The sequence below is a fragment of the Taudactylus pleione genome, unplaced genomic scaffold (genome assembly GCF_031769625.1).
Source record: "Taudactylus pleione unplaced genomic scaffold, aTauple2 ptg000473l, whole genome shotgun sequence".
Lineage (NCBI taxonomy): Eukaryota > Metazoa > Chordata > Amphibia > Anura > Myobatrachidae > Taudactylus > Taudactylus pleione.
The window spans coordinates 4,606,815-4,678,903 of record NW_028284875.1 but is presented as its reverse complement, the minus strand read 5'-3'; the positions used below and the strand labels follow the sequence as shown (position 1 = coordinate 4,678,903).

The window sequence follows — 72,089 nt, the reverse complement described above, 5'->3', positions numbered from 1 at the left end:
TGGTTTATTAATTTTAAATTAGTTACTTTTTAAATCCACTAAACTACTGCACCCAATACTAAAGTACCTAATAAAAGTAATATTCTAATCATAAGGTAATCAATTATATTGTGCATTTGTGTTATTGCCCAGTTTTATGTATCCATAGGTGTATATTGCAATGAATTCATGCCATTGTTGTACAGTTCAATATTATCAAAATTGTAAAATAATTAGTGTTTATTTATCTTAAATAATATTTGGTATAGATATATGTAACTTTAATGTTGCATATGGAAAATATACACTATATTACCAAAAAGTGCAGTATCTTTAATTAAAAATAAGTTAAATCTCACTTGTGCTCTATATTTAAAGGTAAACATTGTTTTTTTGGTCTGTAGCACCTAAATTGTCAGTAAAGTCAGTGTCCAAAGAAATATAAAAAGCAGAAAATTACCCTTTTGATGACAAGGATGAAAGGACTTCAAGAAACCCATCAGCAATTGCAATAGACATTGTTATTTTGTAGCCACTCTGATATTAAATTGCAATTAAAACTTAATAGGTATGTTTTGGTATATATGGATTTTCTGCAATACCATTAAGACAGTCACCTGCATTGAAAAAAAGCATAACTTCTAGAATGAGAATGAGCAACAAAGGAACATGCATCCTAGATGGGACTTGAAGCCACTGTCCCAGGTGATAGTAAACTTATCCGGAAACTAATCCACAATGTCATTAGGATAAATGTCTGCTTTTAGATACTGGGCCATAATTTTGCAAGCTGAACAGTTCCAGATTGTTAAGCAGATTAAAGTTTCTGGTGGAGCCATTTGTGCAGTATGAAGCAAGAATGAAAGGAACATCTCCAATATTATTTTAATGAAATAAACCTATCTCCCCAGATGGGACTTGAACCCACAATCCCTGGTTTAGGAGGCCAGCGTCTTAGCCATTAGGCCACTGGGGCTTAGTAACATCTTTGAGTGAAACTGATTTTTTCATTAGTATAATCATTAATTGTTGCGATATAGGAAAGCCGTTTATTTGTGTTCTTTGCTTTTCAAATCCCAGCATGAAATGTGATTGTTCTATCCAGACCTAATAGTGTAGACCCTCATGTTACATTGCAGCAAAACAGATTGATGCAACTCTTTTACCAAGGTAGTCTTTTGCATTCCATTTTGTTGACTAACTAAAGTAATGTTTTACAGTGCATATGAACCACAGCAGCTGTGTGTACTGGTACTTAAAAACAGTCATGTTTGTGTTTTTTTTCTGCCTTCATATCAGGATGTTCAGGTAGTAGATGATAATCATTAACTGATGACATTAGAAAAAAAATTACATTTGCTCCAGGTGAGGCTTGAATTCACAACCTCAGGATTGCTCAACAGATACTGTCTTATAAGTACCGCGCACAGACCGATTGCGCCACAGGAGCACATGGACGAAGCGCTTTATTTTTAGTTGAGTGATTTTAGCATCGAGTTGACTAAGTAAATTAACTTGGTTTATTAATTTTAAATTAGTTACTTTTTAAATCCACTAAACTACTGCACCCAATACTAAAGTACCTAATAAAAGTAATATTCTAATCATAAGGTAATCAATTATATTGTGCATTTGTGTTATTGCCCAGTTTTATGTATCCATAGGTGTATATTGCAATGAATTCATGCCATTGTTGTACAGTACAATATTATCAAAATTGTAAAATAATTCCTGTTTATTTATCTTAAATAATATTTGGTATAGATATATGTAACTTTAATGTTGCATAGGGAAAATATACACTCTAATACCAAAAAATGCAGTATCTTTAAATAAAAATAAGTTAAATCTCACTTGTGCTCTATATTTAAAGGTAAACATTGTTTTTTTGGTCTGAAGCACCTAAATTGTCAGTAAAGTCAGTGTCCAAAGAAATATAAAAGCAGAAAATTACCCTTTTGATGACATGGATGAAAGGACTTCAAGAAACCCATCAGCAATTGCAATAGAAATTGTTATTTTGTAGCCACTCTGATATTAAATTGCAATTAAAACTTAATAGGTATGTTTTGGTATATATGGATTTTCTGCAATACCATTAAGACAGTCACCTGAATTGAAAAAAAGCATAACTTCTAGAATGAGAATGAGCAACAAAGGAACATGCATCCTAGATGGGACTTGAAGCCACTGTCCCAAGTGATAGTAAACTTTTCAGAAAACTAATCCACAATGTCATTAGGATAAATGTCTTCTTTTAGATACTGGGCCATAATTTTGCAAGCTGAACAGTTCCGGATTGATAAGCAGATAAAAGTTTCTGGTGGAGCCATTTGTGCAGTATGAAGCAAGAATAAAAGGAACATCTCCAAATTTATTTTAATGAAATAAAGCCTATCACCCCAGATGGTACTTGAACCCACAATCCCAGGCTTAGGAGGGCAGTGTCTTATCCATTAGGCCACTGGGGCTTAGTAACATCTTTGAGTGAAACTGATTTTTTCATTAGTATAATCATTAATTGTTGCGATATAGGAAAGCCGTTTATTTGTGTTCTTTGCTTTTCAAATCCCAGCATGAAATGTGATTGTACTATCCAGACCTAATAGTGTGGACCCTCATGTTACATTGTAGCAAAACAGATTGATGCAACTCTTTTACCAATAAAGAGGTAGTCTTTTGCATTCCATTTTGTTGACTAACTAAAGTAATGTTTACAGTGCATATGAACCAAAGCAGCTGTGTGTACTGGTACCTTAAAAACAGTCATGTTTGTGTTTTTTTTCTGCCTTCATATCAGGATGCTCAGGAAGCAGATGATAATCATTAACTGTTGACATTAGAAAAAAAATTACATTTGCTCCAGGTGAGGCTTGAATTCACAACCTCAGGATTGCTCAACAGATACTGTCTTATAAATACCGCGCACAGACCGATTGCGCCACAGGAGCACATGGACAAAGCGCTTTATTTTTAGTTGAGCGATTTTAGCATCGAGTTGACTAAGTAAATTAACTTGGTTTATTAATTTTAAATTAGTTACTTTTTAAATCCACTAAACTACTGCACCCAATACTAAAGTACCTAATAAAAGTAATATTCTAATCATAAGGTAATCAATTATATTGTGCATTTGTGTTATTGCCCAGTTTTATGTATGCCATAGATGTATATTGCAATGAATTCATGCCATTGTTGTACAGTACAATATTATCAAAATTGTAAAATAATTCCTGTTTATTTATCTTAAATAATATTTGGTATAGATATATGTAACTTTAATGTTGCATAGGGAAAATATACACTCTAATACCAAAAAATGCAGTATCTTTAAATAAAAATAAGTTAAATCTCACTTGTGCTCTATATTTAAAGGTAAACATTGTTTTTTTGGTCTGAAGCACCTAAATTGTCAGTAAAGTCAGTGTCCAAAGAAATATAAAAGGCAGAAAATTACCCTTTTGATGACATGGATGAAAGGACTTCAAGAAACCCATCAGCAATTGCAATAGAAATTGTTATTTTGTAGCCACTCTGATATTAAATTGCAATTAAAACTTAATAGGTATGTTTTGGTATATATGGATTTTCTGCAATACCATTAAGACAGTCACCTGAATTGAAAAAAAGCATAACTTCTAGAATGAGAATGAGCAACAAAGGAACATGCATCCTAGATGGGACATGAAGCCACTGTCCCAGGTGATAGTAAACTTTTCAGAAAACTAATCCACAATGTCATTAGGATAAATGTCTGCTTTTAGATACTGGGCCATAATTTTGCAAGCTGAACAGTTTCGGATTGATAAGCAGATAAAAGTTTCTGGTGGAGCCATTTGTGCAGTATGAAGCAAGAATAAAAGGAACATCTCCAAAATTATTTTAATGAAATAAAGCCTATCACCCCAGATGTGACTTGAACCCACAATCCCTGGTTTAGGAGGCCAGTGCCATATCCATTAGGCCACTGGGGCTTAGTAACATCTTTGAGTGAAACTGATTTTTTCATTAGTATAATCATTAATTGTTGTGATATAGGAAAGCCGTTTATGTGTTTTCTTTGCTTTACAAATCCCAGCATGAAATGTGATTGTACTATCCAGACCTAATAGTGTGGACCCTCATGTTACAGTGCAGCAAAACAGATTGATGCAACTCTTTTACCAATAAAGAGGTAGTCTTTTGCATTCCATTTTGTTGACTAACTAAAGTAATGTTTACAGTGCATATGAACCAAAGCAGCTGTGTGTACTGGTACTTAAAAACAGTCATGTTTGTGTTTTTTTTCTGCCTTCATGTCAGGATGTTCAGGAAGCAGATGATAATCATTAACTGATGACATAAGAAAAAAAATTACATTTGCTCCAGGTGAGGCTTGAACTCACAACCTCAGCATTGCTCAACCAATACTGTCTTATAAGTCCTGCGCACAGACCGATTGCGCCACAGGAGCAAATAGTCAAAGTGCATTATTTTTAGTTGAGTGATTTTAGCATCGAGTTGACTAAGTAAATTAACTTGGTTTATTAATTTTAAATTAGTTACTTTTTAAATCCACTAAACTACTGCACCCAATACTAAAGTACCTAATAAAAGTAATATTCTAATCATAAGGTAATCAATTATATTGTGCATTTGTGTTATTGCCCAGTTTTATGTATCCATAGGTGTATATTGCAATGAATTCATGCCATTGTTGTACAGTTCAATATTATCAAAATTGTAAAATAATTAGTGTTTATTTATCTTAAATAATATTTGTATAGATATATGTAACTTTAATGTTGCATATGGAAAATATACACTATATTACCAAAAAGTGCAGTATCTTTAATTAAAAATAAGTTAAATCTCACTTGTGCTCTATATTTAAAGGTAAACATTGTTTTTTTGGTCTGTAGCACCTAAATTGTCAGTAAAGTCAGTGTCCAAAGAAATATAAAAAGCAGAAAATTACCCTTTTGATGACAAGGATGAAAGGACTTCAAGAAACCCATCAGCAATTGCAATAGACATTGTTATTTTGTAGCCACTCTGATATTAAATTGCAATTAAAACTTAATAGGTATGTTTTGGTATATATGGATTTTCTGCAATACCATTAAGACAGTCACCTGCATTGAAAAAAAGCATAACTTCTAGAATGAGAATGAGCAACAAAGGAACATGCATCCTAGATGGGACTTGAAGCCACTGTCCCAGGTGATAGTAAACTTATCCGGAAACTAATCCACAATGTCATTAGGATAAATGTCTGCTTTTAGATACTGGGCCATAATTTTGCAAGCTGAACAGTTCCAGATTGTTAAGCAGATTAAAGTTTCTGGTGGAGCCATTTGTGCAGTATGAAGCAAGAATGAAAGGAACATCTCCAATATTATTTTAATGAAATAAAGCCTATCACCCCAGATGGGACTTGAACCCACAATCCATTAGGCCACTGGGGCTTAGTAACATCTTTGAGTGAAACTGATTTTTTCATTAGTATAATCATTAATTGTTGCGATATAGGAAAGCCGTTTATGTGTTTTCTTTGCTTTACAAATCCCAGCATGAAATGTGATTGTACTATCCAGACCTAATAGTGTGGACCCTCATGTTACATTGCAGCAAAACAGATTGATGCAACTCTTTTACCAATAAAGAGGTAGTCTTTTGCATTCCATTTTGTTGACTAACTAAAGTAATGTTTACAGTGCATATGAACCAAAGCAGCTGTGTGTACTGGTACCTTAAAAACAGTCATGTTTGTGTTTTTTTTCTGCCTTCATATCAGGATGTTCAGGAAGCAGATGATAATCATTAACTGATGACATTAGAAAAAAAATACATTTGCTCCAGGTGAGGCTTGAACTCACAACCTCAGCATTGCTCAACAGATACTGTCTTATAAGTCCAGCGCACAGACCGATTGCGCCACAGGAGGACATGGTCAAAGCGCATTATTTTTAGTTGAGTGATTTTAGCATCGAGTTGACTAAGTAAATTAACTTGGTTTATTAATTTTAAATTAGTTACTTTTTAAATCCACTAAACTACTGCACCCAATACTAAAGTACCTAATAAAAGTAATATTCTAATCATAAGGTAATCAATTATATTGTGCATTTGTGTTATTGCCCAGTTTTATGTATCCATAGGTGTATATTGCAATGAATTCATGCCATTGTTGTACAGTTCAATATTATCAAAATTGTAAAATGATTAGTGTTTATTTATCTTAAATAATATTTGGTATAGATATATGTAACTTTAATGTTGCATATGGAAAATATGCACTATATTACCAAAAAGTGCAGTATCTTTAATTAAAAATAAGTTAAATCTCACTTGTGCTCTATATTTAAAGGTAAACATTGTTTTTTTGGTCTGTAGCACCTAAATTGTCAGTAAAGTCAGTGTCCAAAGAAATATAAAAAGCAGAAAATTACCCTTTTGATGACAAGGATGAAAGGACTTCAAGAAACCCATCAGCAATTGCAATAGACATTGTTATTTTGTAGCCACTCTGATATTAAATTGCAATTAAAACTTAATAGGTATGTTTTGGTATATATGGATTTTCTGCAATACCATTAAGACAGTCACCTGCATTGAAAAAAAGCATAACTTCTAGAATGAGTATGAGCAACAAAGGGACATGCATCCTAGATGGGACTGGAAGCCACTGTCCCAGGTGATAGTAAACTTATCCGGAAACTAATCCACAATGTCATTAGGATAAATGTCTGCTTTTAGATACTGGGCCATAATTTTGCAAGCTGAACAGTTCCAGATTGTTAAGCAGATTAAAGTTTCTGGTGGAGCCATTTGTGCAGTATGAAGCAAGAATGAAAGGAACATCTCCAATATTATTTTAATGAAATAAAGCCTATCACCCCAGATGGGACTTGAACCCACAATCCATTAGGCCACTGGGGCTTAGTAACATCTTTGAGTGAAATTGATTTTTTCATTAGTATAATCATTAATTGTTGCGATATAGGAAAGCCATTTATTTGTGTTCTTTGCTTTACAAATCCCAGCATGAAATGTGATTGTACTATCCAGACCTAATAGTGTGGACCCTCATGTTACATTGCAGCAAAACAGATTGATGCAACTCTTTTACCAATAAAGAGGTAGTCTTTTGCATTCCATTTTGTTGACTAACTAAAGTAATGTTTACAGTGCATATGAACCAAAGCAGCTGTGTGTACTGGTACCTTAAAAACAGTCATGTTTGTGTTTTTTTTCTGCCTTCATATCAGGATGTTCAGGAAGCAGATGATAATCATTAACTGATGACATTAGAAAAAAAATTACATTTGCTCCAGGTGAGGCTTGAACTCACAACCTCAGCATTGCTCAACAGATACTGTCTTATAAGTCCTGCGCACAGACCGATTGCGCCACAGGAGGACATGGTCAAAGCGCATTATTTTTAGTTGAGTGATTTTAGCATCGAGTTGACTAAGTAAATTAACTTGGTTTATTGATTTTAAATTAGTTACTTTTTAAATCCACTAAACTACTGCACCCAATACTAAAGTACCTAATAAAAGTAATATTCTAATCATAAGGTAATCAATTATATTGTGCATTTGTGTTATTGCCCAGTTTTATGTATCCATAGGTGTATATTGCAATGAATTCATGCCATTGTTGTACAGTTCAATATTATCAAAATTGTAAAATAATTAGTGTTTATTTATCTTAAATAATATTTGGTATAGATATATGTAACTTTAATGTTGCATATGGAAAATATACACTATATTACCAAAAAGTGCAGTATCTTTAATTAAAAATAAGTTAAATCTCACTTGTGCTCTATATTTAAAGGTAAACATTGTTTTTTTGGTCTGTAGCACCTAAATTGTCAGTAAAGTCAGTGTCCAAAGAAATATAAAAAGCAGAAAATTACCCTTTTGATGACAAGGATGAAAGGACTTCAAGAAACCCATCAGCAATTGCAATAGACATTGTTATTTTGTAGCCACTCTGATATTAAATTGCAATTAAAACTTAATAGGTATGTTTTGGTATATATGGATTTTCTGTAATACCATTAAGACAGTCACCTGCATTGAAAAAAAGCCTAACTTCTAGAATGAGTATGAGCAACAAAGGAACATGCATCCTAGATGGGACTTGAAGCCACTGTCCCAGGTGATAGTAAACTTTTCAGAAAACTAATCCACAATGTCATTAGGATAAATGTCTGCTTTTAGATACTGGGCCATAATTTTGCAAGCTGAACAGTTCCAGATTGTTAAGCAGATTAAAGTTTCTGGTGGAGCCATTTGTGCAGTATGAAGCGAACATCTCCAATATTATTTTAATGAAATAAACCTATCTCCCCAGATGGGACTTGAACCCACAATCCCTGGCTTAGGAGGCCAGTGTCTTATCCTTTAGGCCACTGGGGCTTAGTAACATCTTTGAGTGAAACTGATTTTTTCATTAGTATAATCATTAATTGTTGCGATATAGGAAAGCCGTTTATTTGTGTTCTTTGCTTTTCAAATCCCAGCATGAAATGTGATTGTACTATCCAGACCTAATAGTGTAGACCCTCATGTTTCATTGCAGCAAAACAGATTGATGCAACTCTTTTACCAAGGTAGTCTTTTGCATTCCATTTTGTTGACTAACTAAAGTAATTTTTACAGTGCATATGAACCAAAGCAGCTGTGTGTACTGGTACTTAAAAACAGTCATGTTTGTGTTTTTTTTCTGCCCTCATATCAGGATGTTCAGGAAGCAGATGATAATCATTAACTGATGACATTAGAAAAAAAATTACATTTGCTCCAGGTGAGGCTTGAACTCACAACCTCAGCATTGCTCAACAGATACTGTCTTATAAGTCCTGCGCACAGACCGATTGCGCCACAGGAGCACATGGTCAAAGCGCATTATTTTTAGTTGAGTGATTTTAGCATCGAGTTGACTAAGTAAATTAACTTGGTTTATTAATTTTAAATTAGTTACTTTTTAAATCCACTAAACTACTGCACCCAATACTAAAGTACCTAATAAAAGTAATATTCTATTCATAAGGTAATCAATTATATTGTGCATTTGTGTTATTGCCCAGTTTTATGTATCCATAGGTGTATATTGCAATGAATTCATGCCATTGTTGTACAGTTCAATATTATCAAAATTGTAAAATAATTCCTGTTTATTTATCTTAAATAATATTTGGTATAGATATATGTAACTTTAATGTTGCATAGGGAAAATATACACTATACTACCAAAAATGCAGTATCTTTAAATAAAAATAAGTTAAATCTCACTTGTGCTCTATATTTAAAGGTAAACATTGTTTTTTTGGTCTGTAGCACCTAAATTGTCAGTAAAGTCAGTGTCCAAAGAAATATAAAAAGCAGAAAATTACCCTTTTGATGACAAGGATGAAAGGACTTCAAGAAACCCATCAGCAATTGCAATAGACATTGTTATTTTGTAGCCACTCTGATATTAAATTGCAATTAAAACTTAATAGGTATGTTTTGGTATATATGGATTTTCTGCAATACCATTAAGACAGTCACCTGCATTGAAAAAAAGCATAACTTCTAGAATGAGTATGAGCAACAAAGGGACATGCATCCTAGATGGGACTTGAAGCCACTGTCCCAGGTGATAGTAAACTTTTCAGGAAACTAATCCACAATGTCATTAGGATAAATGTCTGCTTTTAGATACTGGGCCATAATTTTGCAAGCTGAACAGTTCCGGATTGATAAGCAGATAAAAGTTTCTGGTGGAGCCATTTGTGCAGTATGAAGCAAGAATAAAAGGAACATCTCCAAATTTATTTTAATGAAATAAAGCCTATCACCCCAGATGGGACTTGAACCCACAATCCATTAGGCCACTGGGGCTTAGTAACATCTTTGAGTGAAATTGATTTTTTCATTAGTATAATCATTAATTGTTGCGATATAGGAAAGCCATTTATTTGTGTTCTTTGCTTTACAAATCCCAGCATGAAATGTGATTGTACTATCCAGACCTAATAGTGTGGACCCTCATGTTACATTGCAGCAAAACAGATTGATGCAACTCTTTTACCAATAAAGAGGTAGTCTTTTGCATTCCATTTTGTTGACTAACTAAAGTAATGTTTACAGTGCATATGAACCAAAGCAGCTGTGTGTACTGGTACTTAAAAACAGTCATGTTTGTGTTTTTTTTCTGCCTTCATATCAGGATGTTCAGGTAGTAGATGATAATCATTAACTGATGACATTAGAAAAAAAATTACATTTGCTCCAGGTGAGGCTTGAATTCACAACCTCAGGATTGCTCAACAGATACTGTCTTATAAGTACCGCGCACAGACTGATTGCGCCACAGGAGCACATGGACAAAGCACTTTATTTTTAGTTGAGTGATTTTAGCATCGAGTTGACTAAGTAAATTAACTTGGTTTATTAATTTTAAATTAGTTACTTTTTAAATCCACTAAACTACTGCACCCAATACTAAAGTACCTAATAAAAGTAATATTCTAATCATAAGGTAATCAATTATATTGTGCATTTTGTTATTGCCCAGTTTTATGTATCCATAGGTGTATATTGCAATGAATTCATGCCATTGTTGTACAGTACAATATTATCAAAATTGTAAAATAATTCCTGTTTATTTATCTTAAATAATATTTGGTATAGATATATGTAACTTTAATGTTGCATAGGGAAAATATACACTCTAATACCAAAAAATGCAGTATCTTTAAATAAAAATAAGTTAAATCTCACTTGTGCTCTATATTTAAAGGTAAACATTGTTTTTTTGGTCTGAAGCACCTAAATTGTCAGTAAAGTCAGTGTCCAAAGAAATATAAAAGGCAGAAAATTACCCTTTTGATGACATGGATGAAAGGACTTCAAGAAACCCATCAGCAATTGCAATAGAAATTGTTATTTTGTAGCCACTCTGATATTAAATTGCAATTAAAACTTAATAGGTATGTTTTGGTATATATGGATTTTCTGCAATACCATTAAGACAGTCACCTGAATTGAAAAAAAGCATAACTTCTAGAATGAGAATGAGCAACAAAGGAACATGCATCCTAGATGGGACTTGAAGCCACTGTCCCAGGTGATAGTAAACTTTTCAGAAAACTAATCCACAATGTCATTAGGATAAATGTCTGCTTTTAGATACTGGGCCATAATTTTGCAAGCTGAACAGTTCCGGATTGATAAGCAGATAAAAGTTTCTGGTGGAGCCATTTGTGCAGTATGAAGCAAGAATAAAAGGAACATCTCCAATATTATTTTAATGAAATAAAGCCTATCACCCCAAATGGGACTTGAACCCACAATCCCTGGCTTAGGAGGCCAGTGCCTTATCCATTAGGCCACTGGGGCTTAGTAACATCTTTGAGTGAAACTGATTTTTTCATTAGTATAATCATTAATTGTTGCGATATAGGAAAGCCGTTTATTTGTGTTCTTTGCTTTACAAATCCCAGCATGAAATGTGATTGTACTATCCAGACCTAATAGTGTGGACCCTCATGTTACATTGCAGCAAAATAGATTGATGCAACTCTTTTACCAATAAAGAGGTAGTCTTTTGCATTCCATTTTGTTGACTAACTAAAGTAATGTTTACAGTGCATATGAACCAAAGCAGCTGTGTGTACTGGTACTTAAAAACAGTCATGTTTGTGTTTTTTTTCTGCCTTCATATCAGGATGTTCAGGAAGCAGATGATAATCATTAACTGATGACATTAGAAAAAAAATTACATTTGCTCCAGGTGAGGCTTGAACTCACAACCTCAGGATTGTTCAACAGATACTGTCTTATAAGTACCGCGCACAGACCGATTGCGCCACAGGAGCACATGGACAAAGCGCTTTATTTTTAGTTGAGTGATTTTAGCATCGAGTTGACTAAGTAAATTAACTTGGTTTATTAATTTTAAATTAGTTACTTTTTAAATCCACTAATCTACTGCACCCAATACTAAAGTACCTAATAAAAGTAATATTCTAATCATAAGGTAATCAATTATATTGTGCATTTGTGTTATTGCCCAGTTTTATGTATCCATAGGTGTATATTGCAATGAATTCATGCCATTGTTGTACAGTACAATATTATCAAAATTGTAAAATAATTCCTGTTCATTTATCTTAAATAATATTTGGTATAGATATATGTAACTTTAATGTTGCATAGGGAAAATATACACTCCAATACCAAAAAATGTAGTATCTTTAAATTAAAATAAGTTAAATCTCACTTGTGCTCTATGTTTAAATGTAAACATTGTTTTTTTGGTCTGAAGCACCTAAATTGTCAGTAAAGTCAGTGTCCAAAGAAATATAAAAGGCAGAAATTTACCCTTTTGATGACATGGATGAAAGGACTTCAAGAAACCCATCAGCAATTGCAATAGAAATTGTTATTTTGTAGCCACTCTGATATTAAATTGCAATTAAAACTTAATAGGTATGTTTTGGTATATATGGATTTTCTGCAATACCATTAAGACAGTCACCTGAATTGAAAAAAAGCATAACTTCTAGAATGAGAATGAGCAACAAAGGAACATGCATCCTAGATGGGACTTGAAGCCACTGTCCCAGGTGATAGTAAACTTTTCAGAAAACTAATCCACAATGTCTTTAGGATAAATGTCTGCTTTTAGATACTGGGCCATAATTTTGCAAGCTGAACAGTTCCGGATTGATAAGCAGATAAAAGTTTCTGGTGGAGCCATTTGTGCAGTATGAAGCAAGAATAAAAGGAACATCTCCAAAATTATTTTAATGAAATAAAGCCTATCACCCCAGATGGGACTTGAACCCACAATCCCTGGCTTAGGAGGCCAGTGCCTTATCCATTAGGCCACTGGGGCTTAGTAACATCTTTGAGTGAAACTGATTTTTTCATTAGTATAATCATTAATTGTTGCGATATAGGAAAGCTGTTTTTTTGTGTTCTTTGCTTTACAAATCCCAGCATGAAATGTGATTGTACTATCCAGACCTAATAGTGTGGACCCTCATGTTACATTGCAGCAAAACAGATTGATGCAACTCTTTTACCAATAAAGAGGTAGTCTTTTGCATTCCATTTTGTTGACTAACTAAAGTAATGTTTACAGTGCATATGAACCAAAGCAGCTGTGTGTACTGGTACTTAAAAACAGTCATGTTTGTGTTTTTTTTCTGCCTTCATATCAGGATGTTCAGGAAGCAGATGATAATCATTAACTGATGACATTAGAAAAAAATTACATTTGCACCAGGTGAGGCTTGAACTCAAAACCTCAGCATCGCTCAACAGATTCTGTCTTATAAGTCCTGCGCACAGACCGACTGAGCCACAGGAGCACATGGTCAAAGTGGATTATTTTTAGTTGAGTGAATTTAGCATCGAGTTGACTAAGTAAATTAACTTGGTTTATTAATTTTAAATTAGTTACTTTTTAAATCCACTAAATTACTGCACCCAATACTAAAGTACCTAATAAAAGTAATATTCTAATCATAAGGTAATCAATTATATTGTGCATTCGTGTTATTGCCCAGTTTTATGTATCCATAGGTGTATATTGCAATGAATTCATGCCATTGTTGTACAGTTCAATATTATCAAAATTGTAAAATAATTAGTGTTTATTTATCTTAAATAATATTTGGTATAGATATATGTAACTTTAATGTTGCATAGGGAAAATATACACTCTAATACCAAAAAATGCAGTATCTTTAAATAAAAATAAGTTAAATCTCACTTGTGCTCTATATTTAAAGGTAAACATTGTTTTTTTGGTCTGTAGCACCTAAATTGTCAGTAAAGTCAGTGTCCAAAGAAATATAAAAAGCAGAAAATTACCCTTTTGATGACAAGGATGAAAGGACTTCAAGAAACCCATCAGCAATTGCAATAGACATTGTTATTTTGTAGCCACTCTGATATTAAATTGCAATTAAAACTTAATAGGTATGTTTTGGTATATATGGATTTTCTGCAATACCATTAAGACAGTCACCTGCATTGAAAAAAAGCATAACTTCTAGAATGAGTATGAGCAACAAAGGAAGATGCATCCTAGATGGGACTTGAAGCCACTGTCCCAGGTGATAGTAAACTTTTCAGAAAACTAATCCACAATGTCATTAGGATAAATGTCTGCTTTTAGATACTGGGCCATAATTTTGCAAGCTGAACAGTTCCGGATTGATAAGCAGATAAATGTTTCTGGTGGAGCCATTTGTGCAGTATGAAGCATCTCCAAAATTATTTTAATGAAATAAAGCCTATCACCCCAAATGGGACTTGAACCCACAATCCCCGGCTTAGGAGGCCAGTGCCTTATCCATTACACCACTGGGGCTTTGTAACATCTTTGAGTGAAACTGATTTTTTCATTAGTATAATCATTAATTGTTGTGATATAGGAAAGCCGTTTATTTGTGTTCTTTGCTTTACAAATCCCAGCATGAAATGTGATTGTACTATCCAGACCTAATAGTGTGGACCCTCATGTTACATTGCAGCAAAATAGATTGATGCAACTCTTTTACCAATAAAGAGGTAGTCTTTTGCATTCCATTTTGTTGACTAACTAAAGTAATGTTTACAGTGCATATGAACCAAAGCAGCTGTGTGTACTGGTACTTAAAAACAGTCATGTTTGTGTTTTTTTTCTGCCTTCATATCAGGATGTTCAGGAAGCAGATGATAATCATTAACTGATGACATTAGAAAAAAAATTACATTTGCTCCAGGTGAGGCTTGAACTCACAACCTCAGGATTGTTCAACAGATACTGTCTTATAAGTACCGCGCACAGACCGATTGCGCCACAGGAGCACATGGACAAAGCGCTTTATTTTTAGTTGAGTGATTTTAGCATCGAGTTGACTAAGTAAATTAACTTGGTTTATTAATTTTAAATTAGTTACTTTTTAAATCCACTAATCTACTGCACCCAATACTAAAGTACCTAATAAAAGTAATATTCTAATCATAAGGTAATCAATTATATTGTGCATTTGTGTTATTGCCCAGTTTTATGTATCCATAGGTGTATATTGCAATGAATTCATGCCATTGTTGTACAGTACAATATTATCAAAATTGTAAAATAATTCCTGTTCATTTATCTTAAATAATATTTGGTATAGATATATGTAACTTTAATGTTGCATAGGGAAAATATACACTCCAATACCAAAAAATGTAGTATCTTTAAATTAAAATAAGTTAAATCTCACTTGTGCTCTATGTTTAAATGTAAACATTGTTTTTTTGGTCTGAAGCACCTAAATTGTCAGTAAAGTCAGTGTCCAAAGAAATATAAAAGGCAGAAATTTACCCTTTTGATGACATGGATGAAAGGACTTCAAGAAACCCATCAGCAATTGCAATAGAAATTGTTATTTTGTAGCCACTCTGATATTAAATTGCAATTAAAACTTAATAGGTATGTTTTGGTATATATGGATTTTCTGCAATACCATTAAGACAGTCACCTGAATTGAAAAAAAGCATAACTTCTAGAATGAGAATGAGCAACAAAGGAACATGCATCCTAGATGGGACTTGAAGCCACTGTCCCAGGTGATAGTAAACTTTTCAGAAAACTAATCCACAATGTCTTTAGGATAAATGTCTGCTTTTAGATACTGGGCCATAATTTTGCAAGCTGAACAGTTCCGGATTGATAAGCAGATAAAAGTTTCTGGTGGAGCCATTTGTGCAGTATGAAGCAAGAATAAAAGGAACATCTCCAAAATTATTTTAATGAAATAAAGCCTATCACCCCAGATGGGACTTGAACCCATAATCCCTGGCTTAGGAGGCCAGTGCCTTATCCATTAGGCCACTGGGGCTTAGTAACATCTTTGAGTGAAACTGATTTTTTCATTAGTATAATCATTAATTGTTGCGATATAGGAAAGCTGTTTTTTTGTGTTCTTTGCTTTACAAATCCCAGCATGAAATGTGATTGTACTATCCAGACCTAATAGTGTGGACCCTCATGTTACATTGCAGCAAAACAGATTGATGCAACTCTTTTACCAATAAAGAGGTAGTCTTTTGCATTCCATTTTGTTGACTAACTAAAGTAATGTTTACAGTGCATATGAACCAAAGCAGCTGTGTGTACTGGTACTTAAAAACAGTCATGTTTGTGTTTTTTTTCTGCCTTCATATCAGGATGCCCAGGAAGCAGATGATAATCATTAACTGTTGACATTAGAAAAAAAATTACATTTGCTCCAGGTGAGGCTTGAATTCACAACCTCAGGATTGCTCAACAGATACTGCCTTATAAGTACCGCGCACAGACCGATTGCACCACAGGAGCACATGGACAAAGCACTTTATTTTTAGTTGAGTGATTTTAGCATCGAGTTGACTAAGTAAATTAACTTGGTTTATTAATTTTAAATTAGTTACTTTTTAAATCCACTAAACTACTGCACCCAATACTAAAGTACCTAATAAAAGTAATATTCTAATCATAAGGTAATCAATTATATTGTGCATTTGTGTTATTGCCCAGTTTTATGTATCCATAGGTGTATATTGCAATGAATTCATGCCATTGTTGTACAGTACAATATTATCAAAATTGTAAAATAATTCCTGTTTATTTATCTTAAATAATATTTGGTATAGATATATGTAACTTTAATGTTGCATAGGGAAAATATACAATCTAATACCAAAAAATGCAGTATCTTTAAATTAAAATAAGTTAAATCTCACTTGTGCTCTATATTTAAAGGTAAACATTGTTTTTTTGGTCTGAAGCACCTAAATTGTCAGTAAAGTCAGTGTCCAAAGAAATATAAAAGGCAGAAATTTACCCTTTTGATGACATGGATGAAAGGACTTCAAGAAACCCATCAGCAATTGCAATAGAAATTGTTATTTTGTAGCCACTCTGATATTAAATTGCAATTAAAACTTAATAGGTATGTTTTGGTATATATGGATTTTCTGCAATACCATTAAGACAGTCACCTGCATTGAAAAAAAGCATAACTTCTAGAATGAGTATGAGCAACAAAGGAACATGCATCCTAGATGGGACTTGAAGCCACTGTCCCAGGTGATAGTAAACTTTTCAGAAAACTAATCCACAATGTCATTAGGATAAATGTCTGCTTTTAGATACTGGGCCATAATTTTGCAAGCTGAACAGTTCCGGATTGATAAGCAGATAAATGTTTCTGGTGGAGCCATTTGTGCAGTATGAAGCATCTCCAAAATTATTTTAATGAAATAAAGCCTATCACCCCAAATGGGACTTGAACCCACAATCCCCGGCTTAGGAGGCCAGTGCCTTATCCATTACACCACTGGGGCTTTGTAACATCTTTGAGTGAAACTGATTTTTTCATTAGTATAATCATTAATTGTTGCGATATAGGAAAGCCGTTTATTTGTGTTCTTTGCTTTACAAATTCCAGCATGAAATGTGATTGTACTATCCAGACCTAATAGTGTGGACCCTCATGTTACATTGCAGCAAAACAGATTGATGCAACTCTTTTACCAAGGTAGTCTTTTGCATTCCATTTTGTTGACTAACTAAAGTAATTTTTACAGTGCATATGAACCAAAGCAGCTGTGTGTACTGGTACTTAAAAACAGTCATGTTTGTGTTTTTTTTCTGCCTTCATATCAGGATGTTCAGGAAGCAGATGATAATCATTAACTGATGACATTAGAAAAAAAATTACATTTGCTCCAGGTGAGGCTTGAAATCACAACCTCAGGATTGTTCAACAGATACTGTCTTATAAGTACCGCGCACAGACCGATTGCGCCACAGGAGCACATGGACAAAGCGCTTTATTTTTAGTTGAGTGATTTTAGCATCAAGTTGACTAAGTAAATTAACTTGGTTTATTAATTTTAAATTAGTTACTTTTTAAATCCACTAATCTACTGCACCCAATACTAAAGTACCTAATAAAAGTAATATTCTAATCATAAGGTAATCAATTATATTGTGCATTTGTGTTATTGCCCAGTTTTATGTATCCATAGGTGTATATTGCAATGAATTCATGCCATTGTTGTACAGTACAATATTATCAAAATTGTAAAATAATTCCTGTTTATTTATCTTAAATAATATTTGGTATAGATATATGTAACTTTAATGTTGCATAGGGAAAATATACACTCTAATACCAAAATATGCAGTATCTTTAAATAAAAATAAGTTAAATCTCACTTGTGCTCTATATTTAAAGGTAAACATTGTTTTTTTGGTCTGTAGCACCTAAATTGTCAGTAAAGTCAGTGTCCAAAGAAATATAAAAGGCAGAAAATTACCCTTTTGATGACATGGATGAAAGGACTTCAAGAAACCCATCAGCAATTGCAATAGAAATTGTTATTTTGTAGCCACTCTGATATTAAATTGCAATTAAAACTTAATAGGTATGGTTTGGTATATATGGATTTTCTGCAATACCATTAAGACAGTCACCTGAATTGAAAAAAAGCATAACTTCTAGAATGAGAATGAGCAACAAAGGAACATGCATCCTAGATGGGACTTGAAGCCACTGTCCCATGTGATAGTAAACTTTTCAGAAAACTAATCCACAATGTCATTAGGATAAATGTCTGCTTTTAGATACTGGGCTATAATTTTGCAAGCTGAACAGTTCCGGATTGATAAGCAGATAAAAGTTTCTGGTGGAGCCATTTGTGCAGTATGAAGCAAGAATAAAAGGAACATCTCCAAAATTATTTTAATGAAATAAAGCCTATCACCCCAAATGGGACTTGAACCACAATCCCTGGCTTAGGAGGCAGGTGCCTTATCCATTAGGCCACTGGGGCTTAGTAACATCTTTGAGTGAAACTGATTTTTTCATTAGTATAATCATTAATTGTTGCAATATAGGAAAGCCGTTTATTTGTGTTCTTTGCTTTACAAATCCCAGCATGAAATGTGATTGTACTATCCAGACCTAATAGTGTGGACCCTCATGTTACAGTGCAGCAAAACAGATTGATGCAACTCTTTTACCAATAAAGAGGTAGTTTTTTGCATTCCATTTTGTTGACTAACTAAAGTAATGTTTACAGTGCATATGAACCAAAGCAGCTGTGTGTACTGGTACTTAAAAACAGTCATGTTTGTGTTTTTTTTCTGCCTTCATATCAGGATGCCCAGGAAGCAGATGATAATCATTAACTGTTGACATTAGAAAAAAAATTACATTTGCTCCAGGTGAGGCTTGAATTCACAACCTCAGGATTGCTCAACAGATACTGCCTTATAAGTACCGCGCACAGACCGATTGCACCACAGGAGCACATGGACAAAGCACTTTATTTTTAGTTGAGTGATTTTAGCATCGAGTTGACTAAGTAAATTAACTTGGTTTATTAATTTTAAATTAGTTACTTTTTAAATCCACTAAACTACTGCACCCAATACTAAAGTACCTAATAAAAGTAATATTCTAATCATAAGGTAATCAATTATATTGTGCATTTGTGTTATTGCCCAGTTTTATGTATCCATAGGTGTATATTGCAATGAATTCATGCCATTGTTGTACAGTACAATATTATCAAAATTGTAAAATAATTCCTGTTTATTTATCTTAAATAATATTTGGTATAGATATATGTAACTTTAATGTTGCATAGGGAAAATATACAATCTAATACCAAAAAATGCAGTATCTTTAAATTAAAATAAGTTAAATCTCACTTGTGCTCTATATTTAAAGGTAAACATTGTTTTTTTGGTCTGAAGCACCTAAATTGTCAGTAAAGTCAGTGTCCAAAGAAATATAAAAGGCAGAAATTTACCCTTTTGATGACATGGATGAAAGGACTTCAAGAAACCCATCAGCAATTGCAATAGAAATTGTTATTTTGTAGCCACTCTGATATTAAATTGCATTTAAAACTTAATAGGTATGTTTTGGTATATATGGATTTTCTGCAATACCATTAAGACAGTCACCTGCATTGAAAAAAAGCATAACTTCTAGAATGAGAATGAGCAACAAAGGAACATGCATCCTAGATGGGACTTGAAGCCACTGTCCCAGGTGATAGTAAACTTTTCAGAAAACTAATCCACAATGTCATTAGGATAAATGTCTGCTTTTAGATACTGGGCCATAATTTTGCAAGCTGAACAGTTCCGGATTGATAAGCAGATAAAAGTTTCTGGTGGAGCCATTTGTGCAGTATGAAGCAAGAATAAAAGGAACATCTCCAAAATTATTTTAATGAAATAAAGCCTATCACCCCAAATGGGACTTGAACCCACAATCCCCGGCTTAGGAGGCCAGTGCCTTATCCATTAGGCCACTGGGGCTTAGTAACATCTTTGAGTGAAACTGATTTTTTCATTAGTATAATCATTAATTGTTGCGATATAGGAAAGCCGTTTATTTGTGTTCTTTGCTTTACAAATCCCAGCATGAAATGTGATTGTACTATCCAGACCTAATAGTGTGGACCCTCATGTTACATTGCAGCAAAACAGATTGATGCAACTCTTTTACCAAGGTAGTCTTTTGCATTCCATTTTGTTGACTAACTAAAGTAATTTTTACAGTGCATATGAACCAAAGCAGCTGTGTGTACTGGTACTTAAAAACAGTCATGTTTGTGTTTTTTTTCTGCCTTCATATCAGGATGTTCAGGAAGCAGATGATAATCATTAACTGATGACATTAGAAAAAAAATTACATTTGCTCCAGGTGAGGCTTGAAATCACAACCTCAGGATTGTTCAACAGATACTGTCTTATAAGTACCGCGCACAGACCGATTGCGCCACAGGAGCACATGGACAAAGCGCTTTATTTTTAGTTGAGTGATTTTAGCATCGAGTTGACTAAGTAAATTAACTTGGTTTATTAATTTTAAATTAGTTACTTTTTAAATCCACTAATCTACTGCACCCAATACTAAAGTACCTAATAAAAGTAATATTCTAATCATAAGGTAATCAATTATATTGTGCATTTGTGTTATTGCCCAGTTTTATGTATCCATAGGTGTATATTGCAATGAATTCATGCCATTGTTGTACAGTACAATATTATCAAAATTCTAAAATAATTCCTGTTTATTTATCTTAAATAATATTTGGTATAGATATATGTAACTTTAATGTTGCATAGGGAAAATATACAATCTAATACCAAAAAATGCAGTATCTTTAAATTAAAATAAGTTAAATCTCACTTGTGCTCTATATTTAAAGGTAAACATTGTTTTTTTGGTCTGAAGCACCTAAATTGTCAGTAAAGTCAGTGTCCAAAGAAATATAAAAGGCAGAAATTTACCCTTTTGATGACATGGATGAAAGGACTTCAAGAAACCCATCAACAATTGCAATAGAAATTGTTATTTTGTAGCCACTCTGATATTAAATTGCAATTAAAACTTAATAGGTATGTTTTGGTATATATGGATTTTCTGCAATACCATTAAGACAGTCACCTGAATTGAAAAAAAGCATAACTTCTAGAATGAGAATGAGCAACAAAGGAACATGCATCCTAGATGGGACTTGAAGCCACTGTCCCAGGTGATAGTAAACTTTTCAGAAAACTAATCCACAATGTCATTAGGATAAATGTCTGCTTTTAGATACTGGGCCATAATTTTGCAAGCTGAACAGTTCCGGATTGATAAGCAGATAAAAGTTTCTGGTGGAGCCATTTGTGCAGTATGAAGCAAGAATAAAAGGAACATCTCCAAAATTATTTTAATGAAATAAAGCCTATCACCCCAAATGGGACTTAAACCCACAATCCCCAGCTTAGGAGGCCAGTGCCTTATCCATTAGGCCACTGGGGCTTAGTAACATCTTTGAGTGAAACTGACTTTTTCATTAGTATAATCATTAATTGTTGCGATATAGGAAAGCCGTTTATTTGTGTTCTTTGCTTTACAAATCCCAGCATGAAATGTGATTGTACTATCCAGACCTAATAGTGTGGACCCTCATGTTACATTGCAGCAAAACAGATTGATGCAACTCTTTTACCATGAAAGAGGTAGTCTTTTGCATTCCATTTTGTTGACTATCTAAACTAATTTTTACAGTGCATATGAACCAAAGCAGCTGTGTGTACTGGTACTTAAAAACAGTCATGTTTGTGTTTTTTTTCTGCCTTCATATCAGGATGTTCAGGAAGCAGATGATAATCATTAACTGATGACATTAGAAAAAAAATTACATTTGCTCCAGGTGAGGCTTGAACTCACAACCTCAGCATTGCTCAACAGATACTGTCATATAAGTACCGCGCACAGACTGATTGCGCCACAGGAGCACATGGTCAAAGCGCATTATTTTTAGTTGAGTGATTTTAGCATCGAGTTGACTAAGTAAATTAACTTGGTTTATTAATTTTAAATTAGTTACTTTTTAAATCCACTAAACTACTGCACTCAATACTAAAGTACCTAATAAAAGTAATATTCTAATCATAAGGTAATCAATTATATTGTGCATTTGTGTTATTGCCCAGTTTTATGTATCCATAGGTGTATATTGCAATGAATTCATGCCATTGTTGTACAGTTCAATATTATCAAAATTGTAAAATAATTCCTGTTTATTTATCTTAAATAATATTTGCTATAGATATATGTAACTTTATTGTTGCATAGGGAAAATATACACTATATTACCAAAAATGCAGTATCTTTAAATAAAAATAAGTTAAATCTCACTTGTGCTCTATATTTAATGGTAAACATTGTTTTTTGGGTCTGTAGCACCTAAATTGTCAGTAAAGTCAGTGTCCAAAGAAATATAAAAGGCAGAAAATTACCCTTTTGATGACATGGATGAAAGGACTTCAAGAAACCCATCAGCAATTGCAATAGACATTGCTATTTTGTAGCCACTCTGATATTAAATTGCAATTAAAACTTAATATGTATGTTTTGGTATATATGGATTTTCTGCATTACCATTAAGACAGTCACCTGCATTGAAAAAAAGCATAACTTCTAGAATGAGAATGAGCAACAAAGGAACATGCATCCTAGATGGGACTTGAAGCCACTGTCCCAGGTGATAGTAAACTTTTCAGAAAACTAATCCACAATGTCATTAGGATGAATGTCTGCTTTTAGATATTGGGCCATAATTTTGCAAGCTGAACAGTTCCGGATTGCTAAGAAGAAAAAAATTTCTGGTGGAGCCATTTGTGCAGTATGAAGCAAGAATAAAAGGAACATCTAAAACATTATTTTAATGAAATAAAGCCTATCACCCCAGATGGGACTTGAATCCACAAACCCTGGCTTAAGAGGCCAGTGCCTTATCCATTAGGCCACTGGGGCTTTATAACATCTTTGAGTGAAACTGATTTTTTCATTAGTATAATCATTAATTGTTGCGATATAGGAAAGCCTTTTATTTGTGTTCTTTGCTTTTCAAATCCCAGCATGAAATGTGATTGTACTATCCATCCCTAATATTGTAGACCCTCAAGTTAGATTGCAGCAAAACAGATTGATGCAACTCTTTTACCAATAAAGAGGTAATCTTTTGCATTCCATTTTGTTGACTAACTAAAGTAATTTTTACAGTGCATATGAACCAAAGCAGATGTGTGTACTGGTACCTTAAAAACAGTCATGTTTGTGATTTTTTTCTGCCTTCATATCAGGATGTTCAGCTAGCAGATGATAATCATTAACTGATGACATTAGAAAAAAAATTACATTTGGTCCAGGTGAGGGTTGAACTCACAACCTCGGCATTGCTCAACAGATACTGTCTTATAAGTACCACGCGCTGACCGATTGCGCCACAGGAGCACATGGTCAAACTGTATTATTTTTAGTTGAGTGATTTTAGCATCGAGTTGACTAAGTAAATTAACTTGGTTTATTAATTTTAAATTAGTTACTTTTTAAATCCACTAAACTACTGCACCCAATACTAAAGTACCTAATAAAAGTAATATTCTAATCATAAGTTAATCAATTATATTGCGCATTTGTGTTATTGCCCAGTTTTATGTATCCTTAGGTGTATATTGCAATGAATTCATGCCATTGCTGTACAGTTCAATTTTATCAAAATTGTAAAATAATTCCTGTTTATAAATAATTCCTGTTTATTTATCTTAAATAATATTTGGTATCGATATATGTAACTTTAATGTTGCATAGGGAAAATATACACTATAATACCAAAAAATGCAGTATCTTTAAATAAAAATAAGTTAAATCTAACTTGTGCTCTATATTTAAAGGAAAACATTGTTTTTTTGGTCTGAAGCACCTAAATTGTCAGTAAAGTCAGTGTCCAAAGAAATATAAAAGGCAGAAAATTACCCTTTTGATGACATGGATGAAAGGACTTCAAGAAACCCATCAGCAATTGCAATAGAAATTGTTATTTTGTAGCCACTCTGATATTAAATTGCAATTAAAACTTAATAGGTATGTTTTGGTATATATGGATTTTCTGCGATACCATTAAGACAATCACCTGAATTGAAAAAAAGTATAACTTCTAGAATGAGAATGAGCAACAAAGGAACATGCATCCTAGATGGGACTTGAAGCCACTGTCCCAGGTGATAGTAAACTTTTCAGGAAACTAATCCACAATGTCATTAGGATAAATGTCTGCTTTTAGATACTGGGCCATAATTTTGCAAGCTGAACAGTTCCGGATTGATAAGCAGATAAAAGTTTCTGGTGGAGCCATTTGTGCAGTATGAAGCAAGAATAAAAGGAACATCTCCAAAATTATTTTAATGAAATAAAGACTATCACCCCAGATGGGACTTGAACCCACAAGCCCTGGCTTAGGAGGCTAGTGCTTTATCCATTAGGCCACTGGGGCTTAGTAACATCTTTGTGTGAAACTGATTTTTTCATTAGTATAATCATTAATTGTTGCGATATAGGAAAGCCATTTATTTGTGTTCTTTGCTTTACAAATCCCAGCATGAAATATGATTGTACTATCCAGCCCTAATAGTGTGGACCCTCATGTTACATTGCAGCAAAACAGATTGATGCAACTCTTTTACCAAGAAAGAGGTAGTCTTTTGCATTCCATTTTGTTGACTAACTAAAGTAATGTTTACAGTGCATATGAACCAAAGCAGCTGTGTGTACTGGTACCTTAAAAACAGTCATGTTTGAGTTTTTTTTTCTGCCTTCATATCAGGATGTTCAGGTAGCAGATGATAATCATTAACTGATGACATTAGAAAAAAAAAAACATTTGCTCCAGGTGAGGCTTGAACTCACAACCTCAGGATTGCTCAACAGATACTGTCTTATAAGTACCACGCACAGAACGATTGCGCCACAGGAGCACATGGACAAAGCACTTTATTTTTAGTTGAGTGATTTTAGCATCGAGTTGACTAAGTAAATTAACTTGGTTTATTAATTTTAAATTAGTTACTTTTTAAATCCACTAAACTACTGCACCCAATACTAAAGTACCTAATAAAAGTAATATTCTAATCACAAGGTAATCAATTATATTGTGCATTTGTGTTATTGCCCAGTTTTATGTATCCATAGGTGTATATTGCAATGAATTCATGCCATTGTTGTACAGTACAATATTATAAAAATTGTAAAATAATTCCTGTTTATTTATCTTAAATAATATTTGCTATAGATATATGTAACTTTAATGTTGCATAGGGAAAATATACACTATAATACCAAAAAATGCAGTATCTTTAAATAAAAATAAGTTAAATCTCACTTGTGCTCTATATTTAAAGGTAAACATTGTTTTTTTGGTCTGTAGCACCTAAATTGTCAGTAAAGTCAGTGTCCAAAGAAAAATAAAAAGCAGAAAATTACCCTTTTTATGACAAGGATGAAAGGACTTCAAGAAACCCATCAGCAATTGCCATAGACATTGTTATTTTGTAGCCACTTTGATATTAAATTGCAATTAAAACTTAATAGGTATGGATTGATATATATTGATTTCATGCAATACCATTAAGACAGTCACCTGCATTGAAAAAAAGCATAACTTCTAGAATGAGAATGAGCAACAAAGGAACATGCATCCTTGATGGGACTTGAATCCACTGTCCCAGGTGATAGTAAACTTATCAGGAAACTAATCCACAATGTCATTAGGATAAATGTCTGCTTTTAGATACTGGGCCATAATTTTGCAAGCTGAACAGTACCGGATTGTTAAGCAGATTAAAGTTTCTGGTGGAGCCATATGTGCAGTATGAAGCAAGAATAAAAGGAACATCTCCAAAACTATTTTAATGAAATAAAGCCTATCAACCAGAACTCGAACACACAATCCCTGGCTTAGGAGGCCAGTGCCTTATCCATTAGGCCAGTGGGGCTTAGTAACATCTTTGAGTGAAACTGATTTTTTCATTAGTATAATCATTAATTGTTGCGATATAGGAAAGCTGTTTATTTGTGTTCTTTGCTTTACAAATCCCAGCATGAAATGTGATTGTACTAACCAGCCCTAATTGCATGGACCCTCATGTTACATTGCAGCAAAACAGATTGATGCAACTCTTTTACCAATAAAGAGGTAGTCTTTTGCATTCCATTTTGTTGACTAACTAAAGGAATGTTTACAGTGCATTTGAACCAAAGTAGATGTGTGTACTGGTACCTTAAAAACAGTCATGTTTGTGTTTTTTTTGTGTCTTCATATCAGGATGTTCAGGTTGCAGATGATAATCATTAACTGATGACATTACAAAAAAAATTATGTCTGCTCCAGGTGAGGCTTGAACTCACAACCTTGGCATTGCTCAACAGATACTGTCTTATAAGTACCACGTACTGACCGATTGCGCCACAGGAGCACATGGTCAAAGTGCATTATTTTTAGTTGAGTGATTTTAGAATCGAGTTGACTAAGGAAATTAACTTGGTTTATTAATTTTAAATTAGTTACTTTTTAAATCCACTAAACTACTGCACCCAATACTAAAGTACCTAATAAAAGTAATATTCTAATCATAAGGTAATCAATTATATTGTGCATTTGTGTTATTACCCAGTTTTATGTATCCATAGGTGTATATTGCAATGAATTCATGCCATTGTTGTACAGTTCAATATTATCAAAAATGTAAAATAATTCCTGTTTATTTATCTTAAATAATATTTGATATAGATATATGTAACTTTAATGTTGCATAGGGAAAATATACACTATAGTACCAAAAAGTGCAGTATCTTTAAATAAAAATAAGTTAAATCTCACTTGTGCTCTAAATTTAAAGGTAAACATTGTTTTTTTGGTCTGTAGCACCTAAATTGTCAGTAAAGTCAGTGTCCAAAGAAATATAAAAAGCAGAAAATTACCCTTTTGATGACAAGGATGAAAGGACTTCAAGAAACCCATCAGCAATTGCCATAGAAATTGTTATTTTGTAGCCACTCTGATATTAAATTGCAATTAAAACTTAATAGGTATGTTTTGGTACATATGGATTTCATGCAATACCATTAAGACAGTCACCTGCATTGAAAAAAAGCATAACTTCTAGAATGAGAATGAGCAACAAAGGAACATGCATCCTAGATGGGACTTGAAGCCACTGTCCCAGGTGATAGTAAACTTTTCAGAAAACTAATCCACAATGTCATTAGGATAAATGTCTGCTTTTAGATACTGGGCCATAATTTTGCAAGCTGAACAGTACCGGATTGTTAAGCAGATAAAAGTTTCTGGTGGAGCCATATGTGCAGTATGAAGCAAGAATAAAAGGAACATCTCCAAAATTATTTTAATGAAATAAAGCCTATCAACCCAAACTCAAACCCACAAACCCTGGCTTAGGAGACCAGTGCCTTATCCATTAGGCCACTGGGGCTTAGTAAAATCTTTGTGTGAAATTGATTTTTTCATTAGTATAATCATTAATTGTTGCGATATAGGAAAGCCTTTTATTTGTGTTCTTTGCTTTGCTTTGTCAAAATCCATTATTTTTAGTTGAGTGATTTTAGAATCGAGCTGACTAAGGAAATTAATTTGGTTTCCTAATTTTAAATTAGTTTCTTTTTAAATCAACTAAACTACTGCACCCAATACTAAGTACCTAATAAAAGTAATATTTTAATCATAAGGTAATCAATTATATTGTGCATTTGTGTTATTGCCCAGTTTTATGTATCCATAGGTGTATATTGCAATGAATTCATGCCATTGTTGTACAGTTCAATATTATCAAAATTCTAAAATAATTCCTGTTTATTTATCTTGAATAATATTTGCTATAGATATATGTAACTTTAATGTTGCATTGGGAAAATATACACTATAATACCAAAAAATGCAGTATCTTTAAATAAAACTAAGTTAAATCTCACATGTGCTCTATATTTAAAGGTAAACATTGTTTTTTTGGTCTGTAGCACCTAAATTGTCAGTAAAGTCAGTGTCCAAAGAAATATAAAAAGCAGAAAATTACCCTTTTTATGACATGGATGAAAGGACTTCAAGAAACCCATCAGCAATTGCCATATACATTGTTATTTTGTAGCCACTTTGATATTAAATTGCAATTAAAACTTAATAGGTATGTTTTGGTATATATGGATTTCATGCAATACCATTAAGACAGTCACCTGCATTGAAAAAAAGCATAACTTCTAGAATGAGAATGAGCAACAAAGGAACATGCATCCTTGATGGGACTTGAAGCCACTGTCCCAGGTGATAGTAAACTTTTCAGGAAACTAATCCACAATGTCATTAGGATAAATGTCTGCTTTTAGATACTGGGCCATAATTTTGAAGGCTGAACAGTACCGGATTGTTAAGCAGAAAACAGTTTCTGGTGGAGCCATTTGTGCAGTATCTAAGGAACATCTCCAGTAATTATATGGATGAAATAAAGCCTATCACCCCAGGTAACTTGAAACCACAATCACAAGCAAAGGAGGCCAGTGCCTTATCCATTAGCCCACTGGGGCTTAGTAACATCTTTGTGTGAAACTGATTTTTTCATTAGTATAATCATTAATTGTTGCGATATAGGAAAGCCATTTATTTGTGTTCTTTGCTTTACAAATCCCAGCATGAAATGTGATTGTACTAACCAGACCTAATAGTGTGGAACCTCATGTTACATTGCAGCAAAACAGATTGATGCAACTCTTTTACCAATAAAGAGGTAGTCTTTTGCATTCCATTTTGTTGACTAACTAAAGGAATGTTTACAGTGCATATGAACCAAAGCAGATGTGTGTACTGGTACCTTAAAAACAGTCATGTTTGTGTTTTTTTTCTGCCTTCATATCAGGATGTTCAGGTAGCAGATGATAATCATTAACTGATGACATTAGAAAAAAAATTACATTTACTCCAGGTGAGGCTTGAACTCACAACCTCAGCATTGCTCAACAGATACTGTCTTATAAGTACCACGCGCTGACCGATTGCGCCACAGGAGCCCATGGTCAAAATACATTATTTTTAGTTGAGTGATTTTAGAATCGAGCTGACTAAGGAAATTAACTTGGTTTATTAATTTTAAATTAGTTACTTTTTAAATCCACTAAACTACTGCACCCAATACTAAAGTACCTAATAAAAGTAATATTCTAATAATAAGGTAATCAATTATATTGTGCATTTGTGTTATTGCCCAGTTTTATGTATCCATAGGTGTATATTGCAATGAATTCATGCCATTGTTGTACAGTTCAATATTATCAAAATTGTAAAATAATTCCTGTTTATTTATCTTAAATAATATTTGCTATAGATATATGTAACTTTAATGTTGCATAGGGAAAATATACACTATAATACCAAAAAATGCAGTATCTAGAAATAAAAAATAGTTAAATCTCACATGTGCTCTATATTTAAAGGTAAACATTGTTTTTTGGTCTGCAGCACCTAAATTATCAGTAAAGTCAGTGTCCAAAGAAATATAAAAAGTAGAAAATTACCCTTTTGATGACATGGATGAAAGGACTTCAAGAAACCCATCAGCAATTGCCATAGACATTGTTATATTGAAGCCACTCTGATATTAAAATTGCAATTAAAACTTAATAGGTATGTTTTGGTATATATGGATTTCATGCAATACCATTAAGACAGTAACCTGCATTGAAAAAATGCATAACTTCTAGAATGAGAATGAGCAACAAAGGAACATGCATCCTAGATGGGACTTGAAGCCACTGTCCCAGGTGATAGTAAACTTATCCAGAAACTAATCCACAATGTCATTAGGATAAATGTCTGCTTTTCGATACTGGGCCATAATTTTGCAAGCTGAACAGTACCGGATTGTTAAGCAGATAAAAGTTTCTGGTGGAGCCATTTGTGCAGTATGAAGCAAGAATAAAAGGAACATCTCCAGTAATTATATGGATGAAATAAAGCCTTTCACCCCAGATAACTTGAAACCACAATCACCAGCTTAGGAGGCCAGTCCCTTATCCAATAGGCCACTGGGTCTTAGAAACATCTTTGTGTGAAACTGATTTTTTCATTAGTATAATCATTAAGTGTTGCAATACAGGAAAGCCGTTTATTTGTGTTCTTTGCTTTACAAATCCCAGCATGAAATGTGATTGTACTAACAAGCCCTAATAGTGTGGACCCTCATGTTACATTGCAGCAAAACAGATTGATGTTACTCTTTTACCAATAAAGAGGTAGTCTTTTGCATTCTATTTTGTTGACTATCTAAAGGAATGTTTACAGTGCATATGAACCAAAGCAGATGTGTGTACTGGTACCTTAAAAACAGTCATGTTTGTGTTTTTTTTTCTGCCATCATATCAGGATGTTCAGGTAGCAGATGATAATCATTAACTGATGACATTAGAAAAAAATTACATTTGCTCCAGGTGAGGCTTGAACTCACAACTTTGGCATTGCTCAACAGATACTGTCTTATAAGTACCGCGCGCTGACCGATTGCAAAACAGGAGCACATGGTCAAAATGCATTTTTTTTAGTTGAGTGATTTTAGAATCGAGTTGACTAAGGAAATTAACTTGGTTTATTAATTTTAAATTAGTTACTTTTTAAATCAACTAAACTACTGCACCCAATACTAAAGTATCTAATAAAAGTAATATTCTAATCATAAGGTAATCAATTATATTGTGCATTTGTGTTATTACCCAGTTTTATGTATCCATAGGTATATATTGCAATGAATTCATGCCATTGTTGTACAGTTCAATATTATCAAAAATGTAAAATAATTCCTGTTTATTTATCTTAAATAATATTTGATATAGATATATGTAACTTTAATGTTGCATAGGGAAAATATACACTATAGTACCAAAAAGTGCAGTATCTTTAAATAAAAATAAGTTAAATCTCACTTGTGCTCTATATTTAAAGGTAAACATTGTTTTTTTGGTCAATAGCACCTAAATTGTCAGTAAAGTCAGTGTCCAAAGAAATATAAAAAGCAGAAAATTACCCTTTTGATGACAAGGATGAAAGGACTTCAAGAAACCCATCAGCAATTGCCATAGAAATTGTTATTTTGTAGCCACTCTGATATTAAATTGCAATTAAAACTTAATAGGTATGTTTTGGTACATATGGATTTCATGCAATACCATTAAGACAGTCACCTGCATTGAAAAAAAGCATAACTTCTAGAATGAGAATGAGCAACAAAGGAACATGCATCCTAGATGGGACTTGAAGCCACTGTCCCAGGTGATAGTAAACTTATCAGGAAACTAATCCACAATGTCATTAGGATAAATGTCTGCTTTTAGATACTGGGCCATAATTTTGCAAGCTGAACAGTACCGGATTGTTAAGCAGATAAAAGTTTCTGGTGGAGCCATATGTGCAGTATGAAGCAAGAATAAAAGGAACATCTCCAAAATTATTTTAATGAAATAAAGCCTATCAACCCAAACTCAAACCCACAAACCCTGGCATAGGAGACCAGTGCCTTATCCATTAGGCCACTGGGGCTTAGTAAAATCTTTGTGTGAAATTGATTTTTTCATTAGTATAATCATTAATTGTTGCGATATAGGAAAGCCTTTTATTTGTGTTCTTTGCTTTGCTTTGTCAAAATCCATTATTTTTAGTTGAGTGATTTTAGAATCGAGCTGACTAAGGAAATTAACTTGGTTTCCTAATTTTAAATTAGTTTCTTTTTAAATCAACTAAACTACTGCACCCAATACTAAGTACCTAATAAAAGTAATATTCTAATCATAAGGTAATCAATTATATTGTGCATTTGTGTTATTGCCCAGTTTTATGTATCCATAGGTGTATATTGCAATGAATTCATGCCATTGTTGTACAGTTCAATATTATCAAAATTGTAAAATAATTCCTGTTTATTTATCTTGAATAATATTTGCTATAGATATATGTAACTTTAATGTTGCATTGGGAAAATATACACTATAATACCAAAAAATGCAGTATCTTTAAATAAAACTAAGTTAAATCTCACATGTGCTCTATATTTAAAGGTAAACATTGTTTTTTTGGTCTGTAGCACCTAAATTGTCAGTAAAGTCAGTGTCCAAAGAAATATAAAAAGCAGAAAATTACCCTTTTTATGACATGGATGAAAGGACTTCAAGAAACCCATCAGCAATTGCCATATACATTGTTATTTTGTAGCCACTTTGATATTAAATTGCAATTAAAACTTAATAGGTATGTTTTGGTATATATGGATTTCATGCAATACCATTAAGACAGTCACCTGCATTGAAAAAAAGCATAACTTCTAGAATGAGAATGAGCAACAAAGGAACATGCATCCTTGATGGGACTTGAAGCCACTGTCCCAGGTGATAGTAAACTTTTCAGGAAACTAATCCACAATGTCATTAGGATAAATGTCTGCTTTTAGATACTGGGCCATAATTTTGAAGGCTGAACAGTACCGGATTGTTAAGCAGAAAACAGTTTCTGGTGGAGCCATTTGTGCAGTATCTAAGGAACATCTCCAGTAATTATATGGATGAAATAAAGCCTATCACCCCAGGTAACTTGAAACCACAATCACAAGCAAAGGAGGCCAGTGCCTTATCCATTAGCCCACTGGGGCTTAGTAACATCTTTGTGTGAAACTGATTTTTTCATTAGTATAATCATTAATTGTTGCGATATAGGAAAGCCATTTATTTGTGTTCTTTGCTTTACAAATCCCAGCATGAAATGTGATTGTACTAACCAGACCTAATAGTGTGGAACCTCATGTTACATTGCAGCAAAACAGATTGATGCAACTCTTTTACCAATAAAGAGGTAGTCTTTTGCATTCCATTTTGTTGACTAACTAAAGGAATGTTTACAGTGCATATGAACCAAAGCAGATGTGTGTACTGGTACCTTAAAAACAGTCATGTTTGTGTTTTTTTTCTGCCTTCATATCAGGATGTTCAGGTAGCAGATGATAATCATTAACTGATGACATTAGAAAAAAAATTACATTTACTCCAGGTGAGGCTTGAACTCACAACCTCAGCATTGCTCAACAGATACTGTCTTATAAGTACCACGCGCTGACCGATTGCGCCACAGGAGCCCATGGTCAAAATACATTATTTTTAGTTGAGTGATTTTAGAATCGAGCTGACTAAGGAAATTAACTTGGTTTATTAATTTTAAATTAGTTACTTTTTAAATCCACTAAACTACTGCACCCAATACTAAAGTACCTAATAAAAGTAATATTCTAATAATAAGGTAATCAATTATATTGTGCATTTGTGTTATTGCCCAGTTTTATGTATCCATAGGTGTATATTGCAATGAATTCATGCCATTGTTGTACAGTTCAATATTATCAAAATTGTAAAATAATTCCTGTTTATTTATCTTAAATAATATTTGCTATAGATATATGTAACTTTAATGTTGCATAGGGAAAATATACACTATAATACCAAAAAATGCAGTATCTAGAAATAAAAAATAGTTAAATCTCACATGTGCTCTATATTTAAAGGTAAACATTGTTTTTTGGTCTGCAGCACCTAAATTATCAGTAAAGTCAGTGTCCAAAGAAATATAAAAAGTAGAAAATTACCCTTTTGATGACATGGATGAAAGGACTTCAAGAAACCCATCAGCAATTGCCATAGACATTGTTATATTGAAGCCACTCTGATATTAAAATTGCAATTAAAACTTAATAGGTATGTTTTGGTATATATGGATTTCATGCAATACCATTAAGACAGTAACCTGCATTGAAAAAATGCATAACTTCTAGAATGAGAATGAGCAACAAAGGAACATGCATCCTAGATGGGACTTGAAGCCACTGTCCCAGGTGATAGTAAACTTATCCAGAAACTAATCCACAATGTCATTAGGATAAATGTCTGCTTTTCGATACTGGGCCATAATTTTGCAAGCTGAACAGTACCGGATTGTTAAGCAGATAAAAGTTTCTGGTGGAGCCATTTGTGCAGTATGAAGCAAGAATAAAAGGAACATCTCCAGTAATTATATGGATGAAATAAAGCCTTTCACCCCAGATAACTTGAAACCACAATCACCAGCTTAGGAGGCCAGTCCCTTATCCAATAGGCCACTGGGTCTTAGAAACATCTTTGTGTGAAACTGATTTTTTCATTAGTATAATCATTAAGTGTTGCAATACAGGAAAGCCGTTTATTTGTGTTCTTTGCTTTACAAATCCCAGCATGAAATGTGATTGTACTAACAAGCCCTAATAGTGTGGACCCTCATGTTACATTGCAGCAAAACAGATTGATGTTACTCTTTTACCAATAAAGAGGTAGTCTTTTGCATTCTATTTTGTTGACTATCTAAAGGAATGTTTACAGTGCATATGAACCAAAGCAGATGTGTGTACTGGTACCTTAAAAACAGTCATGTTTGTGTTTTTTTTTCTGCCATCATATCAGGATGTTCAGGTAGCAGATGATAATCATTAACTGATGACATTAGAAAAAAATTACATTTGCTCCAGGTGAGGCTTGAACTCACAACTTTGGCATTGCTCAACAGATACTGTCTTATAAGTACCGCGCGCTGACCGATTGCAAAACAGGAGCACATGGTCAAAATGCATTTTTTTTAGTTGAGTGATTTTAGAATCGAGTTGACTAAGGAAATTAACTTGGTTTATTAATTTTAAATTAGTTACTTTTTAAATCAACTAAACTACTGCACCCAATACTAAAGTATCTAATAAAAGTAATATTCTAATCATAAGGTAATCAATTATATTGTGCATTTGTGTTATTACCCAGTTTTATGTATCCATAGGTGTATATTGCAATGAATTCATGCCATTGTTGTACAGTTCAATATTATCAAAAATGTAAAATAATTCCTGTTTATTTATCTTAAATAATATTTGATATAGATATATGTAACTTTAATGTTGCATAGGGAAAATATACACTATAGTACCAAAAAGTGCAGTATCTTTAAATAAAAATAAGTTAAATCTCACTTGTGCTCTATATTTAAAGGTAAACATTGTTTTTTTGGTCAATAGCACCTAAATTGTCAGTAAAGTCAGTGTCCAAAGAAATATAAAAAGCAGAAAATTACCCTTTTGATGACAAGGATGAAAGGACTTCAAGAAACCCATCAGCAATTGCCATAGAAATTGTTATTTTGTAGCCACTCTGATATTAAATTGCAATTAAAACTTAATAGGTATGTTTTGGTACATATGGATTTCATGCAATACCATTAAGACAGTCACCTGCATTGAAAAAAAGCATAACTTCTAGAATGAGAATGAGCAACAAAGGAACATGCATCCTAGATGGGACTTGAAGCCACTGTCCCAGGTGATAGTAAACTTATCAGGAAACTAATCCACAATGTCATTAGGATAAATGTCTGCTTTTAGATACTGGGCCATAATTTTGCAAGCTGAACAGTACCGGATTGTTAAGCAGATAAAAGTTTCTGGTGGAGCCATATGTGCAGTATGAAGCAAGAATAAAAGGAACATCTCCAAAATTATTTTAATGAAATAAAGCCTATCAACCCAAACTCAAACCCACAAACCCTGGCATAGGAGACCAGTGCCTTATCCATTAGGCCACTGGGGCTTAGTAAAATCTTTGTGTGAAATTGATTTTTTCATTAGTATAATCATTAATTGTTGCGATATAGGAAAGCCTTTTATTTGTGTTCTTTGCTTTGCTTTGTCAAAATCCATTATTTTTAGTTGAGTGATTTTAGAATCGAGCTGACTAAGGAAATTAACTTGGTTTCCTAATTTTAAATTAGTTTCTTTTTAAATCAACTAAACTACTGCACCCAATACTAAGTACCTAATAAAAGTAATATTCTAATCATAAGGTAATCAATTATATTGTGCATTTGTGTTATTGCCCAGTTTTATGTATCCATAGGTGTATATTGCAATGAATTCATGCCATTGTTGTACAGTTCAATATTATCAAAATTGTAAAATAATTCCTGTTTATTTATCTTAAATAATATTTGCTATAGATATATGTAACTTTAATGTTGCATAGGGAAAATATACACTATAATACCAAAAAATGCAGTATCTAGAAATAAAAAATAGTTAAATCTCACATGTGCTCTATATTTAAAGGTAAACATTGTTTTTTGGTCTGCAGCACCTAAATTATCAGTAAAGTCAGTGTCCAAAGAAATATAAAAAGTAGAAAATTACCCTTTTGATGACATGGATGAAAGGACTTCAAGAAACCCATCAGCAATTGCCATAGACATTGTTATATTGAAGCCACTCTGATATTAAAATTGCAATTAAAACTTAATAGGTATGTTTTGGTATATATGGATTTCATGCAATACCATTAAGACAGTAACCTGCATTGAAAAAATGCATAACTTCTAGAATGAGAATGAGCAACAAAGGAACATGCATCCTAGATGGGACTTGAAGCCACTGTCCCAGGTGATAGTAAACTTATCCAGAAACTAATCCACAATGTCATTAGGATAAATGTCTGCTTTTCGATACTGGGCCATAATTTTGCAAGCTGAACAGTACCGGATTGTTAAGCAGATAAAAGTTTCTGGTGGAGCCATTTGTGCAGTATGAAGCAAGAATAAAAGGAACATCTCCAGTAATTATATGGATGAAATAAAGCCTTTCACCCCAGATAACTTGAAACCACAATCACCAGCTTAGGAGGCCAGTCCCTTATCCAATAGGCCACTGTGTCTTAGAAACATCTTTGTGTGAAACTGATTTTTTCATTAGTATAATCATTAAGTGTTGCAATACAGGAAAGCCGTTTATTTGTGTTCTTTGCTTTACAAATCCCAGCATGAAATGTGATTGTACTAACAAGCCCTAATAGTGTGGACCCTCATGTTACATTGCAGCAAAACAGATTGATGTTACTCTTTTACCAATAAAGAGGTAGTCTTTTGCATTCCATTTTGTTGACTATCTAAAGGAATGTTTACAGTGCATATGAACCAAAGCAGATGTGTGTACTGGTACCTTAAAAACAGTCATGTTTGTGTTTTTTTTTCTGCCATCATATCAGGATGTTCAGGTAGCAGATGATAATCATTAACTGATGACATTAGAAAAAAATTACATTTGCTCCAGTTGAGGCTTGAACTCACAACTTTGGCATTGCTCAACAGATACTGTCTTATAAGTACCGCGCGCTGACCGATTGCAAAACAGGAGCACATGGTCAAAATGCATTTTTTTTAGTTGAGTGATTTTAGAATCGAGTTGACTAAGGAAATTAACTTGGTTTATTAATTTTAAATTAGTTACTTTTTAAATCCACTAAACTACTGCACCCAATACTAAAGTATCTAATAAAAGTAATATTCTAATCATAAGGTAATCAATTATATTGTGCATTTGTGTTATTACCCAGTTTTATGTATCCATAGGTGTATATTGCAATGAATTCATGCCATTGTTGTACAGTTCAATATTATCAAAAATGTAAAATAATTCCTGTTTATTTATCTTAAATAATATTTGATATAGATATATGTAACTTTAATGTTGCATAGGGAAAATATACACTATAGTACCAAAAAGTGCAGTATCTTTAAATAAAAATAAGTTAAATCTCACTTGTGCTCTATATTTAAAGGTAAACATTGTTTTTTTGGTCTGTAGCACCTAAATTGTCAGTAAAGTCAGTGTCCAAAGAAATATAAAAAGCAGAAAATTACCCTTTTGATGACAAGGATGAAAGGACTTCAAGAAACCCATCAGCAATTGCCATAGAAATTGTTATTTTGTAGCCACTCTGATATTAAATTGCAATTAAAACTTAATAGGTATGTTTTGGTACATATGGATTTCATGCAATACCATTAAGACAGTCACCTGCATTGAAAAAAAGCATAACTTCTAGAATGAGAATGAGCAACAAAGGAACATGCATCCTAGATGGGACTTGAAGCCACTGTCCCAGGTGATAGTAAACTTATCAGGAAACTAATCCACAATGTCATTAGGATAAATGTCTGCTTTTCGATACTGGGCCATAATTTTGCAAGCTGAACAGTACCGGATTGTTAAGCAGATAAAAGTTTCTGGTGGAGCCATATGTGCAGTATGAAGCAAGAATAAAAGGAACATCTCCAAAATTATTTTAATGAAATAAAGCCTATCAACCCAAACTCAAACCCACAAACCCTGGCTTAGGAGACCAGTGCCTTATCCATTAGGCCACTGGGGCTTAGTAAAATCTTTGTGTGAAATTGATTTTTTCATTAGTATAATCATTAATTGTTGCGATATAGGAAAGCCTTTTATTTGTGTTCTTTGCTTTGCTTTGTCAAAATCCATTATTTTTAGTTGAGTGATTTTAGAATCGAGCTGACTAAGGAAATTAACTTGGTTTCCTAATTTTAAATTAGTTTCTTTTTTAATCAACTAAACTACTGCACCCAATACTAAGTACCTAATAAAAGTAATATTCTAATCATAAGGTAATCAATTATATTGTGCATTTGTGTTATTGCCCAGTTTTATGTATCCATAGGTGTATATTGCAATGAATTCATGCCATTGTTGTACAGTTCAATATTATCAAAATTGTAAAATAATTCCTGTTTATTTATCTTGAATAATATTTGCTATAGATATATGTAACTTTAATGTTGCATTGGGAAAATATACACTATAATACCAAAAAATGCAGTATCTTTAAATAAAACTAAGTTAAATCTCACATGTGCTCTATATTTAAAGGTAAACATTGTTTTTTTGGTCTGTAGCACCTAAATTGTCAGTAAAGTCAGTGTCCAAAGAAATATAAAAACCAGAAAATTACCCTTTTTATGACATGGATGAAAGGACTTCAAGAAACCCATCAGCAATTGCCATATACATTGTTATTTTGTAGCCACTTTGATATTAAATTGCAATTAAAACTTAATAGGTATGTTTTGGTATATATGGATTTCATGCAATACCATTAAGACAGTCACCTGCATTGAAAAAAAGCATAACTTCTAGAATGAGAATGAGCAACAAAGGAACATGCATCCTTGATGGGACTTGAAGCCACTGTCCCAGGTGATAGTAAACTTTTCAGGAAACTAATCCACAATGTCATTAGGATAAATGTCTGCTTTTAGATACTGGGCCATAATTTTGCAAGCTGAACAGTACCGGATTGTTAAGCAGAAAACAGTTTCTGGTGGAGCCATTTGTGCAGTATCAAAGGAACATCTCCAGTAATTATATGGATGAAATAAAGCCTATCACCCCAGGTAACTTGAAACCACAATCACAAGCAAAGGAGGCCAGTGCCTTATCCATTAGCCCACTGGGGCTTAGTAACATCTTTGTGTGAAACTGATTTTTTCATTAGTATAATCATTAATTGTTGCGATATAGGAAAGCCATTTATTTGTGTTCTTTGCTTTACAAATCCCAGCATGAAATGTGATTGTACTAACCAGACCTAATAGTGTGGAACCTCATGTTACATTGCAGCAAAACAGATTGATGCAACTCTTTTACCAATAAAGAGGTAGTCTTTTGCATTCCATTTTGTTGACTAACTAAAGGAATGTTTACAGTGCATATGAACCAAAGCAGATGTGTGTACTGGTACCTTAAAAACAGTCATGTTTGTGTTTTTTTTTCTGCCTTCATATCAGGATGGTCAGGTAGCAGATGATAATCATTAACTGATGACATTAAAAAAAAAATTACATTTACTCCAGGTGAGGCTTGAACTCACAACCTCAGCATTGCTCAACAGATACTGTCTTATAAGTACCACGCGCTGACCGATTGCGCCACAGGAGCCCATGGTCAAAATATATTATTTTTAGTTGAGTGATTTTAGAATCGAGCTGACTAAGGAAATTAACTTGGTTTATTAATTTTAAATTAGTTACTTTTTAAATCCACTAAACTACTGCACCCAATACTAAAGTACCTAATAAAAGTAATATTCTAATAATAAGGTAATCAATTATATTGTGCATTTGTGTTATTGCCCAGTTTTATGTATCCATAGGTGTATATTGCAATGAATTCATGCCATTGTTGTACAGTTCAATATTATCAAAATTGTAAAATAATTCCTGTTTATTTATCTTAAATAATATTTTCTATAGATATATGTAACTTTAATGTTGCATAGGGAAAATATACACTATAATACCAAAAAATGCAGTATCTAGAAATAAAAAATAGTTAAATCTCACATGTGCTCTATATTTAAAGGTAAACATTGTTTTTTGGTCTGCAGCACCTAAATTGTCAGTAAAGTCAGTGTCCAAAGAAATATAAAAAGTAGAAAATTACTCTTTTGATGACATGGATGAAAGGACTTCAAGAAACCCATCAGCAATTGCCATAGACATTGTTATATTGAAGCCACTCTGATATTAAAATTGCAATTAAAACTTAATAGGTATGTTTTGGTATATATGGATTTCATGCAATACCATTAAGACAGTAACCTGCATTGAAAAAATGCATAACTTCTAGAATGAGAATGAGCAACAAAGGAACATGCATCCTAGATGGGACTTGAAGCCACTGTCCCAGGTGATAGTAAATTTATCCAGAAACTAATCCACAATGTCTTTAGGATAAATGTCTGCTTTTCGATACTGGGCCATAATTTTGCAAGCTGAACAGTACCGGATTGTTAAGCAGATAAAAGTTTCTGGTGGAGCCATTTGTGCAGTATGAAGCAAGAATAAAAGGAACATCTCCAGTAATTATATGGATGAAATAAAGCCTTTCACCCCAGATAACTTGAAACCACAATCACCAGCTTAGGAGGCCAGTCCCTTATCCAATAGGCCACTGGGTCTTAGAAACATCTTTGTGTGAAACTGATTTTTTCATTAGTATAATCATTAAGTGTTGCAATACAGGAAAGCCGTTTATTTGTGTTCTTTGCTTTACAAATCCCAGCATGAAATGTGATTGTACTAACAAGCCCTAATAGTGTGGACCCTCATGTTACATTGCAGCAAAACAGATTGATGTTACTCTTTTACCAATAAAGAGGTAGTCTTTTGCATTCCATTTTGTTGACTATCTAAAGGAATGTTTACAGTGCATATGAACCAAAGCAGATGTGTGTACTGGTACCTTAAAAACAGTCATGTTTGTGTTTTTTTTTCTGCCATCATATCAGGATGTTCAGGTAGCAGATGATAATCATTAACTGATGACATTAGAAAAAAATTACATTTGCTCCAGGTGAGGCTTGAACTCACAACTTTGGCATTGCTCAACAGATACTGTCTTATAAGTACAGCGCGCTGACCAATTGCAAAACAGGAGCACATGGTCAAAATGCATTTTTTTTAGTTGAGTGATTTTAGAATCGAGTTGACTAAGGAAATTAACTTGGTTTATTAATTTTAAATTAGTTACTTTTTAAATCCACTAAACTACTGCACCCAATACTAAAGTATCTAATAAAAGTAATATTCTAATCATAAGGTAATCAATTATATTGTGCATTTGTGTTATTACCCAGTTTTATGTATCCATAGGTGTATATTGCAATGAATTCATGCCATTGTTGTACAGTTCAATATTATCAAAAATGTAAAATAATTCCTGTTTATTTATCTTAAATAATATTTGATATAGATATATGTAACTTTAATGTTGCATAGGGAAAATATACACTATAGTACCAAAAAGTGCAGTATCTTTAAATAAAAATAAGTTAAATCTCACTTGTGCTCTATATTTAAAGGTAAACATTGTTTTTTTGGTCTGTAGCACCTAAATTGTCAGTAAAGTCAGTGTCCAAAGAAATATAAAAAGCAGAAAATTACCCTTTTGATGACAAGGATGAAAGGACTTCAAGAAACCCATCAGCAATTGCCATAGAAATTGTTATTTTGTAGCCACTCTGATATTAAATTGCAATTAAAACTTAATAGGTATGTTTTGGTACATATGGATTTCATGCAATACCATTAAGACAGTCACCTGCATTGAAAAAAAGCATAACTTCTAGAATGAGAATGAGCAACAAAGGAACATGCATCCTAGATGGGACTTGAAGCCACTGTCCCAGGTGATAGTAAACTTATCAGGAAACTAATCCACAATGTCATTAGGATAAATGTCTGCTTTTAGATACTGGGCCATAATTTTGCAAGCTGAACAGTACCGGATTGTTAAGCAGATAAAAGTTTCTGGTGGAGCCATATGTGCAGTATGAAGCAAGAATAAAAGGAACATCTCCAAAATTATTTTAATGAAATAAAGCCTATCAACCCAAACTCAAACCCACAAACCCTGGCTTTGGAGACCAGTGCCTTATCCATTAGGCCACTGGGGCTTAGTAAAATCTTTGTGTGAAATTGATTTTTTCATTAGTATAATCATTAATTGTTGCGATATAGGAAAGCCTTTTATTTGTGTTCTTTGCTTTGCTTTGTCAAAATCCATTATTTTTAGTTGAGTGATTTTAGAATCGAGCTGACTAAGGAAATTAACTTGGTTTCCTAATTTTAAATTAGTTTCTTTTTAAATCAACTAAACTACTGCACCCAATACTAAGTACCTAATAAAAGTAATATTCTAATCATAAGGTAATCAATTATATTGTGCATTTGTGTTATTGCCCAGTTTTATGTATCCATAGGTGTATATTGCAATGAATTCATGCCATTGTTGTACAGTTCAATATTATCAAAATTGTAAAATAATTCCTGTTTATTTATCTTGAATAATATTTGCTATAGATATATGTAACTTTAATGTTGCATTGGGAAAATATACACTATAATACCAAAAAATGCAGTATCTTTAAATAAAACTAAGTTAAATCTCACATGTGCTCTATATTTAAAGGTAAACATTGTTTTTTTGGTCTGTAGCACCTAAATTGTCAGTAAAGTCAGTGTCCAAAGAAATATAAAAAGCAGAAAATTACCCTTTTTATGACATGGATGAAAGGACTTCAAGAAACCCATCAGCAATTGCCATATACATTGTTATTTTGTAGCCACTTTGATATTAAATTGCAATTAAAACTTAATAGGTATGTTTTGGTATATATGGATTTCATGCAATACCATTAAGACAGTCACCTGCATTGAAAAAAAGCATAACTTCTAGAATGAGAATGAGCAACAAAGGAACATGCATCCTTGATGGGACTTGAAGCCACTGTCCCAGGTGATAGTAAACTTTTCAGGAAACTAATCCACAATGTCATTAGGATAAATGTCTGCTTTTAGATACTGGGCCATAATTTTGAAGGCTGAACAGTACCGGATTGTTAAGCAGAAAACAGTTTCTGGTGGAGCCATTTGTGCAGTATCAAAGGAACATCTCCAGTAATTATATGGATGAAATAAAGCCTATCACCCCAGGTAACTTGAAACCACAATCACAAGCAAAGGAGGCCAGTGCCTTATCCATTAGCCCACTGGGGCTTAGTAACATCTTTGTGTGAAACTGATTTTTTCATTAGTATAATCATTAATTGTTGCGATATAGGAAAGCCATTTATTTGTGTTCTTTGCTTTACAAATCCCAGCATGAAATGTGATTGTACTAACCAGACCTAATAGTGTGGAACCTCATGTTACATTGCAGCAAAACAGATTGATGCAACTCTTTTACCAATAAAGAGGTAGTCTTTTGCATTCCATTTTGTTGACTAACTAAAGGAATGTTTACAGTGCATATGAACCAAAGCAGATGTGTGTACTGGTACCTTAAAAACAGTCATGTTTGTGTTTTTTTTTCTGCCTTCATATCAGGATGTTCAGGTAGCAGATGATAATCATTAACTGATGACATTAGAAAAAAAATTACATTTACTCCAGGTGAGGCTTGAACTCACAACCTCAGCATTGCTCAACAGATACTGTCTTATAAGTACCACGCGCTGACCGATTGCGCCACAGGAGCCCATGGTCAAAATACATTATTTTTAGATGAGTGATTTTAGAATCGAGCTGACTAAGGAAATTAACTTGGTTTATTAATTTTAAATTAGTTACTTTTTAAATCCACTAAACTACTGCACCCAATACTAAAGTATCTAATAAAAGTAATATTCTAATCATAAGGTAATCAATTATATTGTGCATTTGTGTTATTACCCAGTTTTATGTATCCATAGGTGTATATTGTAATGAATTCATGCCATTGTTGTACAGTTCAATATTATCAAAAATGTAAAATAATTCCTGTTTATTTATCTTAAATAATATTTGATATAGATATATGTAACTTTAATGTTGCATAGGGAAAATGTACACTATAGTACCAAAAAGTGCAGTATCTTTAAATAAAAATAAGTTAAATCTCACTTGTGCTCTATATTTAAAGGTAAACATTGTTTTTTTGGTCAATAGCACCTAAATTGTCAGTAAAGTCAGTGTCCAAAGAAATATAAAAAGCAGAAAATTACCCTTTTGATGACAAGGATGAAAGGACTTCAAGAAACCCATCAGCAATTGCCATAGAAATTGTTATTTTGTAGCCACTCTGATATTAAATTGCAATTAAAACTTAATAGGTATGTTTTGGTACATATGGATTTCATGCAATACCATTAAGACAGTCACCTGCATTGAAAAAAAGCATAACTTCTAGAATGAGAATGAGCAACAAAGGAACATGCATCCTAGATGGGACTTGAAGCCACTGTCCCAGGTGATAGTAAACTTATCAGGAAACTAATCCACAATGTCATTAGGATAAATGTCTGCTTTTAGATACTGGGCCATAATTTTGCAAGCTGAACAGTACCGGATTGTTAAGCAGATAAAAGTTTCTGGTGGAGCCATATGTGCAGTATGAAGCAAGAATAAAAGGAACATCTCCAAAATTATTTTAATGAAATAAAGCCTATCAACCCAAACTCAAACCCACAAACCCTGGCTTAGGAGACCAGTGCCTTATCCATTAGGCCACTGGGGCTTAGTAAAATCTTTGTGTGAAATTGATTTTTTCATTAGTATAATCATTAACTGTTGCGATATAGGAAAGCCTTTTATTTGTGTTCTTTGCTTTGCTTTGTCAAAATCCATTATTTTTAGTTGAGTGATTTTAGAATCGAGCTGACTAAGGAAATTAACTTGGTTTCCTAATTTTAAATTAGTTTCTTTTTAAATCAACTAAACTACTGCACCCAATACTAAGTACCTAATAAAAGTAATATTCTAATCATAAGGTAATCAATTATATTGTGCATTTGTGTTATTGCCCAGTTTTATGTATCCATAGGTGTATATTGCAATGAATTCATGCCATTGTTGTACAGTTCAATATTATCAAAATTGTAAAATAATTCCTGTTTATTTATCTTAAATAATATTTGATATAGATATATGTAACTTTAATGTTGCATAGGGAAAATGTACACTATAGTACCAAAAAGTGCAGTATCTTTAAATAAAAATAAGTTAAATCTCACTTGTGCTCTATATTTAAAGGTAAACATTGTTTTTTTGGTCAATAGCACCTAAATTGTCAGTAAAGTCAGTGTCCAAAGAAATATAAAAAGCAGAAAATTACCCTTTTGATGACAAGGATGAAAGGACTTCAAGAAACCCATCAGCAATTGCCATAGAAATTGTTATTTTGTAGCCACTCTGATATTAAATTGCAATTAAAACTTAATAGGTATGTTTTGGTACATATGGATTTCATGCAATACCATTAAGACAGTCACCTGCATTGAAAAAAAGCATAACTTCTAGAATGAGAATGAGCAACAAAGGAACATGCATCCTAGATGGGACTTGAAGCCACTGTCCCAGGTGATAGTAAACTTATCAGGAAACTAATCCACAATGTCATTAGGATAAATGTCTGCTTTTAGATACTGGGCCATAATTTTGCAAGCTGAACAGTACCGGATTGTTAAGCAGATAAAAGTTTCTGGTGGAGCCATATGTGCAGTATGAAGCAAGAATAAAAGGAACATCTCCAAAATTATTTTAATGAAATAAAGCCTATCAACCCAAACTCAAACCCACAAACCCTGGCTTAGGAGACCAGTGCCTTATCCATTAGGCCACTGGGGCTTAGTAAAATCTTTGTGTGAAATTGATTTTTTCATTAGTATAATCATTAATTGTTGCGATATAGGAAAGCCTTTTATTTGTGTTCTTTGCTTTGCTTTGTCAAAATCCATTATTTTTAGTTGAGTGATTTTAGAATCGAGCTGACTAAGGAAATTAACTTGGTTTCCTAATTTTAAATTAGTTTCTTTTTAAATCAACTAAACTACTGCACCCAATACTAAGTACCTAATAAAAGTAATATTCTAATCATAAGGTAATCAATTATATTGTGCATTTGTGTTATTGCCCAGTTTTATGTATCCATAGGTGTATATTGCAATGAATTCATGCCATTGTTGTACAGTTCAATATTATCAAAATTGTAAAATAATTCCTGTTTATTTATCTTGAATAATATTTGCTATAGATATATGTAACTTTAATGTTGCATTGGGAAAATATACACTATAATACCAAAAAATGCAGTATCTTTAAATAAAACTAAGTTAAATCTCACATGTGCTCTATATTTAAAGGTAAACATTGTTTTTTTGGTCTGTAGCACCTAAATTGTCAGTAAAGTCAGTGTCCAAATAAATATAAAAAGCAGAAAATTACCCTTTTTATGACATGGATGAAAGGACTTCAAGAAACCCATCAGCAATTGCCATATACATTGTTATTTTGTAGCCACTTTGATATTAAATTGCAATTAAAACTTAATAGGTATGTTTTGGTATATATGGATTTCATGCAATACCATTAAGACAGTCACCTGCATTGAAAAAAAGCATAACTTCTAGAATGAGAATGAGCAACAAAGGAACATGCATCCTTGATGGGACTTGAAGCCACTGTCCCAGGTGATAGTAAACTTTTCAGGAAACTAATCCACAATGTCATTAGGATAAATGTCTGCTTTTAGATACTGGGCCATAATTTTGAAGGCTGAACAGTACCGGATTGTTAAGCAGAAAACAGTTTCTGGTGGAGCCATTTGTGCAGTATCAAAGGAACATCTCCAGTAATTATATGGATGAAATAAAGCCTATCACCCCAGGTAACTTGAAACCACAATCACAAGCAAAGGAGGCCAGTGCCTTATCCATTAGCCCACTGGGGCTTAGTAACATCTTTGTGTGAAACTGATTTTTTCATTAGTATAATCATTAATTGTTGCGATATAGGAAAGCCATTTATTTGTGTTCTTTGCTTTACAAATCCCAGCATGAAATGTGATTGTACTAACCAGACCTAATAGTGTGGAACCTCATGTTACATTGCAGCAAAACAGATTGATGCAACTCTTTTACCAATAAAGAGGTAGTCTTTTGCATTCCATTTTGTTGACTAACTAAAGGAATGTTTACAGTGCATATGAACCAAAGCAGATGTGTGTACTGGTACCTTAAAAACAGTCATGTTTGTGTTTTTTTTTCTGCCTTCATATCAGGATGTTCAGGTAGCAGATGATAATCATTAACTGATGACATTAGAAAAAAAATTACATTTACTCCAGGTGAGGCTTGAACTCACAACCTCAGCATTGCTCAACAGATACTGTCTTATAAGTACCACGCGCTGACCGATTGCGCCACAGGAGCCCATGGTCAAAATACATTATTTTTAGTTGAGTGATTTTAGAATCGAGCTGACTAAGGAAATTAACTTGGTTTATTAATTTTAAATTAGTTACTTTTTAAATCCACTAAACTACTGCACCCAATACTAAAGTACCTAATAAAAGTAATATTCTAATAATAAGGTAATCAATTATATTGTGCATTTGTGTTATTGCCCAGTTTTATGTATCCATAGGTGTATATTGCAATGAATTCATGCCATTGTTGTACAGTTCAATATTATCAAAATTGTAAAATAATTCCTGTTTATTTATCTTAAATAATATTTGCTATAGATATATGTAACTTTAATGTTGCATAGGGAAAATATACACTATAATACCAAAAAATGCAGTATCTAGAAATAAAAAATAGTTAAATCTCACATGTGCTCTATATTTAAAGGTAAACATTGTTTTTTGGTCTGCAGCACCTAAATTGTCAGTAAAGTCAGTGTCCAAAGAAATATAAAAAGTAGAAAATTACTCTTTTGATGACATGGATGAAAGGACTTCAAGAAACCCATCAGCAATTGCCATAGACATTGTTATATTGAAGCCACTCTGATATTAAAATTGCAATTAAAACTTAATAGGTATGTTTTGGTATATATGGATTTCATGCAATACCATTAAGACAGTAACCTGCATTGAAAAAATGCATAACTTCTAGAATGAGAATGAGCAACAAAGGAACATGCATCCTAGATGGGACTTGAAGCCACTGTCCCAGGTGATAGTAAACTTATCCAGAAACTAATCCACAATGTCTTTAGGATAAATGTCTGCTTTTCGATACTGGGCCATAATTTTGCAAGCTGAACAGTACCGGATTGTTAAGCAGATAAAAGTTTCTGGTGGAGCCATTTGTGCAGTATGAAGCAAGAATAAAAGGAACATCTCCAGTAATTATATGGATGAAATAAAGCCTTTCACCCCAGATAACTTGAAACCACAATCACCAGCTTAGGAGGCCAGTCCCTTATCCAATAGGCCACTGGGTCTTAGAAACATCTTTGTGTGAAACTGATTTTTTCATTAGTATAATCATTAAGTGTTGCAATACAGGAAAGCCGTTTATTTGTGTTCTTTGCTTTACAAATCCCAGCATGAAATGTGATTTTACTAACAAGCCCTAATAGTGTGGACCCTCATGTTACATTGCAGCAAAACAGATTGATGTTACTCTTTTACCAATAAAGAGGTAGTCTTTTGCATTCCATTTTGTTGACTATCTAAAGGAATGTTTACAGTGCATATGAACCAAAGCAGATGTGTGTACTGGTACCTTAAAAACAGTCATGTTTGTGTTTTTTTTTCTGCCATCATATCAGGATGTTCAGGTAGCAGATGATAATCATTAACTGATGACATTAGAAAAAAATTACATTTGCTCCAGGTGAGGCTTGAACTCACAACTTTGGCATTGCTCAACAGATACTGTCTTATAAGTACAGCGCGCTGACGGATTGCAAAACAGGAGCACATGGTCAAAATGCATTTTTTTTAGTTGAGTGATTTTAGAATCGAGTTGACTAAGGAAATTAACTTGGTTTATTAATTTTAAATTAGTTACTTTTTAAATCCACTAAACTACTGCACCCAATACTAAAGTATCTAATAAAAGTAATATTCTAATCATAAGGTAATCAATTATATTGTGCATTTGTGTTATTACCCAGTTTTATGTATCCATAGGTGTATATTGCAATGAATTCATGCCATTGTTGTACAGTTCAATATTATCAAAAATGTAAAATAATTCCTGTTTATTTATCTTAAATAATATTTGATATAGATATATGTAACTTTAATGTTGCATAGGGAAAATATACACTATAGTACCAAAAAGTGCAGTATCTTTAAATAAAAATAAGTTAAATCTCACTTGTGCTCTATATTTAAAGGTAAACATTGTTTTTTTGGTCTGTAGCACCTAAATTGTCAGTAAAGTCAGTGTCCAAAGAAATATAAAAAGCAGAAAATTACCCTTTTGATGACAAGGATGAAAGGACTTCAAGAAACCCATCAGCAATTGCCATAGAAATTGTTATTTTGTAGCCACTCTGATATTAAATTGCAATTAAAACTTAATAGGTATGTTTTGGTACATATGGATTTCATGCAATACCATTAAGACAGTCACCTGCATTGAAAAAAAGCATAACTTCTAGAATGAGAATGAGCAACAAAGGAACATGCATCCTAGATGGGACTTGAAGCCACTGTCCCAGGTGATAGTAAACTTATCAGGAAACTAATCCACAATGTCATTAGGATAAATGTCTGCTTTTAGATACTGGGCCATAATTTTGCAAGCTGAACAGTACCGGATTGTTAAGCAGATAAAAGTTTCTGGTGGAGCCATATGTGCAGTATGAAGCAAGAATAAAAGGAACATCTCCAAAATTATTTTAATGAAATAAAGCCTATCAACCCAAACTCAAACCCACAAACCCTGGCTAAGGAGACCAGTGCCTTATCCATTAGGCCACTGGGGCTTAGTAAAATCTTTGTGTGAAATTGATTTTTTCATTAGTATAATCATTAATTGTTGCGATATAGGAAAGCCTTTTATTTGTGTTCTTTGCTTTGCTTTGTCAAAATCCATTATTTTTAGTTGAGTGATTTTAGAATCGAGCTGACTAAGGAAATTAACTTGGTTTCCTAATTTTAAATTAGTTTCTTTTTAAATCAACTAAACTACTGCACCCAATACTAAGTACCTAATAAAAGTAATATTCTAATCATAAGGTAATCAATTATATTGTGCATTTGTGTTATTGCCCAGTTTTATGTATCCATAGGTGTATATTGCAATGAATTCATGCCATTGTTGTACAGTTCAATATTATCAAAATTGTAAAATAATTCCTGTTTATTTATCTTGAATAATATTTGCTATAGATATATGTAACTTTAATGTTGCATAGGGAAAATATACACTATAATACCAAAAAATGCAGTATCTTTAAATAAAACTAAGTTAAATCTCACATGTGCTCTATATTTAAAGGTAAACATTGTTTTTTTGGTCTGTAGCACCTAAATTGTCAGTAAAGTCAGTGTCCAAAGAAATATAAAAAGCAGAAAATTACCCTTTTTATGACATGGATGAAAGGACTTCAAGAAACCCATCAGCAATTGCCATATACATTGTTATTTTGTAGCCACTTTGATATTAAATTGCAATTAAAACTTAATAGGTATGTTTTGGTATATATGGATTTCATGCAATACCATTAAGACAGTCACCTGCATTGAAAAAAAGCATAACTTCTAGAATGAGAATGAGCAACAAAGGAACATGCATCCTTGATGGGACTTGAAGCCACTGTCCCAGGTGATAGTAAACTTTTCAGGAAACTAATCCACAATGTCATTAGGATAAATGTCTGCTTTTAGATACTGGGCCATAATTTTGAAGGCTAAACAGTACCGGATTGTTAAGCAGAAAACAGTTTCTGGTGGAGCCATTTGTGCAGTATCAAAGGAACATCTCCAGTAATTATATGGATGAAATAAAGCCTATCACCCCAGGTAACTTGAAACCACAATCACAAGCAAAGGAGGCCAGTGCCTTATCCATTAGCCCACTGGGGCTTAGTAACATCTTTGTGTGAAACTGATTTTTTCATTAGTATAATCATTAATTGTTGCGATATAGGAAAGCCATTTATTTGTGTTCTTTGCTTTACAAATCCCAGCATGAAATGTGATTGTACTAACCAGACCTAATAGTGTGGAACCTCATGTTACATTGCAGCAAAACAGATTGATGCAACTCTTTTACCAATAAAGAGGTAGTCTTTTGCATTCCATTTTGTTGACTAACTAAAGGAATGTTTACAGTGCATATGAACCAAAGCAGATGTGTGTACTGGTACCTTAAAAACAGTCATGTTTGTGTTTTTTTTTCTGCCTTCATATCAGGATGTTCAGGTAGCAGATGATAATCATTAACTGATGACATTAGAAAAAAAATTACATTTACTCCAGGTGAGGCTTGAACTCACAACCTCAGCATTGCTCAACAGATACTGTCTTATAAGTACCACGCGCTGACCGATTGCGCCACAGGAGCCCATGGTCAAAATACATTATTTTTAGTTGAGTGATTTTAGAATCGAGCTGACTAAGGAAATTAACTTGGTTTATTAATTTTAAATTAGTTACTTTTTAAATCCACTAAACTACTGCACCCAATACTAAAGTATCTAATAAAAGTAATATTCTAATCATAAGGTAATCAATTATATTGTGCATTTGTGTTATTACCCAGTTTTATGTATCCATAGGTGTATATTGCAATGAATTCATGCCATTGTTGTACAGTTCAATATTATCAAAAATGTAAAATAATTCCTGTTTATTTATCTTAAATAATATTTGATATAGATATATGTAACTTTAATGTTGCATAGGGAAAATATACACTATAGTACCAAAAAGTGCAGTATCTTTAAATAAAAATAAGTTAAATCTCACTTGTGCTCTATATTTAAAGGTAAACATTGTTTTTTTGGTCAATAGCACCTAAATTGTCAGTAAAGTCAGTGTCCAAAGAAATATAAAAAGCAGAAAATTACCCTTTTGATGACAAGGATGAAAGGACTTCAAGAAACCCATCAGCAATTGCCATAGAAATTGTTATTTTGTAGCCACTCTGATATTAAATTGCAATTAAAACTTAATAGGTATGTTTTGGTACATATGGATTTCATGCAATACCATTAAGACAGTCACCTGCATTGAAAAAAAGCATAACTTCTAGAATGAGAATGAGCAACAAAGGAACATGCATCCTAGATGGGACTTGAAGCCACTGTCCCAGGTGATAGTAAACTTATCAGGAAACTAATCCACAATGTCATTAGGATAAATGTCTGCTTTTAGATACTGGGCCATAATTTTGCAAGCTGAACAGTACCGGATTGTTAAGCAGATAAAAGTTTCTGGTGGAGCCATATGTGCAGTATGAAGCAAGAATAAAAGGAACATCTCCAAAATTATTTTAATGAAATAAAGCCTATCAACCCAAACTCAAACCCACAAACCCTGGCTTAGGAGACCAGTGCCTTATCCATTAGGCCACTGGGGCTTAGTAAAATCTTTGTGTGAAATTGATTTTTTCATTAGTATAATCATTAATTGTTGCGATATAGGAAAGCCTTTTATTTGTGTTCTTTGCTTTGCTTTGTCAAAATCCATTATTTTTAGTTGAGTGATTTTAGAATCGAGCTGACTAAGGAAATTAACTTGGTTTCCTAATTTTAAATTAGTTTCTTTTTAAATCAACTAAACTACTGCACCCAATACTAAGTACCTAATAAAAGTAATATTCTAATCATAAGGTAATCAATTATATTGTGCATTTGTGTTATTGCCCAGTTTTATGTATCCATAGGTGTATATTGCAATGAATTCATGCCATTGTTGTACAGTTCAATATTATCAAAATTGTAAAATAATTCCTGTTTATTTATCTTGAATAATATTTGCTATAGATATATGTAACTTTAATGTTGCATTGGGAAAATATACACTATAATACCAAAAAATGCAGTATCTTTAAATAAAACTAAGTTAAATCTCACATGTGCTCTATATTTAAAGGTAAACATTGTTTTTTTGGTCTGTAGCACCTAAATTGTCAGTAAAGTCAGTGTCCAAAGAAATATAAAAAGCAGAAAATTACCCTTTTTATGACATGGATGAAAGGACTTCAAGAAACCCATCAGCAATTGCCATATACATTGTTATTTTGTAGCCACTTTGATATTAAATTGCAATTAAAACTTAATAGGTATGTTTTGGTATATATGGATTTCATGCAATACCATTAAGACAGTCACCTGCATTGAAAAAAAGCATAACTTCTAGAATGAGAATGAGCAACAAAGGAACATGCATCCTTGATGGGACTTGAAGCCACTGTCCCAGGTGATAGTAAACTTTTCAGGAAACTAATCCACAATGTCATTAGGATAAATGTCTGCTTTTAGATAATGGGCCATAATTTTGAAGGCTGAACAGTACCGGATTGTTAAGCAGAAAACAGTTTCTGGTGGAGCCATTTGTGCAGTATCAAAGGAACATCTCCAGTAATTATATGGATGAAATAAAGCCTATCACCCCAGGTAACTTGAAACCACAATCACAAGCAAAGGAGGCCAGTGCCTTATCCATTAGCCCACTGGGGCTTAGTAACATCTTTGTGTGAAACTGATTTTTTCATTAGTATAATCATTAATTGTTGCGATATAGGAAAGCCATTTATTTGTGTTCTTTGCTTTACAAATCCCAGCATGAAATGTGATTGTACTAACCAGACCTAATAGTGTGGAACCTCATGTTACATTGCAGCAAAACAGATTGATGCAACTCTTTTACCAATAAAGAGGTAGTCTTTTGCATTCCATTTTGTTGACTAACTAAAGGAATGTTTACAGTGCATATGAACCAAAGCAGATGTGTGTACTGGTACCTTAAAAACAGTCATGTTTGTGTTTTTTTTTCTGCCTTCATATCAGGATGTTCAGGTAGCAGATGATAATCATTAACTGATGACATTAGAAAAAAAATTACATTTACTCCAGGTGAGGCTTGAACTCACAACCTCAGCATTGCTCAACAGATACTGTCTTATAAGTACCATGCGCTGACCGATTGCGCCACAGGAGCCCATGGTCAAAATACATTATTTTTAGTTGAGTGATTTTAGAATCGAGCTGACTAAGGAAATTAACTTGGTTTATTAATTTTAAATTAGTTACTTTTTAAATCCACTAAACTACTGCACCCAATACTAAAGTACCTAATAAAAGTAATATTCTAATAATAAGGTAATCAATTATATTGTGCATTTGTGTTATTGCCCAGTTTTATGTATCCATAGGTGTATATTGCAATGAATTCATGCCATTGTTGTACAGTTCAATATTATCAAAATTGTAAAATAATTCCTGTTTATTTATCTTAAATAATATTTGCTATAGATATATGTAACTTTAATGTTGCATAGGGAAAATATACACTATAATACCAAAAAATGCAGTATCTAGAAATAAAAAATAGTTAAATCTCACATGTGCTCTATATTTAAAGGTAAACATTGTTTTTTGGTCTGCAGCACCTAAATTATCAGTAAAGTCAGTGTCCAAAGAAATATAAAAAGTAGAAAATTACCCTTTTGATGACATGGATGAAAGGACTTCAAGAAACCCATCAGCAATTGCCATAGACATTGTTATATTGAAGCCACTCTGATATTAAAATTGCAATTAAAACTTAATAGGTATGTTTTGGTATATATGGATTTCATGCAATACCATTAAGACAGTAACCTGCATTGAAAAAATGCATAACTTCTAGAATGAGAATGAGCAACAAAGGAACATGCATCCTAGATGGGACTTGAAGCCACTGTCCCAGGTGATAGTAAACTTATCCAGAAACTAATCCACAATGTCATTAGGATAAATGTCTGCTTTTCGATACTGGGCCATAATTTTGCAAGCTGAACAGTACCGGATTGTTAAGCAGATAAAAGTTTCTGGTGGAGCCATTTGTGCAGTATGAAGCAAGAATAAAAGGAACATCTCCAGTAATTATATGGATGAAATAAAGCCTTTCACCCCAGATAACTTGAAACCACAATCACCAGCTTAGGAGGCCAGTCCCTTATCCAATAGGCCACTGGGTCTTAGAAACATCTTTGTGTGAAACTGATTTTTTCATTAGTATAATCATTAAGTGTTGCAATACAGGAAAGCCGTTTATTTGTGTTCTTTGCTTTACAAATCCCAGCATGAAATGTGATTGTACTAACAAGCCCTAATAGTGTGGACCCTCATGTTACATTGCAGCATAACAGATTGATGTTACTCTTTTACCAATAAAGAGGTAGTCTTTTGCATTCCATTTTGTTGACTATCTAAAGGAATGTTTACAGTGCATATGAACCAAAGCAGATGTGTGTACTGGTACCTTAAAAACAGTCATGTTTGTGTTTTTTTTTCTGCCATCATATCAGGATGTTCAGGTAGCAGATGATAATCATTAACTGATGACATTAGAAAAAAATTACATTTGCTCCAGTTGAGGCTTGAACTCACAACTTTGGCATTGCTCAACAGATACTGTCTTATAAGTACCGCGCGCTGACCGATTGCAAAACAGGAGCACATGGTCAAAATGCATTTTTTTTAGTTGAGTGATTTTAGAATCGAGTTGACTAAGGAAATTAACTTGGTTTATTAATTTTAAATTAGTTACTTTTTAAATCCACTAAACTACTGCACCCAATACTAAAGTATCTAATAAAAGTAATATTCTAATCATAAGGTAATCAATTATATTGTGCATTTGTGTTATTACTCAGTTTTATGTATCCATAGGTGTATATTGCAATGAATTCATGCCATTGTTGTACAGTTCAATATTATCAAAAATGTAAAATAATTCCTGTTTATTTATCTTAAATAATATTTGATATAGATATATGTAACTTTAATGTTGCATAGGGAAAATATACACTATAGTACCAAAAAGTGCAGTATCTTTAAATAAAAATAAGTTAAATCTCACTTGTGCTCTATATTTAAAGGTAAACATTGTTTTTTTGGTCTGTAGCACCTAAATTGTCAGTAAAGTCAGTGTCCAAAGAAATATAAAAAGCAGAAAATTACCCTTTTGATGACAAGGATGAAAGGACTTCAAGAAACCCATCAGCAATTGCCATAGAAATTGTTATTTTGTAGCCACTCTGATATTAAATTGCAATTAAAACTTAATAGGTATGTTTTGGTACATATGGATTTCATGCAATACCATTAAGACAGTCACCTGCATTGAAAAAAAGCATAACTTCTAGAATGAGAATGAGCAACAAAGGAACATGCATCCTAGATGGGACTTGAAGCCACTGTCCCAGGTGATAGTAAACTTATCAGGAAACTAATCCACAATGTCATTAGGATAAATGTCTGCTTTTAGATACTGGGCCATAATTTTGCAAGCTGAACAGTACCGGATTGTTAAGCAGATAAAAGTTTCTGGTGGAGCCATATGTGCAGTATGAAGCAAGAATAAAAGGAACATCTCCAAAATTATTTTAATGAAATAAAGCCTATCAACCCAAACTCAAACCCACAAACCCTGGCTTAGGAGACCAGTGCCTTATCCATTAGGCCACTGGGGCTTAGTAAAATCTTTGTGTGAAATTGATTTTTTCATTAGTATAATCATTAATTGTTGCGATATAGGAAAGCCTTTTATTTGTGTTCTTTGCTTTGCTTTGTCAAAATCCATTATTTTTAGTTGAGTGATTTTAGAATCGAGCTGACTAAGGAAATTAACTTGGTTTCCTAATTTTAAATTAGTTTCTTTTTTAATCAACTAAACTACTGCACCCAATACTAAGTACCTAATAAAAGTAATATTCTAATCATAAGGTAATCAATTATATTGTGCATTTGTGTTATTGCCCAGTTTTATGTATCCATAGGTGTATATTGCAATGAATTCATGCCATTGTTGTACAGTTCAATATTATCAAAATTGTAAAATAATTCCTGTTTATTTATCTTGAATAATATTTGCTATAGATATATGTAACTTTAATGTTGCATTGGGAAAATATACACTATAATACCAAAAAATGCAGTATCTTTAAATAAAACTAAGTTAAATCTCACATGTGCTCTATATTTAAAGGTAAACATTGTTTTTTTGGTCTGTAGCACCTAAATTGTCAGTAAAGTCAGTGTCCAAAGAAATATAAAAAGCAGAAAATTACCCTTTTTATGACATGGATGAAAGGACTTCAAGAAACCCATCAGCAATTGCCATATACATTGTTATTTTGTAGCCACTTTGATATTAAATTGCAATTAAAACTTAATAGGTATGTTTTGGTATATATGGATTTCATGCAATACCATTAAGACAGTCACCTGCATTGAAAAAAAGCATAACTTCTAGAATGAGAATGAGCAACAAAGGAACATGCATCCTTGATGGGACTTGGAGCCACTGTCCCAGGTGATAGTAAACTTTTCAGGAAACTAATCCACAATGTCATTAGGATAAATGTCTGCTTTTAGATACTGGGCCATAATTTTGCAAGCTGAACAGTACCGGATTGTTAAGCAGAAAACAGTTTCTGGTGGAGCCATTTGTGCAGTATCAAAGGAACATCTCCAGTAATTATATGGATGAAATAAAGCCTATCACCCCAGGTAACTTGAAACCACAATCACAAGCAAAGGAGGCCAGTGCCTTATCCATTAGCCCACTGGGGCTTAGTAACATCTTTGTGTGAAACTGATTTTTTCATTAGTATAATCATTAATTGTTGCGATATAGGAAAGCCATTTATTTGTGTTCTTTGCTTTACAAATCCCAGCATGAAATGTGATTGTACTAACCAGACCTAATAGTGTGGAACCTCATGTTACATTGCAGCAAAACAGATTGATGCAACTCTTTTACCAATAAAGAGGTAGTCTTTTGCATTCCATTTTGTTGACTAACTAAAGGAATGTTTACAGTGCATATGAACCAAAGCAGATGTGTGTACTGGTACCTTAAAAACAGTCATGTTTGTGTTTTTTTTTCTGCCTTCATATCAGGATGGTCAGGTAGCAGATGATAATCATTAACTGATGACATTAAAAAAAAAATTACATTTACTCCAGGTGAGGCTTGAACTCACAACCTCAGCATTGCTCAACAGATACTGTCTTATAAGTACCACGCGCTGACCGATTGCGCCACAGGAGCCCATGGTCAAAATATATTATTTTTAGTTGAGTGATTTTAGAATCGAGCTGACTAAGGAAATTAACTTGGTTTATTAATTTTAAATTAGTTACTTTTTAAATCCACTAAACTACTGCACCCAATACTAAAGTACCTAATAAAAGTAATATTCTAATAATAAGGTAATCAATTATATTGTGCATTTGTGTTATTGCCCAGTTTTATGTATCCATAGGTGTATATTGCAATGAATTCATGCCATTGTTGTACAGTTCAATATTATCAAAATTGTAAAATAATTCCTGTTTATTTATCTTAAATAATATTTGCTATAGATATATGTAACTTTAATGTTGCATAGGGAAAATATACACTATAATACCAAAAAATGCAGTATCTAGAAATAAAAAATAGTTAAATCTCACATGTGCTCTATATTTAAAGGTAAACATTGTTTTTTGGTCTGCAGCACCTAAATTGTCAGTAAAGTCAGTGTCCAAAGAAATATAAAAAGTAGACAATTACTCTTTTGATGACATGGATGAAAGGACTTCAAGAAACCCATCAGCAATTGCCATAGACATTGTTATATTGAAGCCACTCTGATATTAAAATTGCAATTAAAACTTAATAGGTATGTTTTGGTATATATGGATTTCATGCAATACCATTAAGACAGTAACCTGCATTGAAAAAATGCATAACTTCTAGAATGAGAATGAGCAACAAAGGAACATGCATCCTAGATGGGACTTGAAGCCACTGTCCCAGGTGATAGTAAACTTATCCAGAAACTAATCCACAATGTCTTTAGGATAAATGTCTGCTTTTCGATACTGGGCCATAATTTTGCAAGCTGAACAGTACCGGATTGTTAAGCAGATAAAAGTTTCTGGTGGAGCCATTTGTGCAGTATGAAGCAAGAATAAAAGGAACATCTCCAGTAATTATATGGATGAAATAAAGCCTATCACCCCAGATAACTTGAAACCACAATCACCAGCTTAGGAGGCCAGTCCCTTATCCAATAGGCCACTGGGTCTTAGTAACATCTTTGTGTGAAACTGATTTTTTCATTAGTATAATCATTAAGTGTTGCAATACAGGAAAGCCGTTTATTTGTGTTCTTTGCTCTACAAATCCCAGCATGAAATGTGATTGTACTAACAAGCCCTAATAGTGTGGACCCTCATGTTACATTGCAGCAAAACAGATTGATGTTACTCTTTTACCAATAAAGAGGTAGTCTTTTGCATTCCATTTTGTTGACTATCTAAAGGAATGTTTACAGTGCATATGAACCAAAGCAGATGTGTGTACTGGTACCTTAAAAACAGTCATGTTTGTGTTTTTTTTTCTGCCATCATATCAGGATGTTCAGGTAGCAGATGATAATCATTAACTGATGACATTAGAAAAAAAATTACATTTGCTCCAGGTGAGGCTTGAACTCACAACCTCGGCATTGCTCAACAGATACTGACTTATTAGTACCGCGCGCTGACCGATTGTGCCACAGGAGCCCATGGTCAAAATACATTATTTTTAGTTGAGTGATTTTAGAATCGAGTTGACTAAGGAAATTAACTTGGTTTATTAATTTTAAATTAGTTACTTTTTAAATCCACTAAACTACTGCACCCAATACTAAAGTACCTAATAAAAGTAATATTCTAATCATAAGGTAATCAATTATATTGTGCATTTGTGTTATTGCCCAGTTTTATGTATCCATAGGTGTATATTGCAATTAATTCATGCCATTGTTGTACAGTTCAATATTATCAAAATTGTAAAATAATTCCTGTTTATTTATCTTAAATAATATTTGCTATAGATATATGTAACTTTAATGTTGCATAGGGAAAATATACACTATAATACCAAAAAATGCAGTATCTAGAAATAAAAAATAGTTAAATCTCACACGTGCTCTATATTTAAAGGTAAACATTGTTTTTTGGTCTGTAGCACCTATATTGTCAGTAAAGTCAGTGTCCAAAGAAATATAAAAAGCAGAAAATTACCCTTTTTATGACATGGATGAAAGGAATTCAAGAAAACCATCAGCAATTGCAATAGAAATTGTTATTTTGTAGCCACTCTGATATTAAATTGCAATTAAAACTTAATAGGTATGTTTTGGTATATATGGATTTTCTGCGATACCATTAAGACAGTCACCTGAATTGAAAAAAAGCATAACTTCTAGAATGAGAATGAGCAACAAAGGAACATGCATCCTAGATGGGACTTGAAGCCACTGTCCCAGGTGATAGTAAACTTTTCAGGAAACTAATCCACAATGTCATTAGGATAAATGTCTGCTTTTAGATACTGGGCCATAATTTTGCAAGCTGAACAGTTCCGTATTGATAAGCAGATAAAAGTTTCTGGTGGAGCCATTTGTGCAGTATGAAGCAAGAATAAAAGGAACATCTAAAACATTATTTTAATGAAATAAAGCCTATCACCCCAGATGGGACCTGAAACCACAATCCCTGGCTTAGGAGGCCAGTGCCTTATCCATTAGGCAACTGGGGATTAGTAACATCTTTGAGTGAAACTGATTTTTTCATTAGTATAATCATTAATTGTTGCGATATAGGAAAGCTGTTTATTTGTGTTCTTTGCTTTACAAATCCCAGCATGAAATGTGATTGTACTGACCAGCCCTAATAGCATGGACCCTCATGTTACATTGCAGCAAAACAGATTGATGCAACTCTTTTACAAAAAAGAGGTAGTCTTTTGCATTCCATTTTGTTGACTAACTAAAGGAATGTTTACAGTGCATATGAACCAAAGTAGATGTGTGTACTGGTACCTTAAAAACAGTCATGTTAGTGGGTTTTTTTTGTGTCTTCATATCAGGATGTTCAGGTTGCAGATGATAATCATTAACTGATGACATTACAAAAAAAATTATGTATGCTCCAGGTGAGGCTTGAACTCACAACCTTGGCATTGCTCAACAGATACTGTCTTATAAGTACCACGTGCTGACCGATTGCGCCACAGGAGCACATGGTCAAAGTGCATTATTTTTAGTTGAGTGATTTTAGAATCGAGTTGACTTAGGAAATTAACTTGGTTTATCAATTTTAAAATAGTTACTTTTTAAATCCACTAAACTACTGCACCCAATACTAAAGTACCTAATAAAAGTAATATTCTAATCATAAGGTAATCAATTATATTGTGCATTTGTGTTATTACCCAGTTTTATGTATCCATAGGTGTATATTGCAATGAATTCATGCCATTGTTGTACAGTTCAATATTATCAAAAATGTAAAATAATTCCTGTTTATTTATCTTAAATAATATTTGATATAGATATATGTAACTTTAATGTTGCATAGGGAAAATATACACTATAGTACCAAAAAGTGCAGTATCATTAAATAAAAATAAGTTAAATCTCACTTGTGCTCTATATTTAAAGGTAAACATTGTTTTTTTGGTCTGTAGCACCTAAATTGTCAGTAAAGTCAGTGTCCAAAGAAATATAAAAAGCAGAAAATTACCCTTTTGATGACAAGGATGAAAGGACTTCAAGAAACCCATCAGCAATTGCCATAGAAATTGTTATTTTGTAGCCACTCTGATATTAAATTGCAATTAAAACTTAATAGCTATGTTTTGGTACATATGGATTTCATGCAATACCATTAAGACAGTAACCTGCATTGAAAAAAAGCATAACTTCTAGAATGAGAATGAGCAACAAAGGAACATGCATCCTAGATGGGACTTGAAGCCACTATCCCAGGTGATAGTAAACTTAGAAACTGATTTTTTCATTAGTATAATCATTAATTGTTGCGATATAGGAATGCCGTTTATTTGTGTTCTTTGCTTTACAAATCCCAGCATGAAATGTGATTGTACTAACCAGACCTAATAGTGTGGAACCTCATGTTACATTGCAGCAAAACAGATTGATGCAACTCTTTTACCAATAAAGAGGTAATCTTTTGCATTCCATTTTGTTGACTAACTAAAGTAATTTTTACAGTGCATATGAACCAAAGCAGCTGTGTGTACTGGTACCTTAAAAACAGTCATGTTTGTGTTTTTTTTCTGCCTTCATATCAGGATGTTCAGGAAGCAGATGATAATCATTAACTGATGACATTAGAAAAAAAATAACATTTGCTCCAGGTGAGGCTTCAACTCACAACCTCAGGATTGCTCAACAGATACTGTCTTATAAGTACCGCGCACAGACCGATTGCGCCACAGGAGCACATGGACAAAACTCTTTATTTTTAGTTGAGTGATTTTAGCATCGAGTTGACTAAGTAAATTAACTTGGTTTATTAATTTTAAATTAGTTACTTTTTAAATCCACTAAACTACTGCACCCAATACTAAAGTACCTAACAAAAGTAATATTCTAATCACAAGGTAATCAATTATATTGTGCATTTGTGTTATTGCCCAGTTTTATGTATCCATAGGTGTATATTGCAATGAATTCATGCCATTGTTGTACAGTTCAATATTATCAAAATTGTAAAATAATTCCTGTTTATTTATCTTAAATAATATTTGGTATAGATATATGTAACTTTAATGTTGCATAGGGAAAATATACACTATAATACCAAAAAATGCAGTATCTTTAAATAAAAATAAGTGAAATCTCACTTGTGCTCTATATTTAAAGGTAAACATTGTTTTTTTGGTCTGAAGCACCTAAATTGTCAGTAAGTCAGTGTCCAAAGAAATATAAAAGGCAGAAAATTACCCTTTTGATGACATGGATGAAAGGACTTCAAGAAACCCATCAGCAATTGCAATAGACATTGCTATTTTGTAGCCACTCTGATATTAAATTGCAATTAAAACTTAATAGGTATGTTTTGGTATATATGGATTTTCTGCAATACCATTAAGACAGTCACCTGCATTGAAAAAAAGCATAACTTCTAGAATGAGAATGAGCAACAAAGGAACATGCATCCTAGATGGGACTTGAATCCACTGTCCCAGGTGATAGTAAACTTTTCTGGAAACTATTCCACAATGTCATTAGAATAAATGTCTGCTTTTAGATACTGGGCCATAGTTTTGCAAGCTGAACAGTACCGGATTGTTAAGCAGATAAAAGTTTCTGGTGGAGCCATTTCTGCAGTATGAAGCAAGAATAAAAGGAACATCTAAAACATTATTTTAATGAAATAAAGCCTATCACCCCAGATGGGACCTGAAACCACAATCCCTGGCTTAGGAGGCCAGTGCTTTATCCATTAGGCCACTGGGGCTTTGTAACATCTTTGAGTGAAACTGAATTTTTCATTAGTATAATCATTAATTGTTGCGATAAAGGAAAGCCGTTTATTTGTGTTCTTTGCTTTACAAATCACAGCATGAAATGTGATTGTACTATCCAGCCCTAATAGTGTGGACCCTCATGTTACATTGCAGCAAAACAGATTGATGCAACTCTTTTACCAATAAAGAGGTAGTCTTTTGCGTTCCATTTTGTTGACTAACTAAAGTAATTTTTACAGTGCATATGAACCAAAGCAGCTGTGTGTACTGGTACCTTAAAAACAGTCATGTTTGTGTTTTTTTTCTGCCTATATATCAGGATGTTCAGGAAGCAGATGATAATCATTAACTGATGACATTAGAAAAAAAAAAACATTTGCTCCAGGTGAGGCTTGAACTCACAACCTCAGGATTGCTCAACAGATACTGTCTTATAAGTACCACGCACAGAAGGATTGCGCCACAGGAGCACATGGACAAAGCGCTTTGTTTTTAGTTGAGTGATTTTAGCATCGAGTTGACTAAGTAAATTAACTTGGTTTATTAATTTTTAATTAGTTACTTTTTAAATTCACTAAACTACTGCACCCAATACTAAAGTACCTAATAAAAGTAATATTCTAATCACAAGGTAATCAATAACATTGTGCATTTGTGTTATTGCACAGTTTTATGTATCCATAGGTGTATATTGCAATGAATTCATGCCATTGTTGTACAGTTCAATATTATCAAAATTGTAAAATATTTCCTGTTTATTTATCTTAAATAATATTTGGTATAGATATATGTAACTTTAATGTTGCATAGGGAAAATATACACTATAATACCAAAAAATGCAGTATCTTTAAATAAAAATAAGTTAAATCTCACTTGTGCTCTATATTTAAAGGTAAACATTGTTTTTTTGGTCTGTAGCACCTAAATTGTCAGTAAAGTCAGTGTCCAAAGAAAAATAAAAAGCAGAAAATTACCCTTTTTATGACAAGGATGAAAGGACTTCAAGAAACCCATCAGCAATTGCCATAGACATTGTTATTTTGTAGCCACTTTGATATTAAATTGCAATTAAAACTTAATAGGTATGTTTTGGTATATATGGATTTTCTGCAATACCATTAAGACAGTCACCTGCATTGAAAAAAAGCATAACTTCTAGAATGAGAATGAGCAACAAAGGAACATGCATCCTAGATGGGACTTGAATCCACTGTCCCAGGTGATAGTAAACTTTTCTGGAAACTATTCCACAATGTCATTAGAATAAATGTCTGCTTTTAGATACTGGGCCATAGTTTTGCAAGCTGAACAGTACCGGATTGTTAAGCAGATAAAAGTTTCTGGTGGAGCCATTTCTGCAGTATGAAGCAAGAATAAAAGGAACATCTAAAACATTATTTTAATGAAATAAAGCCTATCACCCCAGATGGGACCTGAAACCACAATCCCTGGCTTAGGAGGCCAGTGCTTTATCCATTAGGCCACTGGGGCTTTGTAACATCTTTGAGTGAAACTGAATTTTTCATTAGTATAATCATTAATTGTTGCGATAAAGGAAAGCCGTTTATTTGTGTTCTTTGCTTTACAAATCACAGCATGAAATGTGATTGTACTATCCAGCCCTAATAGTGTGGACCCTCATGTTACATTGCAGCAAAACAGATTGATGCAACTCTTTTACCAATAAAGAGGTAGTCTTTTGCGTTCCATTTTGTTGACTAACTAAAGTAATTTTTACAGTGCATATGAACCAAAGCAGCTGTGTGTACTGGTACCTTAAAAACAGTCATGTTTGTGTTTTTTTTTCTGCCTATATATCAGGATGTTCAGGAAGCAGATGATAATCATTAACTGATGACATTAGAAAAAAAAAAACATTTGCTCCAGGTGAGGCTTGAACTCACAACCTCAGGACTGCTCAACAGATACTGTCTTATAAGTACCACGCACAGAATGATTGCGCCACACGAGCACATGGACAAAGCGCTTCATTTTTAGTTGAGTGATTTTAGCATCGAGTTGACTAAGTAAATTAACTTGGTTTATTAATTTTTAATTAGTTACTTTTTAAATCCACTAAACTACTGCACCCAATACTAAAGTACCTAATAAAAGTAATATTCTAATCACAAGGTAATCAATTACATTGTGCATTTGTGTTATTGCCCAGTTTTATGTATCCATAGGTGTATATTGCAATGAATTCATGCCATTGTTGTACAGTTCAATATTATCAAAATTGTAAAATAATTCCTGTTTATTTATCTTAAATAATATTTGGTATAGATATATGTAACTTTAATGTTGCATAGGGAAAATATACACTATAGTACCAAAAAGTGCAGTATCTTTAAATAAAAATAAGTTAAATCTCACTTGTGCTCTATATTTAAAGGTAAACATTGTATTTTTGGTCTGTAGCACCTAAATTGTCAGTAAAGTCAGTGTCCAAAGAAATATAAAAAGCAGAAAATTACCCTTTTGATGACAAGGATGAAAGGACTTCAAGAAACCCATCAGCAATTGCCATAGAAATTGTTATTTTGTAGCCACTCTGATATTAAATTGCAATTAAAACTTAATAGGTATGTTTTGGTACATATGGATTTCATGCAATACCATTAAGACAGTCACCTGCATTGAAAAAAAGCATAACTTCTAGAATGAGAATGAGCAACAAAGGAACATGCATCCTAGATGGGACTTGAAGCCACTGTCCCAGGTGATAGTAAACTTATCAGGAAACTAATCCACAATGTCATTAGGATAAATGTCTGCTTTTAGATACTGGGCCATAATTTTGCAAGCTGAACAGTACCGGATTGTTAAGCAGATAAAAGTTTCTGGTGGAGCCATATGTGCAGTATGAAGCAAGAATAAAAGGAACATCTCCAAAATTATTTTAATGAAATAAAGCCTATCAACCCAAACTCAAACCCACAAACCCTGGCTTAGGAGACCAGTGCCTTATCCATTAGGCCACTGGGGCTTAGTAAAATCTTTGTGTGAAATTGATTTTTTCATTAGTATAATCATTAATTGTTGCGATATGTTGCATTATTTTTAGTTGAGTGATTTTAGAATCGAGCTGACTAAGGAAATTAACTTGGTTTCCTAATTTTAAATTAGTTTCTTTTTAAATCAACTAAACTACTGCACCCAATACTAAGTACCTAATAAAAGTAATATTCTAATCATAAGGTAATCAATTATATTGTGCATTTGTGTTATTGCCCAGTTTTATGTATCCATAGGTGTATATTGCAATGAATTCATGCCATTGTTGTACAGTTCAATATTATCAAAATTGTAAAATAATTCCTGTTTATTTATCTTGAATAATATTTGCTATAGATATATGTAACTTTAATGTTGCATTGGGAAAATATACACTATAATACCAAAAAATGCAGTATCTTTAAATAAGACTAAGTTAAATCTCACATGTGCTCTATATTTAAAGGTAAACATTGTTTTTTTGGTCTGTAGCACCTAAATTGTCAGTAAAGTCAGTGTCCAAAGAAATATAAAAAGCAGAAAATTACCCTTTTTATGACATGGATGAAAGGACTTCAAGAAACCCATCAGCAATTGCCATATACATTGTTATTTTGTAGCCACTTTGATATTAAATTGCAATTAAAACTTAATAGGTATGTTTTGGTATATATGGATTTCATGCAATACCATTAAGACAGTCACCTGCATTGAAAAAAAGCATAACTTCTAGAATGAGAATGAGCAACAAAGGAACATGCATCCTTGATGGGACTTGAAGCCACTGTCCCAGGTGATAGTAAACTTTTCAGGAAACTAATCCACAATGTCATTAGGATAAATGTCTGCTTTTAGATACTGGGCCATAATTTTGCAAGCTGAACAGTACCGGATTGTTAAGCAGAAAACAGTTTCTGGTGGAGCCATTTGTGCAGTATCAAAGGAACATCTCCACTAATTATATGGATGAAATAAAGCCTATCACCCCAGGTAACTTGAAACCACAATCACCAGCTTAGTAGGCCAGTCCCTTATCCAATAGGCCACTGGGTCTTAGTAACATCTTTGTGTGAAACTGATTTTTTCATTAGTATAATCATTAAGTGTTGCAATACAGGAAAGCCGTTTATTTGTGTTCTTTGCTTTACAAATCCCAGCATGAAATGTGATTGTACTAACAAGCCCTAATAGTGTGGACCCTCATGTTACATTGCAGCAAAACAGATTGATGTTACTCTTTTACCAATAAAGAGGTAGTCTTTTGCATTCCATTTTGTTGACTATCTAAAGGAATGTTTACAGTGCATATGAACCAAAGCAGATGTGTGTACTGGTACCTTAAAAACAGTCATGTTTGTGTTTTTTTTCTGCCATCATATCAGGATGTTCAGGTAGCAGATGATAATCATTAACTGATGACATTAGAAAAAAATTACATTTGCTCCAGGTGAGGCTTGAACTCACAACTTTGGCATTGCTCAACAGATACTGTCTTATAAGTACCGCGCGCTGACCGATTGCCAAACAGGAGCACATGGTCAAAATGCATTTTTTTTAGTTGAGTGATTTTAGAATCGAGTTGACTAAGGAAATTAACTTGGTTTATTAATTTTAAATAAGTTACTTTTTAAATCAACTAAACTACTGCACCCAATACTAAAGTACCTAATAAAAGTAATATTCTAATCATAAGGTAATCATTTATATTGTGCATTTGTGTTATTGCCCAGTTTTATGTATCCATAGGTGTATATTGCAATGAATTCATGCCATTGTTGTACAGTTCAATATTATCAAAATTGTAAAATAATTCCTGTTTATTTATCTTGAATAATATTTGCTATAGATATATGTAACTTTAATGTTGCATTGGGAAAATATACACTATAATACCAAAAAATGCAGTATCTTTAAATAAAACTAAGTTAAATCTCACATGTGCTCTATATTTAAAGGTAAACATTGTTTTTTTGGTCTGTAGCACCTAAATTGTCAGTAAAGTCAGTGTCCAAAGAAATATAAAAAGCAGAAAATTACCCTTTTTATGACATGGATGAAAGGACTTCAAGAAACCCATCAGCAATTGCCATATACATTGTTATTTTGTAGCCACTTTGATATTAAATTGCAAATAAAACTTAATAGGTATGTTTTGGTATATATGGATTTCATGCAATACCATTAAGACAGTCACCTGAATTGAAAAAAAGCATAACTTCTAGAATGAGAATGAGCAACAAAGGAACATGCATCCTTGATGGGACTTGAAGCCACTGTCCCAGGTGATAGTAAACTTTTCAGGAAACTAATCCACAATGTCATTAGGATAAATGTCTGCTTTTAGATACTGGGCCATAATTTTGCAAGCTGAACAGTACCGGATTGTTAAGCAGAAAAAAGTTTCTGGTGGAGCGATTTGTGCAGTATGAAGCAAGAATAAAAGGAACATCTCCAAAATTATTTTAATGAAATAAAGCCTATCACCCCAGATGGGTCTTGAATCCACAATCTGGGATTCAAGACCCATCATCCACATTAAGATAGTCACCTGCATTGAAAAAAGCATAACTTCTAGAATGACAATGAGCAACAAAAGTAGATAGAGAACACTTTTCCGTCAAACTTAATTTGACAGGTACCACGCCCATTTCTCCTCCCCCTGTCACTCCCCCTTTTCCGCCCTTTTTGATATCGCTTCATATAAAATTTATATGGCTTAATATAAATTTTATGTGGCGTGTTATCTTTTTGATATCTTTTTGATAGGGCTTGATAATTAAATCTAAATCAAATGTATATAAATGCGATAGGTCTTGATATAAAATGTGTTCATTGCTTAAACATACGGTATTGTTGTTAAACTTCGTGATAGCTATAAAAGTAAATACATCTTTATCTAACAACCAGCCATGCCTACGAACAAAAGAAACGGTGCGTCGCGCCGCGCCGCTAATCAGAATAAGCGGATGAAAAAGGCTAATTACACGGTATTGAAGCCCGGCAGTTATAGCGGCTTTGATAAGTAGTATAAGGCCAATAAAGACGTGTTTAAAAGAACAGAAATTAAAAAATGGATGCAAAAACAAGACGCGTATACGTTACATAAACCGGCTAGGAAAACCTATAAAAGGAACATGGTCTGCGTATCCGATATAAATCAGCAATGGCAATGTGATTTGGTATCGCTGATAGACCTTGCGGAGTACAACAATGGCTTTAAGTATATATTAACTATTATCGATATATTCAGTAAAAGAGCCTGGGCTGTAAGCCTAACATCTAAGAGCGCAGCAAACGTCGCTAGCGCTTTTGAAAAAATATTTAAGCAGGGCTGCATGCCAAAGAAGCTGCAAACCGACCGCGGTAAAGAGTTTCTAAACAAAATCCTAAAAAAACTGTTAGAAAAATACGATATACATCATTTTACAGCCAACAACGACCTAAAGGCAGCGGTTATAGAAAGATTCAACAGGACTTTAAATACACGGATGTGGCGCTATTTCACAGCGCAGAATACTTACAGATATATAGTTGTTTTACAGGACTTCATATACAGCTATAATAACACGTATCATAGAATGATTAAGTGTACGCCATGTGATGTGAACGCCTCTAACGCTTTGAGCATTTTTAAGACAACGTATGGCGAATACTTTAAAGCTAATAAAATTCAGCCTCGATTAGATGTCGGTGTGCACGTACGCATCTCCAAATATAAGGATATATTTCAGAAAGGCTATGAACAGAATTATTCTGAGGAAATATTCGTCATACAGGCTGTGAACACTAAAGGGCTTAGGCCACTTTATACGTTGGCGGATCTGTATGGCGAAGTTATAACTGTCAGTTTTTACCCCGAAGAACTTCAAAGCATTCCCAAAAACTATAACAGAACTTACAAGGTGGAAAAGATTTTAAACATTAAGACGGTCGGTGGTCGGAAATAAGCGTTGGTCAAGTGGCGCGGATACCCCGCAAAATTTAACAGCTGGGTCGCTGCATCGTAGATAAAGGATATATAAAACACAACATCTGCTTAACAAGGAGAGATGGACGACAGATCGTTCTACATATCCTTACCCAGCAATGCCTCGGCGGACACATTCCCGCAAAATAAGATTTCTAACTATACAACAAAACTTGCAAAACCAATACACTTAAACGGAGAATGGGAGGTAGCTCTTACAGAAATACAATACCCCCACACCTGGAATACTTTGAATATACACGATTGTGTGTTGCAAATAACAAAGTGGGATGGCCAGAACTTGGATATCACGAGGGTGTGCATTAAACCCAGTTTTTATGAAACAATCGAGGCGCTACTTGTGGTAATCAATGCAGAAATTGCACAACATAAACTGGAGGGAGGTTTAAAACTATGGTACGATCCGCTTGAACGCAGTGTATCCTTCGACAATAAGCCCTTTTACCAGATCACAGCAGGCGCTAAGCTGACAAGAATACTGGGTTTACAACCTAAAACTATGTTTTTAAAGCCATGCGCCGACATCAATGGAGGACAATATACGTTGTACGTGTACACAGACATTATCGAACAACAGAGGGTCGGCGATAGTTATGTCCCATTGCTACGCACGGTTGAAATTAAAGGGCGTAACAACGATATGGTCACAATTCGATACGAGAAGCCCGATTATGTACCTTTGTGCAAAGCACATTTTGACACTATAGCCATAGAGATAAAGAACGACCAGAATGAGAACATCGCATTTAAGTTTGGGAAAGCGATCGTGAAACTACACTTTAGACGACGCAAAAATGATTTTTATTAACCGGGCAGAATGGTCGCTGTTAAAAATTATGGCGATCCGGCGCTGTATGCGCAATATTATAAAGCGCAAGCCGGTAATGGTTTACCCGGTTTTCACGGCAGCGCTTACATGTACGGCTGCGGTTTAGGCGGTATTTTTCGGAGCCTTTTCAGAAAAGTGGTGCCTCTTTTCCGGAGAGGTCTAGAGTTAGCTAA

General features: G+C 33.2%; 15 non-coding genes across 15 annotated transcripts; all 15 read right to left on the bottom strand.

The window, feature by feature from the left end:
• Window positions 1–11,284: 11,284 nt before the first annotated feature.
• Window positions 11,285–11,357, bottom strand: TRNAR-CCU (transfer RNA arginine (anticodon CCU)). The gene has a single exon. It is a non-coding gene; the product is annotated as a tRNA-Arg (tRNA).
• A 1,428-nt stretch (window positions 11,358–12,785) lies between these two features.
• On the bottom strand, window positions 12,786–12,858 carry TRNAR-CCU (transfer RNA arginine (anticodon CCU)). Its single transcript has one exon. It is a non-coding gene; the product is annotated as a tRNA-Arg (tRNA).
• A 2,913-nt stretch (window positions 12,859–15,771) lies between these two features.
• On the bottom strand, window positions 15,772–15,844 carry TRNAR-CCU (transfer RNA arginine (anticodon CCU)). The gene has a single exon. It is a non-coding gene; the product is annotated as a tRNA-Arg (tRNA).
• A 4,408-nt stretch (window positions 15,845–20,252) lies between these two features.
• TRNAR-CCU (transfer RNA arginine (anticodon CCU)) lies at window positions 20,253–20,325 on the bottom strand. Its single transcript has one exon. It is a non-coding gene; the product is annotated as a tRNA-Arg (tRNA).
• Window positions 20,326–23,247: 2,922 nt separating this feature from the next.
• TRNAK-CUU (transfer RNA lysine (anticodon CUU)) lies at window positions 23,248–23,320 on the bottom strand. Its single transcript has one exon. It is a non-coding gene; the product is annotated as a tRNA-Lys (tRNA).
• A 3,404-nt stretch (window positions 23,321–26,724) lies between these two features.
• Window positions 26,725–26,817, bottom strand: TRNAI-UAU (transfer RNA isoleucine (anticodon UAU)). The gene is given in 2 exon segments: window positions 26,725–26,760; window positions 26,780–26,817. It is a non-coding gene; the product is annotated as a tRNA-Ile (tRNA).
• A 2,506-nt stretch (window positions 26,818–29,323) lies between these two features.
• On the bottom strand, window positions 29,324–29,416 carry TRNAI-UAU (transfer RNA isoleucine (anticodon UAU)). The gene is given in 2 exon segments: window positions 29,324–29,359; window positions 29,379–29,416. It is a non-coding gene; the product is annotated as a tRNA-Ile (tRNA).
• Window positions 29,417–33,423: 4,007 nt separating this feature from the next.
• TRNAI-UAU (transfer RNA isoleucine (anticodon UAU)) lies at window positions 33,424–33,516 on the bottom strand. The gene is given in 2 exon segments: window positions 33,424–33,459; window positions 33,479–33,516. It is a non-coding gene; the product is annotated as a tRNA-Ile (tRNA).
• A 6,618-nt stretch (window positions 33,517–40,134) lies between these two features.
• TRNAI-UAU (transfer RNA isoleucine (anticodon UAU)) lies at window positions 40,135–40,227 on the bottom strand. The gene is given in 2 exon segments: window positions 40,135–40,170; window positions 40,190–40,227. It is a non-coding gene; the product is annotated as a tRNA-Ile (tRNA).
• Window positions 40,228–44,235: 4,008 nt separating this feature from the next.
• Window positions 44,236–44,328, bottom strand: TRNAI-UAU (transfer RNA isoleucine (anticodon UAU)). Its single transcript is given in 2 exon segments — window positions 44,236–44,271; window positions 44,291–44,328. It is a non-coding gene; the product is annotated as a tRNA-Ile (tRNA).
• A 3,616-nt stretch (window positions 44,329–47,944) lies between these two features.
• On the bottom strand, window positions 47,945–48,037 carry TRNAI-UAU (transfer RNA isoleucine (anticodon UAU)). The gene is given in 2 exon segments: window positions 47,945–47,980; window positions 48,000–48,037. It is a non-coding gene; the product is annotated as a tRNA-Ile (tRNA).
• Window positions 48,038–52,045: 4,008 nt separating this feature from the next.
• On the bottom strand, window positions 52,046–52,138 carry TRNAI-UAU (transfer RNA isoleucine (anticodon UAU)). The gene is given in 2 exon segments: window positions 52,046–52,081; window positions 52,101–52,138. It is a non-coding gene; the product is annotated as a tRNA-Ile (tRNA).
• A 2,507-nt stretch (window positions 52,139–54,645) lies between these two features.
• On the bottom strand, window positions 54,646–54,738 carry TRNAI-UAU (transfer RNA isoleucine (anticodon UAU)). Its single transcript is given in 2 exon segments — window positions 54,646–54,681; window positions 54,701–54,738. It is a non-coding gene; the product is annotated as a tRNA-Ile (tRNA).
• Window positions 54,739–58,746: 4,008 nt separating this feature from the next.
• Window positions 58,747–58,839, bottom strand: TRNAI-UAU (transfer RNA isoleucine (anticodon UAU)). The gene is given in 2 exon segments: window positions 58,747–58,782; window positions 58,802–58,839. It is a non-coding gene; the product is annotated as a tRNA-Ile (tRNA).
• A 2,911-nt stretch (window positions 58,840–61,750) lies between these two features.
• Window positions 61,751–61,843, bottom strand: TRNAI-UAU (transfer RNA isoleucine (anticodon UAU)). The gene is given in 2 exon segments: window positions 61,751–61,786; window positions 61,806–61,843. It is a non-coding gene; the product is annotated as a tRNA-Ile (tRNA).
• Window positions 61,844–72,089: the final 10,246 nt, after the last annotated feature.